This window comes from Bombina bombina, chromosome 5 (genome assembly GCF_027579735.1).
Source record: "Bombina bombina isolate aBomBom1 chromosome 5, aBomBom1.pri, whole genome shotgun sequence".
Lineage (NCBI taxonomy): Eukaryota > Metazoa > Chordata > Amphibia > Anura > Bombinatoridae > Bombina > Bombina bombina.
This window is the reverse complement of record NC_069503.1, coordinates 920,634,450-920,706,538: the sequence shown is the minus strand read 5'-3', so window position 1 is coordinate 920,706,538 and position 72,089 is coordinate 920,634,450.

Sequence of the window (72,089 nt, the reverse complement as noted above, 5' to 3'; positions counted from 1 at the left end):
GGCTTTGCTTTTTGGTAATTAGAAGGCTGCTAAATGCCACTGCGCACCACACGTGTATTATGCCCAGCAGTGAATGGGTTAATTAGGGAGCATGTAGGGAGCTTCTAGGGTTAATTTTAGCTCTAGTGTAGTGTAGTAGACAACCCCAAGTATTGATCTAGGCCCATTTTGGTATATTTCATGCCACCATTTCACCGCCAAAAGCAATCAAATAAAAAAAAATTGTTCACTTTTTCAAACTTTAGGTTTCTCACTAAAATTATTTACAAACAGCTTGTGCAATTATGGCACACATGGTTTTAAATGCTTCTCTGGGATCCCCTTTGTTCAGAAATAGCAGACATATGTGGCTTTGGCGTTGCTTTTTGGTAATTATAAGGCCGCTAAATGTTGCTGCGCATCACATGTGTATTATGGCCAGCAGTGAAGGGGTTAATTAGGTAGTTTGTAGGGAGCTTGCAGGGTTAATTTTAGCTTTAGTGTAGAGATCAGACTCCCACCTGACACATCCCACCCCCTGATCCCTCCCAAACAGCTCTCTTCCCTCCCCCACCCCACAATTGTCCCCGCCATCTTAAGTACTGGCAGAAAGTCTGCCAGTACTAAAATAAAAGGTATTAAAAAAAAAATATATATTTTTTTTTTAGCATATTTACATATGCTGCTATGTAGGGTCCCCCCCTTAGCCCCCAACCTCCCTGATCCCCCCAAAATAGCTCCCTAACCCTCCCCCTCTGCCTTATTGGGGCCATCTTGGGTACTGGCAGCTGTCTGCCAGTACCCAGTTTGCAAATAAAAATGTTTTTTTTATTATTTTTTTTTATTTGTTTCTGTAGTGTAGCTTCCCCCCCACAGTCCAATATCCCCCCAGCCAAACCGATCAACAAATAAATACATAAACCCCTTTGATCCCCACTTATAAGAAAAAACTTTCTGTAGCGTAGTGGTTCCCACCCGCTCCCTCCCCGTGCACGCGCCCGCCCGGCCTCCCCGTGCACGTGCGCGCGTCCGTGCGCGTCCCCCCGGTCGTCCCCGCCCCCGATCCCGCCCCCCTCCGCATCACAAAGGCCATCGATGGCCGCCACCCACCTCCCACACCGGCTCCCACCCACCAACGAACATAGCCGTTAATGTCCGGTGCAGAGAGGGCCACAGAGTGGCTCTCTCTGCACCGGATGGCTAAAAATGGTTATTGCAGGATGCCTCGATATCGAGGCATCACTGCAATAACCGGAAAGCAGCTGGAAGCGAGCAGGATCGCTTCCAGCTGCTTTCCACACCGAGGACGTGCAGGGTACGTCCTCAGGCGTTAACTGCCTTTTTTTTGAGGACGTACCCTGCACGTCCTCGGTCATTAAGGGGTTAATATGTTAATTAACATAGATGCATAGTCTAAAAATATCACTTTTAAAAGAAAATATGTATAATATTTAAAACATATTTGACTGCTGTATCATATTTAATAATAATTTAGTGCTCTAAACTATTTGCTTATAGTGATGGTAAATCCTAGCGTTTGGGAAACGCTAGGATTTAGAATCGTAACAAATAAAGGGGACTTTCATTAATGAAGTATAAAATACTTCATTCTGAAAGCCCCTTTATTTGTTAGCAGCGTTTGCAAAACCTGGCGCCAAGCTGTATTTCCTGCACGGCTATTGGCTAAGAGGTGGAAACGTCACCTCTCAGCCAAATTGCGTTCTGCCGCAGCAAACGCTGCTAATAAATAAAGGGGCTTTCAGAATGAAGTATTTTATACTTCATGAATGAAAGTCCCCTTTATTTGTTACGATTGTAAATCCTAGCGTTTCCCAAACGCTAGGATTTACCATCACTTTAACCAGACAGCAGCATGCTACAATATTGACTGGAGTAATAGATTGAGGTTACATACATCTTATTATCTCTGCAACATCTATCCATTTAGAAAATCCAACTAACATAAAGCTATCTATCTAGCTAGCAATTCTACCTAGTACCTCCACAGGACAGGAGAAATAGTGGATATATTTTTGAGAATGCAAGAGAAAATTAAAACAAATTTTGCTGTAATTTAAAACACATCCATATAGAAAAAAAACATTACTTTTTAATTTTATCACTGAGTGACATGAAGCAATTTTTTTAAACTGGAAGTAGCTAATAGTAATAGGTCATTGTCAATTGGATGATATAATTTACTATTACAGATCTGAAAATCCATTTTTTTCTTTTCTTTTTTTTTTTTATTCAACATCACACATGACTCAGCTGAGTCTGACAGACAGTATGTGTCAGAAAAAAATCATTCATTGAGTAATAATTGAGGTTGAGTGGTGACTCGAGCTGGCTGGTGGTACAGGTGAGGTCAGTACAGTACTGGCTGGACTTGTTCTTGTTCATGCTCACATCATTCATTCACAATAATAATAATTATTAAAAAAAATATACTAGTAGGGACTTGTTGTTCATGTTCACATCATTCATTCACAAATTTAATTATTAAAAAATATACTACTAGTAGTACATACCGTGATGATCGATTCCAGAGACTGTACTTGAAGACAGATGAACTGAACTGTCTGACTGGCTTGCCTCAGATGCCTCTGCTAGACTGTCACTGCTGCTTGCCGCTGGTTTTGTGTGTCCACTGGCACTGTCCTGCTGTCAATCTAGTCCCTGCTCCCACACTTGGCCTGCTGCAGGCTGCAGGCTGCAGCAACTTATACTCCTCAAGTCATTAGTCAAAGGTTCGGCTCGCTGACGCATGCGCATGTGCTCCCAGGGCCGGGCTGAGGCTCGCTCCCTCCACTATCATGTCACGTGTGAGAAGTTGAACAGAAGACAGATGCAGTCTACTCACTCAGTGACGTCACGTAAGCCGCCGGCCCGCCCCATCTGACCCGTCCCACCGCTGCGCCGCAACCGCATGACTAAGATTTGAATCCATCCTGAGTGATCTCCTCCCTCTCCCTGGCCCACCGCCTCATTGACACTGTGACAGACTGAGCCTGTGAGTGACAAACAGACACAGACTCAGTCAGTCACTGTCTCTGAGTGACTCACTGAATGAATGATTTTTTGCTTCATGCTCCTGCAGATGAGGAGCGCAGCTCCTATTATTTGGCAATGAATGGCTAGTAAGTTACTAGTTGCGGTAAAATTAGTTAATGGATAGCGGTTAGGTTAAATTACTAAGTGTAAGATCAGGATCATGAAATGTCAGACAGTGTAACCGGGAGTGGGACTATTAAATTACGGTCGGCAACGGCAACCAGCAAAAATAATAATCACGATGCAGATAAGATTCATGATATAGCAGCAGCAGCCAGCCAAGCTGAGCCGCCCAGCCCAGCTGAGCTGCAGGCCGGCGGCCCATCGGGATTTTTCCCGGTATCCCGGCTGCCCAATCCGGCCCTGCTTACTGTGAGTATGGATACTAGGTCTAAATTTACAGGGTTAATATTTTTTAACAGTTGTGATTGAATTTTAACATCTGTGATTTTCTTTGTCTTGACCCCTAAACATTAGAATAGTTTAGAGGTTAGTTATTAATACCGAGACCACACTTTAGTGACACACTTTTTACCTTTGATGCTGACTGAGGGTCCCTAGTTTTGAGGCAAAACAACACAACTGAAGATAATTCACTATTGAAAAAAGTTTACCCTTTGTAAATGATCCATCTTTATTTCGTACATTAAACACAACAAAATGTTTGTACATTGTGTGATAAGTGCACTCACAGTTACATCCCAGCCAGCACGCCATCTGACTCGCTTAACTTGCCGCTTTCTTAAATGCAAAAATATTAGTGCTATTGTGCATTTACACTGCTGAGCGCAATTAAAGAGACAGTAAAGTCAAAATTAAAATGTTATGATTCGTATAGAGCATAACTTTTAAACAACTTACCAATTTACTTCTGTTATCAAATTTGCTTTGTTCTCTTGGAATCTTTGATTGAAAAGTAAAACTAGATAGGCTCATAAGAGCTCAGGAGTCTGCACATGTCTTTAGTACTCTATGGCAGCAGTGCTCTACATCATTGCATAACAAAGCTAATGTTGCAAAACACTGCTGCCATAGAGTACTAAAGACATGTGCAGACTCCTGAGCTCTTATGAGCCTACCTAGTTTTACTCTTCAATAAAAGATACCAAGAGAATTAAGCAAATCTGATAACAGAAGTAATTTGGAAAGTTGTTTAAAATTTCATGCTCTATCCGAATCATGAAAGTTTAATTTTGACTTTAATAGCGCTTCTATTTCTGCTCGCATATTACAAGTCCAATGTTATTGTTATCACTCAAGTCAAGTGATAGCATAGGGCGCTTTAACATCTGCTTGTCGAATAGTGCAGGTTGCTAAATCCCTCACATAATTGACATTTATTGGGGCAGGCAGTGAAATTCATGGCGGATATCGCTTGATCATTAAGCTGAAAGTTTACTAAGCTGAGGCTGTGTAAGTAGTGGAGACCTTTATAAAGTTTTGTGCTTAATATTAATAAGGATGGTTTTATTCAGGTAGTAAAAACAGTGGCGGCTGGTGAATTTTTAGGATGGGGGTGCACAAGACCCTGCCCCTTTTAGAAAACCACGTCCCTTTGAAAACCACGCCCCTTTTTAAAAACCACGCCCCTTTTGACAAGCCACATCCATTTTTTTTTAAAAAAGCCACACCTCTTTGCAAAAGTCACGCCCATGAAATGGCCCCACCCGTTTGAACCAGCAGTGTTTTTGGTCATCGTCTTCTTGAAATATCCAGCCCCGGCCTGGGGGTAACTTCAACTGAAGTTTGTGACTGATTCCTCAACATTATTCTCAAGTATCTGCTGATATTGAGTGGAATCCATGAGACCCTCAACAATATTCCCAGTAGTACAGGTCTTTGGAGGTGGTCTGTGGGCTGTTTTTGACCGTTCTTATCATCCTTTGCCTATCCTATATTTTACTTGGCCTGCCACTTCTGGCCTTAACAAGAACTGTGCCTGTGGTCTTCCATATCCTCACCATGCTGACTATGTTCCTCACAGTGGACACTGACATCTTAAATCTATGCAATAGCTTTTTGTAGCCTTCCTCTAAACCATGATGTTGAACAATCTTTGTTTTTAGGTAATTTGAGAGTTGTTTTGTGGCCCCCATGTTGCCACTCTTCAGAGGAGAGTCATAGAGAACAACTTGCAATTGGCCACCTGAAAACCTTTTCTCATGATTGGATACACCTGTCTATTAAGTTTAAGGCTTAATGGGCTCACCAAACCAATTTTTTCTTCCAATTAATCAGTGCTAGGTAGTTACAGGTATTCAAAGCAACAAAATAACAAGGGTGCACAAATGTATGCACCTGTCTAATTTTGTTTTGATGCATATTGCACATTTTCTGTTAATCCAATAAACCTAATTTCACTACTGAATTTTTACTGTGTCCTTCATTTATTTGATAGATCGATCAAAATGAAATTACTGATCCAAACAGCCAATTATTTATAACTGAAAATCATGGAAATTGTCAGAGGTGCCTAAACTTTTGCATACAACTGTATATGATTTCATGCACTCAAACTGTATTAAAGTAATGTACTCAGATATGAAATATATTTTTATGAAATGTAACATCAATTATATATAAATACTATGCTCCAATACAGCTCACAGGCACGATATCTAAAAAATATACAAAGGGACCATTTGTTAAAGTTTAAGCTTCAAAAGATTCTTTACTTCATCGCTTTATGAGATTAGATTTCTACAAACAAGATAACCATGTTACCTCTCTGGGGTGACAGAGAAACAATTCTGTACTTTAGTTCAGATATGCTCAATCTTCAGGAAAGTAAGTAATTATCCCTTGTATGATATACAAATGATGAGACTAGCAATACTTTTGAAGGTGTGAATCCACATATACGTCTGGAAAGGTTTTCTAGGTCAGAATCGATGCAAGCATATAGAAGACAAAATTTCATATGAAATGACTTGTACCTAATTTTCATATAGTTTTATATACTCCTATACTTTATTAAGCAATGACTTCAAATATGGAATATATTTATATTAAAGTGGGATAATAAGGAAATATAAATATCGATACAATAAATTAATCACTACAGAATTCTAATTAAATGCAATGTAATATCAGAATATGAAATGATTAATCAACTGATTTCAAATAGTTAATAGTATAGCTGATTATTATTATCATACTAAGTATTAAATTACAATCCTTTTAAGTCTCCCAATATGTAATGAATCATCGCGTTCATCATGTCCTCGAAGTGAAAGCTCAAATGCGCCGGAAAATAGAATACAATTCATAATTTTGGAAAGAACATAACGATTTGTGGTTACTTGATCATTGTGTTTTTTAACATTCAAACAATATGCACTGACAAGTTGTTGGCGAATATCAATCCTTCATAGCAAATTAAACGCTAATGGGGAGTATAAATGTGATTGGTAGCAATTATTTATATTTTTGGAGTTAAATGTGATAAATCGGCGACACCATAACTCACCCAACTTGAATCACCACTTTGTTTTTCAAACAGGAGACAATAAAAACAAGATCCTGTTTGCAAAATGACTATTAAGTTAATCTCTTAAGATATTATCAGTAGTAAGTATATATATATATATATATATATATATATATATATATATATATATATATATATATTTATATATATATTTATAATATTTAATATTTTGACCATGTCTAATATTTACATTAATATACAAGAATCCATACTCTTCAGTATACTCATGTCTAGTCTTAAAATATACATGCTCAGTTAAATTATATAATAACATATATATTAACCAAATGATTAATCAAAGCTACGAAATAATAAGTATCTTGAATGTACATTTATGAAAATATATATATTCCTGGATTTAAAGAACCTTCCACTTTATAGAGAAATAAAACCACATCTCAATTATTGTTGCCCTAGCCCCCAGTGTTCGATATTAGGCAATGCAGCCAAAGGCCGTGGCAACATTTATATAAATACACCAACATTTTACTTTCTACAAAAGAAGATTATTTCTATTACACTAGTGCTTAATAATTAACTTCAACGGTAAAGATTAAAACAGAATGTTGATAACTCAAGTACAATTTTTGTAAATTAAGTCAATCCACCTGTCTTTTTTTGAGGCAAATAAATCAATAACATTTTCGGTGAATGTAGGCATGTCATTGATCAATTGTTTTTCAATTGTGAGCATGGCTAGAGCAGTCAGTCTTTGCTCAGTCATGGTGCTCCTTAGAAATGTCTTAACTTGTTTTAAAGTTGAGAAACATCTCTCAGCCTCAGCAGTTGTCACGGGAATAGTCGAAATAATTTGCAACAGTTTGTAGGTCTCCGAGAAAGTACTGTCCAAGTTATTTTCTATTACAAACTGTAGAAGACTGATGGCACCATTCATATTTCGGAAATCTGGTCTTCTGTAAATTACTCCTAGTTCAGTTTTCAGGTGATCTTTCTGTAATGTGTGATAAACCGCTGATGTTTGTTCAAGAAGCTGATTTGGAAAATTTTTCTCGTAATCCGCAAATTTTTCCGCTTGGAGGAGAGAAACAGCCGAGTAGTGAGTTATAAAAGAAAATCTATCTTTTACTTGATTTGTGATAACATCGCATATCTCTTTAGCTGCCACCGTCTGAGCAATGTGAATATTTTCTCTCTTCCTTTTCCTAGATGTTTCCTCTGTTTCTGATATCGTCATGGTCACTGTGTCCATTCTATTCCTTTCATTTTCCATTGTCTGCTGGAAAGTGTTAATATGTTTTCGAATAAGTGCCGCATCTGTTTGTGTTTTCTGAAGTTGGTTGTATAACACATCTACATGTGGCATAATATTGTGAAAAACTGTAAGCCAAAACATGAATACCGAGTCTTGTAACATACGCCGAATAGCCCCTGCTTGATTTATAGCTATTTCTTTTTTCGATGTTGACTCTATTTTTTCCATGCATTCAATTAACTGTTCCTTGTTTTAAAAAACTGTATTGACGGTTCGACTCTTGAAATTCCACCTGGTGGCTGAACCATGAGGTATCCTTCTTCTAACAGTTTCATCTAGAATAGCTATCCTTTGTGGTGAGTTACTAAAAAAGTTAGTAATGTCACTTAGATTTGAAAAAAATACTCAAACTTGTTGATTTTGACTGCTTGCTTGGCTGACAATTAAATTGAGCTGATGTGCATAGCAATGCACAAAATGTGCATTCTTGTAGGTACGTTTAATTATAGCCTGAACACCTGCATGCTGACCACTCATCACGCTTGCACCGTCGTAACTCTGCGATATCAGTTTCTCTGGGTTGTCTATAACGTTTTCCAAAGTAGCTTGAATACACGTAGCTAAAGATTCTGCATCATGTCCAGCTGGATTAGTGAATTCCCAGAATCTCTCAACCGGTTGTCCGTTACCTATAATGTATCTAAAAACAACAACCAATTGGAAGGCAGATGAAACATCAGTAGTTTCATCTGCTATCATTGCTACAAAACTTGCATTTGAGATTTCCTTCTTTATTTGGTTCTGGAAAACAGTAAGCATACAGTCTAATAAATCGTTTTGAATTTCTTTTGACGTTCCTTTAAAAACAGTGGCACTGTCAAGTTGTTGCCGAATATCAACCCTTCCTAGCAAATTAAACTCTAATGTGGAGTTTAAATGTGATTGGGAGCAATTATGTTTATTGGTTTATTTACTTAAATGTGATAAATCGGCGACACCATAACTCACCCAGCTTGAATCCCCACTTTGTTTTGCAAACAGGAGACAATAAAAACAAAAGAGCCTGTTAGATAATTCACAACCACAAATCCATGGATATTTATCATATACCTCGGGTTTGAATTCTCTTTTATAATCTCTAGTTTTACATTTTGTCACCTGGGTAAGGTTAAGCATAGGTGTTGGCCTGAGCATTTTAATTTCCATTTTTCTTTCAATGGGCAACGTTGAAAAATGTAATTGCTTTAGCTCAGACACACTAATTTTACTAAGTGCCATCTTAACTGTTAGTTTACACACAAAGAACAGTCCTTTGCTCTTATCTAATATATAACTTGTAGGTAGGTAGCTCTGCAGCTGTTAGAAAATATACAACTCTACTTAAAGTAATAGTTTAATAGTTTGGCGGTTGTTATGTAATATATAACTTGTAGGTAGGTAGCTCTGCAGCTGTTAGAAAATATACAACTCAATAGTAATAGTTTAATAGTTTGGCGGTTGTTATCTAATATATAACTTGTAGGTAGGTAGATCTGCAGCTGTTAGAAAATATACAACTCAACTTGAAGTAATAGTTTAATAGTTTGGCGGTTGGTATGTAATATATAACTTGTAGGTAGGTAGCTCTGCAGACTGCAGCTGTTAGAAAATATACAACTCAACTTCAAGTAATAGTTTAATAGTTTGGCAGTTGTTATCTAATATATAACTTGTAGGTAGGTAGCTCTGCTGCTCTGCAGCTTTTAGAAAATATACAACTCAATAGTAATAGTTTAATAGTTTGGCGGTTGTTATGTAATATATAACTTGTAGGTAGGTAGCTCTGCAGCTGTTAGAAAATATACAACTCGACTTAAAGTAATAGTTTAATAGTTTGGCGGTTGTTATGTAATATATAACTTGTAGGTAGGTAGCTCTGCAGCTGACCAGCTGTTAGAAAATATACAACTCAACTTGAAGTAATAGTTTAATAGTTTGGCGGTTGTTATGTAATATATAACTTGTAGGTAGGTAGCTCTGCAGCTGTTAGAAAATATACAACTCAATAGTAATAGTTTAATAGTTTGGCGGTTGTTATCTAATATATAACTTGTAGGTAGGTAGCTCTGCAGACTGCAGCTGTTAGAAAATATACAACTCAACTTGAAGTAATAGTTTAATAGTTTGGCGGTTGGTATGTAATATATAACTTGTAGGTAGGTAGCTCTGCAGACTGCAGCTGTTAGAAAATATACAACTCAACTTCAAGTAATAGTTTAATAGTTTGGCAGTTGTTATCTAATATATAACTTGTAGGTAGGTAGCTCTGCTGCTCTGCAGCTTTTAGAAAATATACAACTCAATAGTAATAGTTTAATAGTTTGGCGGTTGTTATGTAATATATAACTTGTAGGTAGGTAGCTCTGCAGCTGTTAGAAAATATACAACTCGACTTAAAGTAATAGTTTAATAGTTTGGCGGTTGTTATGTAATATATAACTTGTAGGTAGGTAGCTCTGCAGCTGACCAGCTGTTAGAAAATATACAACTCAACTTGAAGTAATAGTTTAATAGTTTGGCGGTTGTTATGTAATATATAACTTGTAGGTAGGTAGCTCTGCAGCTGTTAGAAAATATACAACTCAATAGTAATAGTTTAATAGTTTGGCGGTTGTTATCTAATATATAACTTGTAGGTAGGTAGCTCTGCAGCTCTTAGAAAATATACAACTCGACTTAAAGTAATAGTTTAATAGTTTGGCGGTTGTTATGTAATATATAACTTGTAGGTAGGTAGCTCTGCAGCTGCCCAGCTGTTAGAAAATATACAACTCAACTTGAAGTAATAGTTTAATAGTTTGGCGGTTGTTATGTAATATATAACTTGTAGATAGGTAGCTCTGCAGCTGACCAGCTGTTAGAAAATATACAACTCAACTTGAAGTAATAGTTTAATAGTTTGACGGTTGTTATGTCATATATAACTTGTAGGTAGGTAGCTCTGCAGCTGTTAGAAAATATACAACTCAACTTGAAGTAATAGTTTAATAGTTTGGCGGTTGTTATGTAATATATAACTTGTAGGTAGGTAGCTCTGCAGACTGCAGCTGTTAGAATATATACAACTCAACTTGAAGTAATAGTTTAATAGTTTGGCGGTTGTTATGTCATATATAACTTGTAGGTAGGTAGCTCTGCAGCTGTTAGAAAATATACAACTGAACTTGAACTAATAGTTTAATAGTTTTGCGGTTCTTATCTAATATATAACTTGTAGGTAAGTAAGCAACCGTGACAGCCGTCAACGGTCAACAACTAGTATCAGCAGGCAGCACAGCAGTTAACTGCTTTTTAAAAAAAAAAAAAAAAAACTTTTACCTTTTTTTGCAAAACTTCTAATTGCAATCTGCTAATTAATTCATCTGCTAAAATACTTAAATTTATTAATGGTAAGCAACCGTGACAGCCGTCAACGGTCAACAACTAGTATCAGCAGGCAGCACAGCAGTTAAAGGGACAGTCTAGGCCAAAATAAACTTTCATGATTCAGATAGAGCATGTAATTTTAAACAATTTTCCAATTTACTTTTATCACCAATTTTGCTTTGTTCTCTTGGTATTCTTAGTTGAAAGCTTAACCTAGGAGGTTCATATGCTAATTTCTTAGACCTTGAAGCCCACCTCTTTCAGATTGCATTTTAACAGTTTTTCACCACTAGAGGGTGTTAGTTCACATATTTCATATAGATAACACTGTGCTCGTGCACATGAAGTAATCTGGGAGCAGGCACTGATTGGCTAGACTGCAAGTCTGTCAAAAGAACTGAAAAAAGGGGCAGTTTACAGAGGCTTAGATACAAGATAATCACAGAGGTTAAAAGTATATTATTATAACTGTGTTGGCTATGCAAAACTGGGAAATGGGTAATAAAGGGATTATCTATCTTTTAAAACAATAAAAATTCTGGTGTAGACTGTCCCTTTAACTGCTTTTTTAAAAAAAAACTTTTAACTTTTTTTGCAAAACTTCTATTTGCAATCTGCTAATTAATTAATCTGCTAAAATACTTAAATTTATTAATGCTAAGCAACCGTGACAGCCGTCAACGGTCAACAACTAGTATCAGCAGGCAGCACAGCAGTTAACTGTTTTTTTTTAAACAAAAACTTTTACCTTTTTTTGCAAAACTTCTATTTGCAATCTGCTAATTATTTAATCTGCTAAAATACTTAAATTTATTAATGGTAAGCAACCATGACAGCCGTCAACGGTCAACAACTAGTATCAGCAGGCAGCACAGCAGTTAACTGCTTTTTTTAAAACAAAAACGTTTACCTTTTTTTTGCAAAACTTCTAATTGCAATCTGCTAATTAATTAATCTGCTAAAATACTTAAATGTATTAATGGTAAGCAACCGTGACAGCCGTCAACGGTCAACAACTAGTATCAGCAGGCAGCACAGCAGTTAACTGCTTTTTAAAAAAAATAAAAACTTTTTACTTATTTTGCAAAACTTCTAATTGCAATGAATCTGCATTAATTTATCTGCTAAAAAATCTTATTTTATTATTCCCAAATTACTCCACTAAAGAACTACCTAAGTACTCCTAATCTGTCTGTCTGTATCTGTTTTTAGTAAATATAAAAATTAACTTTTTTCTTTTCAGTGACACTAGACACTGTCTAACAGTCTAAGTCTACTCTCTCTGACTACTGTTCTAGTCTAAATAAACTTAAACTGTCTGACTCACTCTCTCCAACTCCAACTGTCTTCAACCAACTGGTCTGTAAAGTAAACTATTATTAACTTAACTATAACTAATAAGCTGCAGGCCTGCAGCAAAAAATATTAGGCTTTCAAATTCTCCGTACCCTCCCTGCCTACTATATCTCAGAGTGACTGAGTCTAATAATCTAATAAATTAATCTAGTATACTATTCTCACAGTCACAGACAGTCACTCAGGACAGCCTCAGCGCTCAGCCCTCAGGCAGCACTCAGATGCAGTATGCAGTAATAACAACAACACAACACACAGACGTCTATGTCTGAAGATTGCAGCCAAGTGCAGCAACAAATTGGTGCCAAGCTGCCAACAACAATTATATAAAGAAGATAGAGATCGATGTGGGATTTGGTTTGAAAATTTAAGCCAGCAACAGTAAACAAGACTGCTCTCCTCAACGGCTATCTCCTCAATGAGACTTTTGCGCCATTGAGGAGGAGGAGCCTTGTGGGGGCCGTCACGTGGACGCAACAGCGTATCACAGTGAGGCTAGTAAGGCAGTGGGAGGAGGCATAGGCAGAGCACAGGCTGACCGCACACTTCAGCCTGTGCGATCAAGGCTCTATGGCAGTGACGGGTCTGGGAGGAGCTACGCCTGCACAGTGAAGCATAGATCACTGTGCAGGATAGGGGCTCTCTCTATTCGCACGTGCGATAGTTAGGTGTGTCCTGAGTCTGACTCCTGTGGGAGTGTGCACACACAGCAGCCTGCAGTGCCTGGGCTGGGAGGAGGAGACGGAGTGAGAGACTAGATGAGAAGCGTGACATCAGCTGTTGTCAGGCAGAGCCAAAATACTGTCTGCTGCTATGCTGTTGTGTCCGCCCGGTCCTAGCTCCCTCCTGTACAGTAAAAAGTAAATAATGCAGTACACGACTCAGAGACAGACATAGTAGGCTGCGGGGGGCAGTACTGTTGCTGGGGGATAATAATAAAATATTAATTTTTCAGATAGGATCATAGGAGGCTATTTGAAAAATTATATTTTATTAAACAAATATTTTTTTTTTTTTGGCTACTTTTTTTTTGGCTGGTTCATTTTTTTTTTCCTCTTGCCCCCTGGCTGGGGGTTCACGTGCGAATGTGCACAAATGGAGGAGCCTCCACTGAGTAAAAAGCTCTACATTTTACAGCAGTATTTTAAATTGCGCTCAAAAACATCACTTAACTCACCACTTGTAATATGTGCAGTATGAGAGCGCTAATATTACTCCATGCAATATTTATTTAAAATATAGTGCATGCTAAATTGATGCCTTTGGTTAAAAAAATTTAACCATCCACTTTTAATACCACATTACCCTTTGCTATTGATTGCACTCCACTTGTAATCTAGCCCTAAGTCTTTTAGTAATTCTTTTTTGTTATTTTTTCAAAATTAAATTGGTGTTTAATCAGCAACCAAGGGTGAGAAACTACTCTCATACTTCTGGCTTTTTGTATCCATCTCCTTCTCAAGCAATTGAAAGTTTTGTATAATTAGTGATTAGATTCCCCATTGGGAACATTTTTTTTGCAGTTTGCTAAAAATGAATAGTTTGCATAATGTCTTGTAGAAATGTTGCCTGGAGACAGATCAGTTTAGAGTAAAAAAAAGCAATAGAGCATCTCATGCTATGGATTTGGCTATATATAAAACTTTGACAATGTACATTTAAAGTGCTTATTTCACATGCACTTTAATATTGTTTATTCTAGCTTGGGGTGACCTGCATAAACAACAATTTGCCAAAAGGAACTGTTCATAATACAGATATACTAAGAATTACACTTGTTACAATTTTTGGTCCTATATTACTATTTTTTTGTGTGCATTCTCTATTATTTGCCATAAGAGACCAGCTGAGTAATTGGCCCACTGCAATACTTGTTCAAATACTCATACAACACAGAATCTATTCTAGGCAAGTCAAACTAAGACCCAGATTGCAATAACTGGTTTAAACAGGAATTATAATAATTACCGTAAATGGCCATTCTGGCTCCTACTGTTTCATAACTAACTTATATTAGGACCAGACCATTAACCCTTTTGCTGCCTGTGAGCGCATGATGACCCATTCTCATCATTAAGGGAAAATTTCAAATCACAGCACCGGATCGGCGATTCCCCTGCACAGCAGTCATGATTGTTAGTGTCATAGTGGGCGGCACTCCCAGAGCTACATGGGAGTACTGGTGATGTCACCACAAATGTGCTTGGTGACATCACAGAGTTGGCACCTGCTCTTTCAAATGGTGGTGGTCTAGGAAAGGCTTTACAAAGAGACCCATAAAAAAAGTTTATTTTCTAGTTGAGCAGTTCCTTTCTTAAAAAAACAAAATGAATTTTATCTGTATAGCCAGGTGATCTATGTGGTAACAGTGACCAAAAAAAGTGCTTTTATTGCATTGCGTCTGCTCAGTGAACAGGAATTGCTTGTATAGTGTCAGTGATGATATATTGGAGCCATGATTAAATGATCTGTTTTAAGTTGATTCTCCTTAGCACTTTTTTCTTTTCTTCTGATCCATGGTTCATAAAAAACATTACATTTTGTCTTACCATAGCCATTTCAATAAGTTGAGTTTCTAAAATGATACACCATCTTAACAATATGAAAGACATCATGACCTTAAAGGGACACTAAACCCAAATTTTTTCTTTAATGATTCAGACAGAGCATGCAATTCTAAACAACTTTCTACATTACTGCTTTATAAATAAAAGATAGCAAGAGAATGAAGAAAAATTAATAGTAGGAGTACAATAGAAAGTTGCTTAAAATTGCATGCTCTATCTGAATCACGAAAGAAAAATGTTCGCTTTAGTATCCCTTTAATATGTATAGCTTAGTCGTCTTCTGTTTGTAATCCAGCTCTTCACACTAAATGTATTTATTAAAAACATGCTCAGAGAGGCTGTACAGATTAATTTATAATGATAATGTATGCCTTTCTGGTCTATTTGTATACAGCACTAGGTGCAACACAGTATTAAGTAAAGGAGGGGATCAATATAGCTCTCTATTCAATGGGGAAAAAATCCATTTCTGTCTCTTATTGATGTCTTAATAATACAATGTGTTAGCAACCTTTCTCTTTTAGTGTTTCTTGTTTTCTGTATTAAGTTACAATATAATATGTAAGCTCACTTGCTCACATAAAGGCAAATCCCATAGGTGAGTCATGCTCGAATACATTTATAGGGAAATGAAAGTTACAATTTACTTATAATATAGCAGATTGAGCAAGCTATTTTAAGGGACTTCAAAATGTACATTTTTTTTATTAAATTGGCTTTATTCTCTTATGATCCGACATAAGCTAAGAAGGAAGGCACTACTGGAAGCTCACTGGTGATTGGTGGCTAAACACATATACAAATACAGAGGATAAATGTATAACATTTAAAACTTTGTTAAATAAAAAAGCCAAGCCAATGTGGCTAAATAAAAATGTGTTAAGAGAAATTAGGAAAAAATGTAGGGCATTTAAATTCTTCAAAGAAAATAGTACAGACTCAACATACCATATTTATAAGGAATGCAATAAATCAAATTAGCCAAACTTGAAAATGAAAGATTAATTGCAAAGGGTTCTAAGTCTAACCCTAAAAGGTTCTTTAAGTACATAAATAGCAAAAAATCTTAGAAGGACAATATAGGTACATTAAAATGCTTGGAGGGTAGCATAATTAAAAGTGACAGGGAGAAGACTGAGGTACTAAACCAGTTTTTTTCTTCAGTATACACAAGAGAGGAAGCAATGGAGGATAGTTTGGAACAAACTAGAACATGCCAGCCCATACCATTAACTGGGTTATGTCTAGAAGATATCAGGAAAGAAAATGGATAATATTAAGGTAAATAAAACTCCAGGCCTAGACGGACAAACCTCTACTCTTAATTTTTTAAGAATCATTATCCTCAGGCATAGTACCCCAGGATTGGCGTAAAGCTGATGTGGTGCCACTCTTCAAAAAGTGAAGCAAGGATGATCCAGGAAGCTATAGACCAGTTAGTCTGACATCAATAGTGGGGAAGATATTTGAAGGGATTATAAGGGATTATATTTATGAACATATTCGTGTAAACAAGATTATGAGGTCAGATAAGATTGGTTTTATGAGAAATAGATCATGTCAAACTAATCTAATTAGATTCTACGAGGAAGTAAGTAAAAATATAGAGAAAGGGGAATCAGTTGATGTGATATACTTAGATTTTGCAAAGGTGTTTGATACAGTGCCACATGAGAGATTAATGCACAAAATTAAGGGACTGGGAATAGCTGAAAATGTTAGCTCATGGATAAATAACTAGATAAAAGATAGGGAGCAACGAGTAGAAGTGAATTAATCATACTCAGATTTGACAAAGGTAATCAGTGGAGTCCCCCAAGGATCAGTACTGGGCCCTGTTCTTTTTAATATTTTTATTAATGACTTGGAGCAAGGATTAAATAGCAACATGTCTAGTTTTGCAGATGATAAGTTAAGTAAGGTCATTAGGTCAGAGCAGGATGAACTTTCGTTACAAAGGGATCTGCAAAAATTAGAAGTATGGGCAGGTAAATGGAAAATGAGATTTAATACGGGAAATGCAAGGTTCTTCATTTTGGAAGTAAAAATAAGCAGGCAATGTATTATTTAAATGGGACAAGACTTAGCCAAACAGAGGAGGAAAGGGATTTGGGAGAAGTAATAGATAACAAGCTAAATATGGGTGCACAAGGCAGGGCAGCGGCTTCAAAGGCCAATATGATACTATCATGTATTAAAAGAGGCATTGATTCAAGGGAGGAAAGCATGATTATGTCACTATATAAAGCCCTGGTAAGACCTCACCTTGAGTAAGGAGTGCAAAAAAAGATATTGCAGAACTAGGAAAAGTTCAGAGAAGGTCCACAAAGCTAATAAGGGGAATGGAGAATTTAAGCTATGAGGAGAGGCTAGCCAAACTGGGTCTGTTTTCTCTAGAAAAAAGGAGCTTGAGAGGTGACATATATGTACAGAGATAGCAGAAGCTCTGTTTATTCCAAGAAAATTGTTTGTGACAAGAGGTCACAATTTAAGGTTGGAGGAAAGGAGATTGAATCTCCTGCAATGGAAAAGTTTTTTCACTGTAAGAGCAATAGAATTGAGGAACTCATTACCAAAGGAGGAAGTGAATGCCAATACCCTAGATACATTCTAAAATTGTTTGGATACATTTCTGGCTAGAAACAGAATTCATGGATATTATTGCTTGTATTAAATGGGTCACCTTTTAGTGGGATTAATTTAAGTTTAACTTGAGCTTTTTTGTAAGTATATTAGATTTGTATAGGTTGAACTTGATGGACTTCTGTCTTTTTTCAACCTCATCTACTATGTTACTATGTTACATATGCTTCTTGACATTAGCTCACCAGCTGTGTTCAATCCCGGTAGTGCTTTACTGCTCTGGGGTTGATTTTAACTATGCATTTAACCCTTTGCAGGTTGTTATAATCAAGCAACAGTGAAATAATAAAATGCTCTAACACGTTATTTTCTGTTTGCACTTTTAAACATGTGATACACTTAAAGGGACTTTCCAGCCAATATTGGAATGCACATGGGTGCATTTCAGTTTTCAAAAGAAGCATTGTTGCACCATACATGTATTATCAAATGGTTTATAATAAAAGCTTTAGCTGTTTCAAGAGTATACTTGAAGGGTTATGGAACCCAAATTTATTTTCATGATTCAGATAGAGTATACAATTTTAAACAACTTTTCAATTTACTTATAAATCTAATACGCTTAGTTCTCTTGGCATCCTTTGTTTAAAATCATATCTAGGTAGACTCATGAGCCGGGAGAATGCATTTGATTGGTGGCAGCATATATATGCCTCTTGCCAATGGCTTACTGATTGATGTGTTCAACTAGCTCCCAGTAGTGCCTTGCTCCTCCTTTAACCAAGGATACCAAGAGAATGAAGTAAAATTCATAATAACAGTAAATTGGAAAGTTGTTATATAAATGTATGCTCTCTCAGTGTTTCTCAACTCCAGTCCTCAAGTACCCCTAACAGGCCAGATTTTCAGGATATGTGAAGTAGAACACCGGTGATATAATCAGCTGATGGGTGAGAGCAGGTTAGTAACCATGGTTATTATTATTATTATTATCGGTTATTTGTAGAGCGCCAACAGATTCCGCAGCGCTATGGTTACTGATCAGATGATTATTTCAACTGTGCTCTTGTTCAGATATCATGAAAATCTGGCCTGTTAGGGGTACTTAAGAACTATGGTTGAGAAACACTGCTCTATCTGAATATTGAAATAAACATTTTGGGTTTCATGTCTCTTTAAAGGGACAGTTTACCCCCAAAAAAGTTCCTTTAAATTGTTCCCAATGATCAATTTTACCTGCTAGAAAGTATCAAAATTGTTTAGAAGTAGCTCCTTTACCCTTATTTCCACATTAGAAATAGCTGATTTAGACTATGGTATCACCCTATACTGAAGCTTGTATTCTGGAGTACAGGCTATGTACACACAGCCAGCAGAATAAATTACACTCTCAATGAGGTAGTTAAGTAATAAAATTATAACTTTCCATTGTTCTCTCTAAGTATTGAGCTTTGGTTTTCCAGACAAATATAAGATAAGGAAGCATGTGTGTGTACACATAGTGATAACATAATGAGATATAATATTACCTGAAACTCAAACCATTGTAATAGGCTGTGGTTTAAAATCACAAAACCAGCTACTTCATATACACAAAAAAACTGAAAATGCAATTTATCATACATTTTGCACTCTGCTGCTGGTATAACAAGTCATTGAAAATACATTAATATAAAATCAATGTTACAGTGTACTGTCCCAATGATCCACTTTACTTGCTGAAGTGTATTAAATGGTTTACAAGTATTTCAATTACCCTTATATTGGTATTTAAAATAGTTGATTTAGCCTGTGGTATCCCCACCTATCCTAAAGGTTTTTGGCCTTAATGCCAAGCTGTGTAAACATAGCCAGCAGGAGAAATTACTCATAGTGGGGTATAGAAGAGATAAGGTAATAAAATGATAATTGTCCATTGTTCTCTCCAAGTATTGGTGATTGGTTTATGGACAGATAGAATTTAAAGAAACATTTATATGTGATAAAGCAATGTGATAAAATATTGAGATCTGATTATATCTACAAGCTCAACCCATTTTATTAGGCTGTGGTTTCAAAACAAAATCAACTAATTCATATGCAGAAATAAACCTTAGAAAGCAAATTCTCATACATTTTATATTCTGCAGCTGGTAAAAAAAAGTAATTGGAAACACATTAAGGGAAAAACAATTTTAAAGTATACTGTCCCTTTAAGTATGCTCTGTGCACCAGCATTTTAGACAAAACACTTGCCTAAGGTGCTTGTATCATCTGAAAATTTCTCAATTTGCATCATTGCTCACAGGATAAAAGCCCCCTGGCAGCTGCAGTATTTAAAATGAGATTATCTAGCAATGCTTCATATGCAGAGAAACATGCTAACACTAAAAAGTAGTACCTTTTACTGGAAGCATTTTGCTAATATACTGTATACTGTAAATATTTTTCTATCCAAAGATATCATTTACTTAGGTGCATTTAATTTTGATCAGAGATATCTTTTTAATATCACTTACAGCATATACACTTTTTGGTTGTTTTGCAACCTATGTATAATATATCTTGCAAGAGAGGTGAGTTAATTTACAGGGTATACATCATTCAATCAACCCTTTCAGGGACACACAGGTTGTTGATTGCTGCTGGATAATAATAGCTACATGTTGCAAAATAGGGGGAACAAACTAAACTATTTCCAATGAAATGACTTCAAAATAAGATACTAAACCCCACTTAAAGAAACATTACAGTCAAAATTTAAATGCACATTATCTTTCAATAGAAACATGTTTGCAAAATACCTGTATTGGCAAAAATGCTTCTAGTAAAAGTTATCACCGTTTTAGTGTTAGCATTTTTTCCCTGCACGTGCATGTGAAGCACAGCTAGATTTTCTCAGTGCACCAGCATTTTAAATACAGCAGCTGCTCAGAGAGCCAGTGGGGCTTTATCATGTCATTAATTAACTAATTGAGTCATTAACAGATGATACAAACACCTTAGCCTTTCTGAGTAAGTTCTATATCTAAAATGCTGCTGCAATAGCTTTTATTTAAAGTCTTTATGCTAATACATCTATTTTACAAAAATGTTTCTATTTAAAACTGAAATGCATCCATGTGGGTTCCAATTTTGGCTGGAATGTCCCTTTAAGTTTTGTGATGGTGTTCAGGTATTTATTTTATTTTGTTTGTACAATGTGGCTAAATTTTGTTCTTGCAGCCACCATACAATTGGGGCTGCATGCAGACAATATTTTGTTTCTGGTTTAACAATATGTAGCAGACACCCAAATCTGGGCCAGATTACAAGTGGAGCGCTAAATTATTGCGCTCCCGAAAAGGGACCAATTTGCCCGTTTACAGGTGTGCAATAACTAACCAGCCATTATAAGTGACTGGCTATGGCTACCACAAGCAATTAGCGCTTATAAAATTAACCAGAGATCAGATCTCTGGTTAATTCTATAAATGTGCCCCAAATTCCCCAAAAATACAGCCTAGTGTAGTTTATTAAAAAATAAAGATAGCAGCATGTTTATTTTTTAATAAAATTGCTGCGCTAGGCAGTATTTTGGGAGTAAAGTTGGCGGGAGTGGGGTGTTAGAAAGAAAACGGCACTGAAAAGTGCCTTTACATTGCGGTCAATGAGAACTGTGTGTTCCCAGTAAATACATATGTATATGATTGTATATGATATGATTTTATTTATGCTTGCTGACAAATTTTTGGTTCAGCACCTTGGGTAGTGCTTGCTGATTGGTGGCTACATTTAGCCAAAAATCAGCAAGCACTACCCAGGGTTCTGAACCAAAAATTGGCAAGCTCCCAAGCTTACATTCCTGCTTTTAAAATAAAGATACCAAAAAAACAAAGAAAAAATGATAATAGGAGTAAATTTTAAAGTTGCTAAAAATAGCATGCTCTATCTGAATCATGAAAGAAAAAAAGTGGGTTTCATATCCTTTAGGATCTCCAAGAAGTGTTACAAGGACTAAAAGGGACACTAAAGTAAAAATTAAATTTTCATGGATCAGATAGATTATGCAGTTCTCAAGAGACTTTCCAATTTACTTCTATTAACAAATTTTACACATTATTTTTCTATACACACTTTCTGAGGCACCATCTCTTACTGAGCATGTGCACAAGTTCACAGGGTATATGTATACTAGTATGTGATTGGCTGATGGCTGTCACATTACACAGGGGACCGGCAAATGGGAAAAAAATAAATTTGTCAGAAAATAAAATCTGCTGCATATTTGAATTTCAGAGTAAGTTTTATTGCATTGTATTTTTATTTAGTATTTTTGTAATTCTACTGCATTTAGTGGTCCTTTAAAGGGATATAAGACACTTTGAAATATAAATTGTTTATACATTGAAAACTATGCAATATACTTAATTTTGTTCTCTTTCTCTGCAATTAAAATCTAAAATGTGTGAGCTTGCCAATTTCCATGATACTTCACAAGCCTAACCATGCTACATTCATTTGATCACTGTATACACTAATTTCTATTAATATGTAACTGGCCTCATCAGATGGGTTAAGAGGAGATACTGCAGAACGATACAAATACTAACACAATTAGAGTGGCAAAACTTATCTTTTCAAATTACAAGTTTAGACTGGCTCCTCCAAATAATGGGTGTTTTGTGTCCCTTTAAAAAGTAAAATACATATTTGATTAAACAAATTTAATAGATTTCACATATGAACATGAAAAAGTGAATTTCTCTCCTTAGAAAATTAAACTATTTTTCACCAAGCAGAAATAGGAATAGTAGCTCAATAAAATGGGGCAAGTTGTCTAAAAGTAGGGAATACAGAATACTGGAGTAGGTTACGATTTAACTGCAATTTGATTGTTTGACAGTCTTTCCTGAAAATATATGAACCTCCAATTTCTCATCTCATATCATCAATCTAACTTTTAATATTAAAGTTCTGTAGTGAAAGCTTTTCCACTGGAATGGTTACATTTTTCAAAGTCCTATTCATTGAAGTCCTATTCATTGAAGAAAATGCCTCAAGTTAGCTGTAATGCAAAAAAGGAGACGTATTTAGTGCATATTTTTCAAAGACAAATGATAGTATCATTTTTTTTATTAAATTGCTAATCTGGTATATCTATCAAGCATTCTTTGTGAATTCATTTATGAAACAACAGAAAATATTTATATTTTTTACTAATGCCATTTAAATTTGACCTTGAATATGAAATTCATGTTTTTGCTAAAACAATTAAATTATAACTCATATTTAAGTTATAAACACTTTTAAAGCCAAAAACAAATAAAGGTCTGTCTCCCAGACCAATCTGTCAATGAACCTATTAAAACTATTTTGAACAAATCAAGTAAAAAAAGTTGCTAGGCTTAATGTATTTTCCAATCACATACAAATTACTTTATAAGTCTAGCTCCTCATCTTCTGAACTGATAAATAATACTACAGAATTATATTGCTATGAATCATTATGGTGTATATTGAAACAACCATTTATCAGAAGAGACACACTATTCCATAGCTGCTTTAGACACTGAAAAATACATGTAATAAAGTCTTCTTAAAATATTTATTTTTGACTTAGCTGAAAGTCTTACAGCTAGATTATGAGTCTTGCGTTAGCCTTAAAAAGCAGCGTTGAGAGGTCCCAATGCTGCTTTTTTCCTAACGCTGGTATTATGAGTCTTGAAATGACAGGTGTACCGCTCACTTTATTTTACTTTTTTTTGATCCACTTACGTAAATTGCGTATCCTATATTTTCAATGGGACTTGCATAACGCAATTTTTACGAGTCTTCCAAAAAGTGAGCGGTACACCCTCTCCTGTCAAGCCTGGTACCACATTTAAAAGTCAGTAGTTAAGAGTTTTATGCTACGACGTTAGCACTAAAGTGCTAAAAAGTACACTAGCACCCATAAACTACCTATTAACCCCTAAACCGAGGCCCCCCCCCCACATCGCAAACAATAAAAAAAAACTTAACCCCTAATCTGCTGAACCGGACATTGCCGACACTATAAAAAATATATTAACCCCTAAACCGCTGCCCTCCCGCATTGCAAACACTACTTTAATTTTATTAACCCCTAATCTGCCATCCCTAACATCGCCGACACCTACCTACATTTATTAACCCCTAATCTGCCGCCCCAACGTCGCCGCAACTATACTAAATGTATTAACCCCTAAACCTAAGTCTAACCCTAACCCTAACACCCCCTAACTTAAATATAATTTAAATAAATCCAAATAAAATAACTAATATTAATTAAATGATTCCTATTTAAAACTAAATACTTACCTATAAAATAAACCCTAAGATAGCTACAATATAACTAATAGTTACATTGTAGCTAGCTTAGGATTTATTTTTATTTTACAGGCAAGTTTGTATTTATTTTAACTAGGTAGAATAGTTATTAAATAGTAATTAACTATTTAATAGCTACCTAGTTAAAATAAAGACAAATTTACCTGTAAAATAAATCCTAATCTAAGTTACAATTACACCTAACACTACACTATAATTAAATTAATTACCTAAACTAAATACAATTATATTTTTTTATCTAAAGTACGAAACCCCCCCCCACTAAATTACAGAAAATAATAAAATAATTACAAGTTTTTTAAACTAATTACACCTAATCTAATCCCCCTAATAAAATAAAAAGCCCCCCAAAATAGTAAAAAGCCCTACCCTATACTAAATTACAAATAGCCCTTAAAAGAGCCTTTTGTGGGACATTGCCCCAAAGTAATCAGCTATATTACCCGTTAATTAAAAAGTACAATTCCCCCCCAACATTAAAACCCACCACCCACACACCCAACCCTACTCTAAAACCCACCAATACCCCCTTAATAAAACCTAACACTAACCCCTTGAAGATCACCCTACCTTGAGAAGTCTTCACCCAGCCGGGCCGAAGTCCTCAACGAAGCCGGGCGAAGTGGTCCTCCAGAAGGGGAGAAGTGGTCCTCCAGATGGGCACAAGTCTTCATCGAAGCCGGCCAGAAGAGGTCCTCCAGACGGGCAGAAGCCTTCATCCAGGCGGCATCTTCTATCTTCATTTAACCGGCGCGGAGCGGCTCCGTCTTCAAGACATCCGATGCGGAGCATCCTCTTCCAACGAAGTCCAACTGAAGAATGAAGGCTCCTTTAAATGACATCATCCAAGATGGCGTCCCTTCAATTCCGATTGGCTGATAGATTTCTATCAGCCAATCGGAATTAAGGTAGAAAAAATCCTATTGACTGATGCAATAAGCCAATAGGATTAAAGCCGCCTGGATGAAGAATTGTGCCCGTCTGGAGGACCTCTTCTGGCCGGCTTTGATGAAGACTTCTGCCCATCTGGAGGACCACTTCTACCTGTCTGGTGGACCACTTCACCCGGCTTCGTTGAGGACTTCGGCCCGGCTGGGTGAAGACTTCTCAAGGTAGGGTGATATTCAAGGGGTTAGTGTTAGATTTTATTAAGGGGGATTGGGTGGGTTTTAGAGTAGGGTTGGGTGTGTGGGTGGTGGGTTTTAATGTTGGGGGGTATTGTACTTTTTTTTACAGGTAATAGAGCTGATTACTTTGGGGCAATGCCCCGCAAAAGGCCCTTTTAAGGGCTATTTGTAATTTAGTATAGGGTAGGGCTCTTTATTATTTTGGTGGGCTTTTTATTTTATTAGGGGGATTAGTTTAGGTGTAATTACTTTAAAAAACTAAATTATTTTATTATTTTCTGTAATTTAGTGTTTTTTATTTTTTGTACTTTAGATAATTTTTTTTAATTGTATGTTGTATTTAGTTTAGGTAATTAATTTAATTATAGTGTAGTGTTAAGTGTAATTGTAACTTAGGATAGGATTTATTTTACAGGTAAATTTGAAATTATTTTAACTAGGTAGCTATTAAATAGTTAATAACTATTTAATAACTATTCTACATAGTTAAAATAAATACAAAGTTGCCTGTAAAATAAAAATAAATCCTAAGCTCGCTAAAATGTAACTATTAGTTATATTGTAGCTATCTTAGGGTTCATTTTATAGGTAAGTATTTAGTTTTAAATAGGAATAATGTAGTTAATGATAGTAATTTTATTTAAATTTATTTAAATTATATTTAAGTTAGGGGGTGTTAGGGTTAGGGTTAGACTTAGGTTTAGGGGTTAATAACTTTAATATAGTGGCGGCGACTTTGTGGGCGGCAGATTAGGGGTTAATAAGTGTAGGTAGGTTGCGGCGCATTGGGGGTGGCAGATTAAGGGTTAATAAATATAATGTAGGGTTTGGCGATGTTGGGGGCAGCAGATTAGGGGTTCATAACTATAATGTAGGTGGTGTCGGTGTCCGGAGTGGCAGATTAGGGGTTAATAATGTTATACAGGTGTCGGCGATGTCGGGGGCGGCAGATTAGGGGTTAATAAGTGTAAGATTAGGGGTGTTTAGACTCGGGGTTCATGTTAGGATGTTAGGTGTAGACATAAAATGTTTCCCCATAGGAATTAATGGAGCTGCGTTAGGAGCTTTACGCTGCTTTTTTTAAGGTGTTGGGTTTTTTTTCAGCCGGCTCTCCCCCATTGATTCCTATGGGAAAATCGTGCACGAGCACGTTTTAGCAGCTCACTGCTAACGTAAGCAGTGCTGGTACTGAGATGAGATGTGGAGCTAAATTTTGCTCTACGCTCTTTTTTTTTGCGGCTAACGCCGGGTTTCTAAAAACCCATAATACCAGTGTTGTCTGTAGGTGAGCGGTGAGCATAAACTGCTCGTTAGCACCGCACAGCCTTACCGACAAAACTCATAATCTAGGCGTTAGTTTTTGCATTTACCAAAATTGCAAGATATGCCTAATATAGGGGTGTTAATTCTGTCCTTTTTTTGCATTTAAAAATCCCCATAAAAAATAAACTAAGAAAAACATCTAAGGTTTATGCATGTTTATCTTGTTATTTGGATACTAATTCAAATGGCAGAACTCCTATTGGATTGGCAGCCACTAATGCCTTTGTATGTGTGATATTATTATATACATGGCTATAAAACTAAATATATAAATCTACCCATACTATGGGGTTCATTTATGAAGCTGGATTTGCAGCTTCATAGCCCTTGAGGTAGAGGCTTGCTCATGCGAGTCTTCAGCTGCAAGGAAATGTGGGATTTATTGTGCAAGAGCAGGGCACTAGAATGCTTAAATAAAAAATATATACTATATGGCCAAAATTATTTTGAAAACTTTATTGTTTATATATATATATATATATATATATATATATGTGTGTGTGTGTGTGTGTGTATATGCTGTATATGTATTATTGAGTTCAGGTGTTTCAGCCACACCCATTGCTAACATAACATAAAACATAAAACACAGCTATGAAATCTCCATAGGCAAAATTGGCAAAATAATGGATCTTCTGAAAAGTTTGGTAACTTTAAATGTGGCACCACCTTTGCCAAAAGTCAGTTTTCTAAATTTCTGCCCTATTAGATCTGCTCCAATCAGCTGCAAATGTTATTATTGTTATTATAGACTGGTAGATTGTGTAAACTCACAAAGCAGTGTTGCCGAGTGCTGAAGCTGGTGGCACATAAAATTGCCTAGCATTTGTTGCATCAATCACTACAGAGCTCCATTAGGCCTCTGGTGGAGGAGAGATATTGGCTTGGGGCTATTTTTCAAGGCTTGGGCTATTCCCCTTTGTCCTAGTGAAGGGTCATCTTAATGCTACAAGATACATTTTAGACCATTGGGTGTTTTCAACTTTGAGACAACAGTTTGGGAAAGCTTTTTCCAGCATGACTGTGTCACTGTGTACAATGCAATGTCTATAAAGACATGGTTTGGCATGTTTGGTGTTAAGGATCTTGAGTTGGCTGCACAGAGCCCTGAACTAAACCCCACTGGACACCTTTGGGTTCAATTAGAACAATAATTGCAATCTAGACCTTCTTGTACAAAATCACTGTATGATTTAACAAATCTCTTTGTGAAGCATACTCTTACTTGTAAGTTCAACTTACCAGGGTGCCTGCTGGTTATAAAAATCAACTTCACAAAAATTATAAAAGTTGCTTAACAATCTCAGCATACCTATTTCCTTGCTGGGGAGTACATTAAATATAAAATAACAGTTATATAAAATGGCACTCATTAGTCTTATAGTTTTGATAGAGGATTTATTCCATAATTCCAACATGTTGATGCCATTGTGATGTATATACAAATAAATGGTCTAGATTCATTAAACCTGATTCATTACTATACTATAGTTTATCAGTAGTGGGTCAGATAGATATTTTACCTAAGTATAACTAATGTTTTATTATCTCGTACAGCTAACAAGATCTGCAGGAAACTGCTCCAGCTAATATTTGCTTTGTATATAAAAGCGATATTTGTAATGTGCACTGGTATTACAAGTTAGAAGCATTGCGCTCATGAGAACGTGCTTCCATAGTCTCACAGCATGAGAACCTAGTGTGGTGAAGGGGGTAAGTTGTGCAGCGATGGGCATATGTGTTAATAGTTAATATGTGTATATACACATATTAACACATACATGTATATGTATATAAGAATTTACATATATATTTATAGCAAACACAGAGTCCTGCAATGTAAAGGCACTTTTCAGTGCCATTTATTTTTCTAACACCCCACATCCGCTCCATTTAACCCCTAAAAACTGCTTAGTGCAGTTTTTTAAAAACAAAACAAAAATGCTAATATACTAAATACATAGTGATCCCTTAACTATGGGCTCTGTGGTAAAACTTGAAGGGACCCTGTGGCTGTATCCAAGTTTGGGTCTATCATCACGTTCATGTCCCCTCCCACCACAAGGAGTCCTTTCTTGTGTTCTGTTACTAGTGCTAAAAGGCGTTGATAGAATCTATGTTGTCTGCTATTGGGAGCGTAAACATTTACCAGAGTAATCGGTCTATTGTATAGCAGGCCTACAATAATTAGGATTCTTCCTTCTGAATCTGTAATTTTGTTTAATAGTTGAAAATTAAGGTGTTTGTGTAGTAATCTGCCCACTTCGTTCTTTTTGATGTTGTGGGATTTGAAGTACCCTAGTGGGAAATCTCTAGATCTGAACTTGGGTTCTTTCTCAGCAAAAAAGGGAGTCTCCTGAATGAAAACTACTAAGTCTTTATCTTTTGCTAGAGTCCTTAGAGCTATGGAGCGCTTAGTGGGTGAATTGAGCCCCTTTACTATTGTAATTGTGGGATTAACCATCTTTGTGTTGTCTGGCATGTGTATGTGATGTTGTCTTACCTGGATTGTCCAGAGGATCCCTTCCCAAGTAGGTTGGAAGGCGAGGTAGGAGGTAGGTAGAAGCTGATAAACAAAAAAGTAGTAAGGTAGAAGTGGATTTCTTCTAGTGGTACACTAGTAAAAGTGAGTACAAAATTAAAATGAACAATTAAACACTTACAATAACACATAAAACAAAACATTGCAATAACCAAAAGTACTGTTACATGGCTAAGTATTCCAGTAGGTAGTTAAGATTATTAACTGTAGCCATGGTCAAGTATGAGTAGAGGGGGGGTAATAGGCAGATCTCATTGCCAATTTCTCAAAGTGGGCAAGCTTAAAATAAAAGGTATAGTTTTAAGTTAAGTTATGTAGGGATAATATGCATGTTCTCACATCATGTAAGAACACTTATTAATACTTATTGTCTCCATGCTTGCAAAGTTCTATTATTTCAGGGTGGTTCTAACGAGGATCCAAGCGCTGCCGCAGGGGATGTAGAGGAGCTTTTCTTTTTTTTCTTTGCCACTGTTGTCCAATCTTGATAGATTCTGGAGATACGAAGGGATCTGAGCAGACAATATGTTTCCAGGCACACCGCAAACTCTCAAGTTTTGCCGGCGGCCCCTATTGTCCAGGTCCTCGACCTGTTCTTGTTATTGGATTATTGTTGAGTTTTATTGTTGTAGCACAAGAGTCATTGACATGGATGTTTGGGTGTTATCTTCAATCTGTTCTTCTAATTGTACTACTCTGTTTCCCAGGTCTGTGACATCTCTTTTAATTTCAGCTAGGCCATCTTTAATTATTTTATTATTATTATTGCTGACCTGTAACATAAAGGAGGATAAATCCTCTTTTGTGGGTAAGGCTTTTAAATCAGCTCTAGTGATAGGGATATTGTTGTCTCCCGCAGCAGGGTCTAGTCTTTCTATGTCTTCAGACATGTCCTGTGATGCTGTGTTAGGGTCTCCAGTGAATATGTTGTCACAAGGTCTGAAAAAACTACTCAGTTTCCCTCCATTATAATTCAGACCTTTAGTGTTTTTTTCTGTGCTGGTTTTTTTTCCGCCATTATAGAGTCTTATTAGCAAACCAGAAAAATTTCTTTTACTTTCTTTGCAATGTCAGTAATATATCAGTGTAAAATGGTGGTTCTGTAAAAATGCGGCAAATCTTACAAGATGATCCTTACATTTTTACGGCCTTTCTTATGTTTCCTCTAGTTAGTGGTAAACGTGTCACTCATTCGTGGGTGTATAATGTGCCAGTTTTTATCCGGAATTAATATGTTTGCTCGCTGTTATGTTTATTTGGGCTGTGAGCTGTAACCCCTTGTGTGTATGGGATAGTGATCGTTATGCTCCTCTTACCCTTACCGCCGCCACACAACCCTCTGCAAAGTGTTCGTTCTCCCGCTTACTCGCTCCACTGCCTGAGTGTTTGTCTAAAGACCGGAACCGCTGAATAGCAACCTGGTTTTCTTTAATCTTTTAATACCGGTCAAAGTGATTACCGGAGCCCGCGACCTAACGCAGTCTTTTTCAACAGCCTTTGGAGAATAAACAGGTCTGTTGTGGATTTGTCTGTTGCATCGGAGATTTCAGGTTTCTCTCCTAGCGTGTGTTCTCTCTGTGTAACTGGTGATTGTTGGGAGACCAGAAGGCACTTGTTTGAGGGATTTCGCTGCTAGTTATTGGCCCATCTGAGATTCTTACTGCGGAGCTCTAAGGTCTTGCGGCCATGTCCTTCTGCAGCCGGCTCCGCCCCCCCCAATGTTCCTTTATTCGTTCTTTGAACTCCATTTTTGTTTTGCCTACATAGAAAAGGGGGCATGAACAGTTAAGCAACCCCAATGATTTTACATTTGATCTATTACTTAATTTTGTATACTGTTCCCTCTTCAGTGCTGAAGGTTTTGTCTTCATCACATAACTGCAGTATGTGCAATTGTCTGACTTCCAGACAGATTTTTTCTGGCATACTCCTTTGAAATTCCCTGTGCACCAGTTTGTCCTTCAGGTTAGGTGCACTCCTTGCTGTTAGCAATGGATAATCAGACAAAATGCCTTGCAGTGATTAATCATTTAAAAGAATATGCCAGTTTTTCTCTAGAATGGCTTTTATTCCCCATTGGCTATTATATTTAGTTATGAGCCTAGTTTGACTAGGTCCCTCATCTTTTTTCCTGCCATAGAGAAGTTCTTGTCTGGGAGTTTTTCTAGCTCTGATCCAGGCTTTTCTTGTCTGCCTATTTGAATAACCTCTGTCCTGAAACGTTGAGACATCTCCTCTGCTTGGTGCTCAAAAGCAGCCTCTGTGGAGCAATTCCTCTTCAACCAGAGGAACTGTCCCACAGGGATGACATCACGGAGTGCTCTTGAAAGATGGCTATAGGCATGCCGCAAGCTATTTGTTGCTGCACTCTTCCGCTATATCTCAGTCAGCAGATTACCATTATGTTTCTTTATCTTAAGGTTTAAGAAAGAGGCCTCTGAATCATTGATTTCGTAGGTTAGGAATATATTATATTGGTTATTATTCAAAATGGATACAAACTCCTTTTCCTCATTCTAAGTACATTCCCATAGATATAATATATCGTCCACAAAGCGGATCCAGAGTACCACATGTGCGTCCATCCACTTTCCAAACACCTTGGTCTGTTTCCAAAAGCCCAAGTGCAGGCAAGCGTAGATGGGGGCACATGTGGCACCCATTGCATTGCCTCTTTTTTGCTAGTAACATTTTCTGTCAAACACAAATATGTTGTATTTCAATACAAATCCTAGCAATTCCAATACAAAGTCAGTATGTTTGGAGAAATGAATCCCTCTTGTTTCTAAATAATGTCTGATAGCTCTCAAACCTATAGTGTGAGGAATTGAAGAGCACAAGAACTCAACATCAATGGTGACTAGTAGGGTACTATCCTTAATATTTACATTGTTCAGTTTTCTCAACACATCATTTGTATCCTGGACATAGGAGAGCAATAATGATAGAAATGGTTGCAGAAAGAAATCAATCTATCTGCAAGAATTTTCCATTGGTCCTCCTAAGCCCAAGAATATAGGTCTCCTTGGAGGCTTCCTTTAGTTTTTATGTAATTTTAGTATGCAATTAAAGGTAGGACCTATTGTGGTTTTATTATAAATAAAATTGTGTTCTTTTTGGGATTTTAGGCCCTCACTCAGTGCCCGGTTAAGGATAAACAGGAGTTCATTACAAGAGATTTTACCTTTTTCACTAAATCATATTGCATGTGATCACTTAGTTGTCTCATCACCTCTTTTTGGTAGTCACACTTATCCATTATTTCCACATTACCTCCTTTATCTGAGAATTTGATCTCTAAATTTGTGTTATTCATTAGTTCAGACAATGCTAGTCTTTAAGCTGTTTTCAAATTATCATCAACTACACGTGTAAAACCAATGTTATCAATCTATCTATTGTCTATCTATTGGGTTCTTGTAAAGCTCGGCTATTCACCCGTAAGGGTCTCAAGGCACTGAGGGTTGCAGTTCAGTCCGTCAGTTCAGTCGAAGAGCCAGGTCTTGAGGTCCTTTCTGAACTTAGTTAGGGCAGTTTGTCTGAGGTGCAGCAGGAGGGTGTTCCAAGTAGTGGCTGCCAGATGAGAGAAGGATCTGTCTTCCGCTGTGGTTTTCCTGATGCGGGGGATGACTGCGAGGGCTTGCTCGGCCAATCGAAGCTGTCTGACGGTGGTGTAGAAGGTAACGCGGTGGTTCATGTATTCGGGACTGATGTTGTGGAGGGCCTTGAATGCATTGGTGAGAAGCTTGAAGGTTATTCTTTTGTTGATGGGGAGCCAGTGCAGGTCCCGCAGGTGTTTGGTAAAGTGGCATTGGCAAGGGATGTCGAGGATGAGTCTGGCTGAGGCGTTCTGGATAAGCTGGAGTCTCTTTTGGAGCTTGATGGTGGAGCCGGCGTAGAGTGCGTTGCCGTAGTCTAGTTGGCTGCTGACAAGGGCGTGGGTGACAGTCTTCCTGGTCTTGGTTGGGATCCATTTGAAGATCTTTCGCAGCAGGTGGAGTGTGTGGAAGCATGCAGAGGACACGGCGTTGATTTGTTGGTCCATGGAGAGCAAGGATGATGCCTAGATTTCATGCATGGTGGTGGGGGTTGGAGGGTGTCCGTGGGCTGTGGGCCACCAGGAGCTATTCCAGGCAGATGTGTTGGGACCGAGGAGGAGGAATTCGGTCTTGTCTGCGTTTAGCTTTAGGCAGTTGTAGCTCATCCAGGTGGCGACTACTGTCAGCCCTTTGTGGACTTTTCTCTTGGCAGTGGTGGGGTCACTGGTGAGTGAGATGATTAGCTGGGTGTCGTCGGCGTAGGAGACGATGTTGAGGTTGTGTCGTCAGCCGATGGCAGCGGGAGGGGCCATATAGATGTTGAATAGGGTGGGACTCAGCAAAGAGCCTTGGGGTACACCACAGCTGATCTCTGTGGGCTTGGAGGTGAAGGGTGGGAGTCTAACTTTCTGGGTTCTGCCAGAGAGGAAGGAGGTGATCAATTCCAGGGCTTTGTCGCATATGCCGGCATCGTGTAGGGGGGTGCGGAGAGTGAGGTGGGAGACAGTGATGAATGCTGCTGAGAGGTCTAGGAGGATGAGGACTGCGGTTTCTCCTCAGTCAAGTAGGGCAAGGATGTTTTCTGTGGCGGCGAGGAGGGCAGTCTCGGTGCTGTAGTTGCTCCTGAAACCAGATTGGGAGGGGTCCAGGGTGTGGTTGGCCTTGATGTGGTCAATGAGTTGCGCGTTGATGGACTTTGATGACATTGGCCGCAAAGGGTTGCAGAGAGATGGGGCGGTAGTTCAATGTCTACCGCCATAGATTTTACAAATGTTTGTATGCTTGAAACCATATTTAATGAGGGTATATATTCAGATTTATTTTTTAGGTTACATCTTACAGGGAAGCTCTCATCTTCTCCTTCATCTTGTTCTGACAACAGAGATACTGGTGTATTTATTGTTTCTTTATCAGCCTCAGAATTCAAATTGTCTTCAATCCCTCTTTTTTCCCAGACTTTTTTAAGAACTAATTTCCTTGCAAAAAGGTTAATGTCTTTAACTAGTTCAAAGTTGTCTAATTTTCTAAGGGATTAAAAGACAATCCTTTAGACAAAACACTCAAATGAATCTGATTGAGAGGAAAAGATGAGAGATTCACTACTGTAAGTTGATTACTTGCACCATGTGGTGCATCCCCTAAAAGTGATCCTGCCTTATCTGGTTCCTGGTTACCATTCTCTGATTCCTCCCGCTGAATCTCCTGTTTCTCCCCCCCCCCCCCCCTTCCTCAACCTTACCTGGAACCTTCCCTTGTTCCTTCCCTTACCACCTTGCCTTGTTTTTCTCCTAAAGGGACCTCCATAGTCAACGAAACCCTGATGTTCTGTGTACTGCAATCTAATTCATTATCATAATTATCGCAGGAGCCTCTTACTGCAGGTGGATTGCGATAGATATAAATTCTATCTTTTTTATAATCCTCTTGATCTCTCATTAATTTACACCTCTTGTGAAATTTAATTTCGCTCTGTAACTTATCTATGTTTTTCTACACATCTTTATTTAGTTTCTCAAAAGCTGGATCTTTAACAAACAGATTTACTCTCTCATAGGCTGCACATGTTTCTGTTTAACTTAATTCCAAACGCTTTTTCTCTTCCTCAATCATTAATTACATTAATTCCATTGTACATTTAGTTAATATAGCATTACTTTTTTTTTATAAATTCTTTGTTTTCTTCTAAGCCTCTTAAATTGATTCCTGGGTCTAGTCTGATTCTTAACCCTCTAGCGATTAGTTCTTCTTTTAAATAATTTTTTAAACATGACAGTTCCCATTTATTTTAATTTAATTTTATGGATTGCTTTCTTTTTATATGTTTTAAAAGCAGAAAATACACCTTCAGTTACTGCATCTATATTACTCTCATCCACTGTCACAACAGGTTTGAAAGCTTCACAGATATCACTTTCCCGCCTTTCATCACTTATTTTAAATTCCATGATCATAAATTCTTAGCATCCAGAGTTCACCGCACAGATGTAGCCAGAACCCCAATCACAAAGATCCTTAATTGGTGCTAACCAGAAACAGTGTTAAAAATACAAACTGTTTATATTCCAAAAATATAAAGAGAGAAGTGGTCGCACCCAATGTATAGGACTAAAAAAGCTAACCTTTGCAATGTGCCAACAGTCAAAAACAATCATATAAACGTGTTAAAAAAGAGAAGAGGCAAAGGTTAATTAATTAATCTTAAAGAATGACACAGGTTGCACCAAAGCTATAGACAAATGCTTTTTATTGTGTGTGTAGACATCACTTGTGCACTTAGAATGCTGCAGATTCCATATCGATACTTAAAGTGAAGGTAAATTTTATGGTTTGAGATTACACACTATCGGCTAGATTTAGAGTTCTGCGGCCAAAGGGGTGCATTAGCTACGCTGGCTTTTTTTCTCCCGCACCTTTTAAATACCGCTGGTATTTAGAGTTCACAGAAGGGCTGCGTTAGGCTCCAAAAAGGGAGCGTATAGCATATTTACCGCAACTGCAACTCTAAATTCCAGCGGTGCTTACGGACGCGGCCAGCTTCAAAAACGTGCTCGTGCACGATTCCCCCATAGGAAACAATGGGGCTGTTTGAGCTGAAAAAAAAACTAACACCTGCAAAAAAGCAGCGTTCAGCTCCTAACGCAGCTACATTGTTTCCTATGGGGAAACACTTCCTAAGTCTGCACCTAACACCCTAACATGTACCCCGAGTCTAAACACCCCTAACCTTACACTTATTAACCCCTAATCTGCCGCTCCCGCTATCGCTGACCCCTGCATATTATTATTAACCCCTAATCTGCCGCTCCGTACACCGCCGCCACCTACATTATACCTATGTACCCCTAATCTGCTGCCCCTAACACCGCCGACCCCTATATTATATTTATTAACCCCTAATCTGCCGCCCCCGCTATCGCTGACACCTGCAACTCTAAATTCCAGCGGTGCTTACGGACGCGGCCAGCTTCAAAAACGTGCTCGTGCACGATTCCCCCATAGGAAACAATGGGGCTGTTTGAGCTGAAAAAAAAACTAACACCTGCAAAAAAGCAGCGTTCAGCTCCTAACGCAGCTACATTGTTTCCTATGGGGAAACACTTCCTAAGTCTGCACCTAACACCCTAACATGTACCCAGAGTCTAAACACCCCTAACCTTACACTTATTAACCCCTAATCTGCCGCTCCCGCTATCGCTGACCCCTGCATATTATTATGAACCCCTAATCTGCCACTCCGTACACCGCCGCCACCTACATTATACCTATGTACCCCTAATCTGCTGCCCCTAACACCGCCGACCCCTATATTATATTTATTAACCCCTAATCTGCCGCCCCCGCTATCGCTGACACCTGCATATTTTTTTAACCCCTAATCTGCCGCTCCGTACACTGCCGCCACCTACATTATACCTATGTACCCCTAATCTGCTGCCCCTAACACCGCCGACCCCTATATTATATTTATTAACCCCTAATATGCCGCCCCCAACGTCGCCGCTACCTACCTACACTTATTAAACCCTAATCTGCCGACCGGATCTCACCGCTACTATAATAGATGTATTAACCCCTAATCCGCCTCACTCCCGCCTCAATAACCCTATAAAAAATAGTATTAACCCCTAATCTGCTCTCCCTAACATCGCCAACAACTAACTTCAAGTATTAACCCCTAATCTGCCGACCGGAGCTCGCCGCTACTCTAATAAATTTTTTAACCCCTAAAGCTAATTCTAACCCTAACCCTAACACCCCCCTAAGTTAAATATAATTTTATTCTAACGAAATAAATTAACTCTTATTAAATAAATTATTCCTATTTAAAGCTACAATTAAACCTAACACTACACTATCAATAAATTAATTAAATACAATACCTACAATTATCTACAATTAAACCTAACACTACACTATCAATAAATGAATTAAATACAATACCTACAAATAAATACAATTAAATAAACTAACTAAAGTACAAAAAATAAAAAAGAACTAAGTTACAAAAAATATTTTTTTTTTACAACATTAGAAAAATATTACAACAATTTTAAACTAATTACACCTACTCTAAGCCCCCTAATAAAATAACAAAGCCCCTCAAAATAATGATCGGAACAGCCAATAGAATGCAAGCTCAATCTGATTGGCTGATCGGATCAGCCAATCGGATTGAACTTGATTCTGATTGGCTGATTCCATCAGCCAATCAGAATTTTCCTACCTTAATTCCGATTGGCTGATAGAATCCTATTAGCCAATCGGAATTCGAGGGACGCCATCTTGGATGACGTCCCTTAAAGGAACCGTCATTCGTTGGGAAGTCGTCGGTGAAGATGGATGTTCCGCGTCGGCGGGATGAACATGGATCCGGAAGAAAGAAGATTGAAGATGCCGTTGATAGAAGACTTCAGCCGGATCATGGACCTCTTCAGCTCCCGCTTGGATGAAGACTTCAGCCGGATCATGGACATCTTCAGCCCCCCGCTTTGGCTTGGATCAAGACATCGGAGCCAGGACGGATCGGTGTGATACGGTAGGAAGATCTTCAGGGGCTTAGTGTTAGGTTTATTTAAGGGGGGTTTGGGTTAGATTAGGGGTATGTGGGTGGTGGGTTGTAATGTTGGGGGGGGGTATTGTATGTGTTTTTTTTACAGGCAAAAGAGCTGAATTCTTTGGGGCATGCCCCGCAAAAGGCCCTTTTCAGGGCTGGTAAGGTAAAAGAGCTTTGAACTTTTTAAATTTAGAATAGGGTAGGGCATTTTTTTATTTTGGGGGGCTTTGTTATTTTATTAGGGGGCTTAGAGTAGGTGTAATTAGTTTAAAATTGTTGTAATATTTTTCTAATGTTTGTAAATATTTTTTTATTTTTTGTAACTTAGTTCTTTTTTATTTTTTGTACTTTAGTTAGTTTATTTAATTGTATTTATTTGTAGGTATTGTATTTAATTAATTTATTTATAGTGTAGTGTTAGGTTTAATTGTAGATAATTGTAGGTATTGTATTTAATTAATTTATTGATAGTGTAGTGTTAGGTTTAATTGTAACTTAGGTTAGGATTTATTTTACAGGTAATTTTGTAATTATTTTAACTAGGTAACTATTAAATAGTTATTAACTATTTAATAGCTATTGTACCTGGTTAATATAATTACAAAGTTGCCTGTAAAATAAATATTAATCCTAAAATAGCTACAATATAATTATTATTTATATTGTAGCTATATTAGGGTTTATTTTACAGGTAAGTATTTAGCTTTAAATAGGAATAATTTATTTAATAAGAGTTAATTTTTTTCGTTAGAATAAAATTATATTTAACTCAGGGGGGTGTTAGGGTTAGGGTTAGAATTAGCTTTAGGGGTTAAAAAATTTATTAGAGTAGCGGTGAGCTCCGGTCAGCAGATTAGGGGTTAATACTTGAAGTTAGGTGTCGCCGATGTTAGGGAGAGCAGATTAGGGGTTAATACTATTTATTATAGGGTCATTGAGGCGGGAGTAAGGCGGATTAGGGGTTAATACATTTATTATAGTAGCGGTGAGATCCGGTCGGCAGATTAGGGGTTAATAAGTGTAGGTAGGTAGCGGCGACGTTGGGGGCGGCGTATTAGGGGTTAATAAATATAATATAGGGGTCGGCGATGTTAGGGGCAGCAGATTAGGGGTACATAGGTATAATGTAGGTGGCGGCGGTGTACGGAGCGGCAGATTAGGGGTAAAAAAAAATATGCAGGTGTCAGCGATAGCGGGGGCGGCAGATTAGGGGTTAAAAATTATAATATAGGGGTCGGCGATGTTAGGGGCAGCAGATTAGGGGTACATAGGGATAACGTAGCTGGCGGCGGTGTACAGAGCAGCAGATTAGGGGTTAAAAAATTTTAATAGAGTGGCGGCGATGTGGGGGGACCTCGGTTTAGGGGTACATAGGTAGTTTATGGGTGTTAGTGTACTTTAGAGCACAGTAGTTAAGAGCTTTATAAACCGGCGTTAGCCCAGAAAGCTCTTAACTACTGACTTTTTCTGCGGCTGGAGTTTTGTCGTTAGATTTCTAACGCTCACTTCAGCCACGACTCTAAATACCGGCGTTAGAAAGATCCCATTGAAAAGATAGGATACGCAAATGGCGTAGGGGGATCTGCGGTATGGAAAAGTCGTGGCTGGAAAGTGAGCGTTAGACCCTTTCCTGACTGACTCCAAATACCAGCGGGCGGTAAAAACCAACGTTAGGAGCCTCTAACGCTGGTTTTGACGGCTATCGCCCAACTCTAAATCTAGGCCTCTCATTCTTCATTATTATTAAAAAGCAGTTGCTAACTTTTTTTTGATTTGTTTCTATAATATTTATAGATAATTTATAACTATAAATGTACGTGCCGTTTCCTACCCGACTCCTCCTAGCAGCTACTTCCGTGTTGTACTCTGCATCGGCTAAATGCGCGTTCACATTCAATTTTCTTTTGCGCATGCGTGAATTTCGTTTATACTATTAGTAATGAAAATAAATTTGTATGGTTTAAAAGATTCAGTTAAGCAGGTTTTTGCCGTAGTTAGAAAGTATACTTACTTAGACAACGATCACTGAGATATGATAATTTCTTAGACGAATTGGAAAGTAAGTGAAAGAGAGCATGCACGTCTCATGAACGAGCACACTCAGGAAATTGCATTCCTCAGGTTAAACGCATGTGCATAGCAATGTAGTGACGTTGCAATGTTCGGGCTGACCACCCCGGGGGGGAAACCGATGATTGGATGCTGATATAGAGGTAGCATGTCAATCAAATTGCATAACATGTCGGGCGGAGGAAACAATAGGAACAGCAGATAAGTAAATGATCAAATTTATCGATATTTACTAAAAAATTTTTTTAAAAAAATAAGAATTAAAAGGTATGCTAAATTTCTATATATTTTAAGATGACGTAAAGTACATTGCTTGACTTTACCTTACCTTTAACCTACAATGTATCAATCTAGCAAACTCTAACAAAATATCAACATCCTGATTGATACAAGGTATGCTAGTGTGACAAGGTAAAAGCTAATTTACTCCTTTTAGCAATTTTTCTTTGTTCTCTTGCTATCTTTATTTGAAAAAGAAGGCATCTAAGTTTTTTGTTTGTTTCAGTAGTCTGGATAGCACTTTTTCATTGGTGGATGAATTTATCCACCAATCAGCAAGGACAACCCAGGTTATTCACCAAAAATGGGCCGGCATCTAAACTTACATTCTTGTAGTTCAAATAAAGATACCAAGAGAATGAAGAAAATTTGATAATAGGAGTAAATTAGAAAGTTGCTTAAAATGTCATGCTCTATCTGAATCACAAAAGAAAAAATTTGGGTACAGTGTGCCTTTAAGGAATCCTTCACTCGCTTCAGAGAGCACTTAGTGCCAAAGCACGCTCCCAAATAGCAAAATATGAAAGTTCACATAGAGGGGGGTAGTTATCAAGCCGTGAACCTCAAAAACGCTGGAATTCCGAGGCTGATTCTCCTTAGTTATCAAGCCCTAGATACCGGCAAAAGTAGAATTTAGTGATGTAAGCTTCGATCCGCCGGACTCAGTCCGACACAGATCGATTCTTACGTCACTCCAGATGTTCCACACACAAGTGCGGCACAATCTGACTACTTTTGCTAGTTATCAAAAAACTAGCAGGTACGCTCGGCACTTTTCCGGCCCAGCGTACCTGGTTTTCAAACCGCCGCCGTGGAGGTGGCGGATCCCATAGGAATCAATGGGAGTCTGACCATAGCGAAAGTTCATGTTCGCTGCTGCCCGACATCCCATTGATTCCTATGGGAAATGTGTACACCTAACACCGTAACATGTACCCCGAGTCTAAACACCCCTAATCTGTCCCCCCTACACCGCCGCAACTAAATAAATGTATTACCCCCTAAACCGCCACTCTCAGAGCCCACCGCAAGCTATACTAAATATGTTACCCCCTAAACCGCCGCTCCCGGAGCCCATCGCCACTCTAATAAACTGATTAATCCCTAAACCGCTGCTCCCGGAGCCCACCGCAAGCTATAATAAATATGTTGACCCCTAAACCGCCGCTCCCGGTCCCCGCCGCAACTATAATATATGTATTAACCCCAAAACCACCACTCCCAGACCCCGCCACCACCTACATGATACCTATTAACCCCTATCCTGCCCCCCCTATACCGTCGCCCTCTATAATAAAGTTATTAACCCCTATCCTGCCGATCCCGGACCTCGCCGCAACTAAATAAATAGTTTAACCCCTAAACCGCCGCTCCTGGACCCCGCCGCAACCTATATTAAACTTATTAACCCCTAATCTGCCCCCCCCTACACCGTCGCCACCTATAATAAGTTTATTAACCCCTATACTGCCCCCCTACACCGCCGCCACTGTAATAAAATTATTAACCCCTAAACCTAAGTCTAACCTATCTAATCTAAATAATATTTCTCTTATTAAATAAATTAATCCTATTTAAAACTAAATACCTTTAAAATAAACCCTAATATAGCTACAATATAAATAATAATTATATTGTAGCTATTTTAGGATTTATTTTTATTTTACAGGCAACTTTCAATTTATTTTAACTAGGTACAATAGTTATTAAATAGTTATTAACTATTTAATAGCTACCTAGCTAAAATAATTACAAAATTACCTGTAAAATAAAAACTAGCCTAAGTTACAATTACACCTAACACTACACTATACTTAAATAAATTATTCCTATTTAAAACTAAATACTTACCTTTAAAATAAACCCTAAGATAGCTGCAATGTAATTAATAATTACATTGTAGCTATTTTAGGATTTATATTTATTTTACAGGTAACTTAGTATTTATTTTAGCTATTTAGAATAGTTATTAAATAGTTATTAACTATTTAATAACTACCTAGCTAAAAGAAATACAAAATTACCTGTAAAATAAATCCTAACCTAAGTTACAATTAAACCTAACACTACACTATCATTACATTAATTAAATAAATTAGCTACAAATAACTACAATTAAATTAAATTAAATAAACTAACTAAAGTACAAAAAATAAAAAAAGCTAAGTTACAAAAAATAAAAAAAATAAGTTACAAACATTTAAAACATATTACACCAATTTTAAGCTACTTACACCTAATCTAAGCCCCCTAATAAAATAACAAAGCCCCCCAAAATAAAAAAATGCCCTACCATATTCTAAATTAAAAAAGTTCAAAGCTCTTTTACCTTACCAGCCCTTAAAAGGGCCTTTTGCGGGGCATGCCCCAAAGAATTCAGCTCTTTTGCCTGTAAAATAAAAATACAACCCCCCAACATTAAAACCCACCACCGACATACCCCTAATATAACCCAAACCCCCCTTAAATAAACCTAAGACTACCCCCCTGAAGATCAACCTACCTTTAGTCGTCTTCAGCCAGCCGACCCACTGATGGAACCGAAGAGGAGATCCGGAGCGGAAGAAGTCATCTTCCAGGCGGTGCTGAAGAAGTCTTCCATCCGATAGAAGTCTTCATCCATGTAGCGTCTTCAATCTTCATCCATCCGGAGCGGAGCCAATAGAATGCAAGCTCAATCTGATTGGCTGATTGGATCAGCCAATCGGATTGAACTTCAATCTGATTGGCTGATTTAATCAGCCAATCAGATTTTCCTACCTTAATTCCGATTGGCTGATAGAATCCTATCAGCCAATCGAAATTGAAGGGACGCGATCTTGGATGACGTCCCTTAAAGGAATATCCATTCGTCGGTAGTCATCGGGAAGAAGAGGATGCTCCGCGTCGGCTCGTCTGAAGATGGGGTTAATAAACTTATTATAGGTGGCGATGGTGTAGGGGGGACAGATTAGGGGTTAATAAGTTTAATATAGGTTGCGGCGGGGTCCGGGAGTGGCGGTTTAGGGGTTAAACTATTTATTTAGTTGCGGCGAGGTCCGGGATCAGCAGGATAGGGGTTAATAACTTTATTATAGAGGGCGGCGGTATAGGGGGGGCAGGATACGGGTTACTAGGTATAATGTAGGTGGCGGCGGTGTCCGGGAACGGTGGTTTAGGGGTTAATACATTTATAAGAGTTGCGGCGGGGTCTAGGAGCAGCGGTTTAGGGGTTAATAACTTTATTGAGTTGCGGGGGGCTCCGGGGGCGCCGGTACAGGGGGTAGAGTGTAGTTAGTGTGGGTGCTTAGTGACAGGCTAGCAATAAAGCTGGGAAAAAGCCGAAGAGCAGCGAGATCAGATGAGTGATAACTCTCACAGTCCCCTGCTCATCGCCCCGTACTTGGTGCATGGCTTTTTGACAGCTTTATTGATAACTTAGGCGAAATTTTGCAGGTCCGCGGTGGCGATGGTAGGCTAGCTTAGGCGGGCGTATTGGGCCGGCGAAGGCAGGTAAAGTAGACGCGTTGATAACTACCCCCCAGAATCTCTGAGCACTTAGTGTAAAGAACACGCTGCAGAGTCCTCAGTTTCCTTAATGATAATGCAAACGGGCAATTGCTTATCCGGTTACACAGGGCAAGACAACTTGTGCTACACAGTCAGTACAAATGGTACTCCCTCTTTGCAAGACAAATGCAGACAATGCTGCTTCCACTTGTGTGCATACAGCTCCTTATTGCTGCTTAGAAGAAAAGGGTACCTTCGTTCTTAGCTGACCTTGGGGTTAAGATTGATGTCGTCCCTGCCAGTTATGCCACTTGATTATGGCTGTACATACAGCTCCTTGCAAGCTTAGACATAGCGTTTCAGCTCCTTGTGATTCAAACCTTCATGCCAGAGTGATGACATGTTTCGCCACTCCCACAACAGGGCTGGCTTAGGGCTTCATAAGATACTCCTCCTCTTTAGTGGTTTAACTTTATGTGCACTCCATCGCTAATTTTTAGGAAATCTTAGTGTAACACCCTTTCCTGACCTTCCCTGAGGTGGGTGATAGTGTAATGCTGTCTACCTGTTTCGTGTATGAGAACTAAGCCTCCGCAGAGTGGGAGTAGGAGGGGGGTTGAAATCAGGTATATAAGGGATGCCTGTATGACGCAGTGCCTCCACCTATAGGGGACACCCTAGAATAATAGGGTGTGGGGTCCTATAAGATTTTAGTACAAAAAGAAAACAAGTAATAACCACACAAGAAATCTTCAAATAAAATGTTACTTTGATTATTATAAAGTGTTTAACCAATAACATACAGTGCAACAAATACAAATAATAATATTAATCACAATATCTTCTTATGACATCAGTATACCTTTTTTTTTTTAACTCAGAAGTCCTTCATGAGCTCATGACAAATAACATAACTGTTGTTGTAAAATACTTTGAGGTGGTGCTGTACAATGCAATTTCATATACTAAATAGAATTTAGTTGAGGTAATTATCCCTTGCTGCTTGTGAACGAAGCTAGAGAGCGCTGCTTGTGATCGATGCAGTGCTCAAGGAAACTTCTCCTCAGAAATACTGAATAACATAAGTCTCTACCTTATTACTGAATTTCAGCAATCCACTTGCCTTATACTGCAAAGTCAGTCACTCTTTTACTACAAACAGCTGCAGAAATCTCACAGTTATGCCCTTATGTATTGTAGCTTTATAAATCCAGTCAGTGTATTTGTGCAAACTGTTCAGGCAGAATAACTTATAGGATATTCTCTGGGTTATCTCTTTAATATACATCACACTCAGTTACTTCCTTATGTAATGCAGCTGTGCAATCCATTTAGTGTATTTATGCAAACTGTTTAGGCAGAATAACTTCTAGAATATTCTCGGGGTTATCTCTTTAATATAAAACTCTGCAGCACATCACACTCAGTTACTTCCTTATGTAATGCAGCTGTGCAATCCATTTAGTGTATTTATGCAACTGTTTAGGCAGAATAACTTCTAGAATATTCTCTGGGTTATCTCTTTAATATACAACTCTGCAGCACATCACACTCAGTTACTTCCTTATGTAAGGCAGCTGTACAATCCATTTAGTGTATTTATGCAACTGTTTAGGCAGAATAACTTCTAGAATATTCTCTGGGTTATCTCTTTAATATACAACAACTCTGCAGCACATCAGATATGACTAGTATATCTTTTCTCTTGCATTTAGTTAACATGAAGTTATGGAGATCTTAAAACAGCAGATAATGGCTGACACTCACAGTACAAATAAAAGGTTCAAACATCTGTCTTCAGCAGCCACATGTAGCAATGTCTGAACTGTCTCTGGAATCCATGCATTAGTCTGAATAACTTCTTTCAGCTTGGAAACAGCAACTTTCCTCCCCCATCTCAAAGTCTGTGCAAGCTCCACACTTCTCTTAACACCTAAGAAAATCTCCTCAGCACTAACAACTCCTCCCCCTTCCCAGATGGCATTTCTCTTCCTCAATACAACTATTACAGCAGCCATCTTGGGTAAGGGCAAGGTCCTTACATTAGCCTACTCCTAGTGCCATGAGTTAAATCACAGGTGTAATGGCTCACTGACTCTCACCACCATGAAATAAATTAATTTATCAGGTAAGCAAAAATTTTGTTTTCTAGTTAGCTTTTTACAATTATACTGCATCACTTTAAAGTGCTACAACATTTAAGCATTATGTCCTTTTAACCCCTTAGTGACCAGAGCACTTTTCCATTTTCTGTCCGTTTGGGACCAAGGCTATTTTTACATTTTTGCGGTGTTTGTGTTTAGCTGTAATTTTCTTCTTACTCATTTACTGTACCCACACATATTATATACCGTTTTTCTCGCCATTAAATGGACTTTCCAAAGATACCATTATTTTCATCATATATTATAATTTACTATAAAAAAAATGATAAAATATGAGGAAAAATGGAAAAAAACACACTTTTTCTAACTTTGACCCCCAAAATCTGTTACATATCTAAAACCACCAAAAAACACCCATGCTAAATAGTTTCTAAATTTTGTCCTGAGTTTAGAAATACCCAATGTTTACATGTTCTTTGCTTTTTTTGCAAGTTATAGGGCCATAAATACAAGTAGCACAAGTGTATCATGCCCAGCAGTTAAGGGGTTAATTAGGGAGCTTTTAGGGAGCTTGTAGGGTTAATTTTAGCTTTAGTGTAGTGTAGTAGACAACCCCAAGTATTGATCTAGGCACATTTTGGTATATTTCATGCCACCATTTCACCGCCAAATGCGATCAAATTAAAAAAAACGTAAAATTTTTCACAATTTTAGGTTTCTCACTGAAATCATTTACAAACAGCTTGTGCAATTATGGCACAAATGGTTGTAAATGCTTGTCTGGGATCCCCTTTGTTCAGAAATAGCAGACATATATGACTTTGGCGTTGCTTTCTGGTAATTAGAAGGCCACTAAATCCTGTTGCGCCTCACACGTGTATTATGGCTAGCAGTGAAAGGGTTATTTAGGGAGTTTGTAGTGAGCTTGCAGGGTTAATTTTAGCTTTAGTGTAGAGATCAGCCTCCCATCTGACACATCCCACCCCCTGATCCCTCCCAAACAGCTCCCTTCCCTCCCCCACCCCACAATTGTCCCCGCCATCTTAAGTACTGGCAGAAAGTCTGCCAGTACTAAAATAAAAGGGTTTTTAAAAAGAAATGAATTTTTTTTAGCATATTTACATATGCTACTGTGTAGGATCCCCCCCTTAGCCCCCAACCTCCCTGATCCCCCCCAAAACCGCTCTCTAACCCTCCCCTCTGCCTTATTGGGGGCCATCTTGGGTACTGGCAGCTGTCTGCCAGTACCCAGTTTACAATAAAAAATGCTTTTTTTTTTGTTTTTTTGTTTTTTTCTGTAGTGTAGCTTCCCACCCCCCACAGACAAACCCCCACCACCTTGCTGATTGTTTAAAATTTTATTTTTTTATATATTTTTTATTTCCCATTTTCTGCAGTGTAGCGGTTCCCACCCGCTCCCTCCCCGTGCACGCGCCCGCCCCCACCCTCCCGTGCACGCGCGCGCGCCCGTGCGCGCCCCCAGCCACCCCCGCCCACGATCCCGCCCCCCTTCACATCCACATGGCCATCGATGGCCGCCACCCGCCTCCCGGTCTGGCTCCCACCCGCCAACGCAGGTAGCCACCGATCTCCGGTGCAGAGAGGGCCACAGAGTGGCTCTCTCTGCACCGGATGACTTAAAAAGGTTATTGCAGGATGCCTCCATATCGAGGCATCACTGCAATAACCGGAAAGCAACTGGAAGCGAGCAGGATCGCTTCCAGCTGCTTTCCACACTGAGGACGTGCAGGGTACGTTCTCAGGCATTAACTGCCTTTTTTCTGAGGACGTACCCTGCACGTCCTCAGTCGTTAAGGGGTTAACTAACTGAGATTATTAAGGTTATTCACTGGCCTAAAACATGTAAACAGTGAAGAGTGACAAATGCTAGATGATTCATAAGTACATGGGAATGATGCATAAGCATTATGTGCGCACACGGTATGGTAACAAACAATCTACACACTGATGGAGTTAAAAAAGTTTGGTGTAAACAAAAAGTGCATTGTGATCAAGGTTGTTTAGTGCTTAATTTCCCTTTAAATACATATACACACATATAATAAACAATAGAATTGTGCAATATCAATTAAATGTCAAATGATTCATAATTGTATCACCTTACAGTAATTGCATTACTTCTAGGTTGTACAGTGGGGTATTTGTTCTTATGTAAAATTAAAAACTAACAGTTTAGATTTACTATATTAAAAATACTGAAACTTAATGCAACAAAAGTCAGTACAAATCATTACTGAGACTCAAATATTTTATTTTTCCACACTTTGTATGTTCACCTTTATTTTTGATGACAGACTTAACAGTGTTGCACAAATTTCTGGAGAGATGTTCTGCCATTCTTTAGAGGCATTTTTTTTTCCAGCTGTTCTTTGCTTTAAAAAACCCCAAAGGTGTTCTGTTAGATTCAAGTCACAGGACATACTTGGCTAGGTCATAGTTTTCACTTTTTTCTTCTTTAGAAACACTTTCATCATTTTAGCAGTGTACTTTGCATCGTTATAATGCTGGAATATTCCTCTTCTGCCAAGCTTCTGGCGACTGGGAGTCATCTTCTTATCACCAGTATTTTGGTATATCCACAGACATTCATGGTCATCTCTCCATCACCTTTTGTAACCCCATATCATCACACTTCCACCTTAATGCTTTCACTGTTGGGACTATGCATTTACTGGAATAAACCTTGGCCAGCTTCACGCCAAATATGTTGGACTCCATTTGAGCTGAACTAATTTATCTTGGTCTCATCTAACCAAAGAATGTGCTCCCAATATTCGTCAGGCTTCTTTTCATTTTGTTCAGCAAAATGTAACCTTGCCGTTTTGTGCTGAAGAGCAAGCAAGTATTTTTTTTCTTGGATGCCGCCTATAAAGGTTGACATTATGTGTCCTTAGCACTGTCTGAGCTTTAACAGAAACTCCAATTTCCATTGATAACCCTTGAGCCAAGTGTGAAGCACTTGCCCATCTGTTTTTTATGGCTAGATTGTGCAAGTAGCCCACTGTTCCTTGGCGTCATTTTAGGAGGACAGCCACTGCAGCTCTGATTAGTGGTATTATGGCTCGTTCTGTACCATCTGATAACTGCTGTAGCTGTGTTTTAACTGATTTTTAGTTGGCCACTGAACTTTCTGTATCCTTTCCATCTTTGGCAAGTCTCACAATCAGATTTTCAGTTCTTCTGGAAATTTCCATGTAGAGCCATGATGCAGGCATGTAGATCGACACAGCCAAAATGTCTACAATTGAGAAGGTCCAGAGTTCACAAAACATTTTATAACCATGTTCATGCAATTAGACTAATTTTAAAATTACATTTGTACTCAATTTTGTTTCAATGATCTAGCTAGTGTGTTAGTGATCATTGATAGATGGATTTTGTGTATGGGTAGTGTTAAATTAAAAGAGCCATTATAGTAGAAAAATTATATGCTCAATTTTGTTACAGCATATAATTTTAAGACTATTGACCCTGCACCTCTATTAAGCCCTGCAAATGGGTTAAACACAAGTACTGGTTGGGATCTGCAAAGCAATGCTGGTCCAGAGCAGAAATTGTCATTAAAGTGAAGGTCAATTTCGATGAATCGCTGACCGGTTTTTAATAAAACTATTAAAAACAAGGGCACTTTAATTAATCAAAATTAACATTTCACTTGTTTTCTTCAAATACTTACCTTTTAATCCTGACAGCCACAGCAGCGCTTCCTCCGCCCATCGCAAGCCCTCTTCGCGGGTCCAAAATGATGTATCCAGCTTCCTCCAGGGGGGAAGCTGTGATTGGAGGAAGCCAGATTTGTCATTTCTGACATATGAAGAGGCTTCCGATGGCCAGGGGAATCACTGGAGCAGCTGTGAAGATTAAAAGGTAAGTGAAGAAAACAAGTTAAATGTCAATTTTGATTAAATAAAGTTCCCTTGTTTTTAATAGGACTATTAAAAACTGGGCACCGATTCATCTAAATTGACCTTCACTTTAAGCCAATCAGCAGCGCTAGTCACTAGTCTTAAAATTACATACTCTAAGAAATTAGATGTCATTTTTCACTATACTGGCCCTTTAACCCCTTAATGACCAGTGACGTACCCTGTACATCGCTGGTCTTTCTATGGGGCTTGTATTTTCAATAGCGCGGTTTTACCGCTATTTCAGAATGCCTACAGGAGGTAGGGAGCAATTACAGGCAGGAAAACCCTTAACGACCAGTGACATACAGGGTGCGTTGTGTTTATTAAGTGGTTAAGATATTAACATTTATGGTATCAAGTTGAATTGGCTCACTGTTGCTCCTAGCTTTTCATTCTGTACCTCAAATAAATACCAGAAACTTTAATAAATCCAGATTCCTTAAGGTCGTTTTGGATGCAACAGTTGAAACATATTTTATTGGTGCACAAAATGTTTCATTATTGCACTAGATAGATTATGAATGCAACTTCAATTTCCTCATTTTTTTAATTTCCAAAACAATATAAATTGAGAAAAGGGGCCCTACAGTGCAGGTTCAATTAATTATTTTCTGTGGGAATAAATGCACTTTAATAAGAGAGATTCAAGATATTTGTTGCCAATTATTTCAACTGTAGGAAATAGCATGTTACAATCAAATTTGTTTAATTGAAATACACAGCACTTCTGCTGTTAGTGTTTTTATGTAATGCTCTGATACAGGTGAATTGATTTAAGTGCAGTTTAAAGTTTATAAAATCATGCCCTTTAATCATTGTGTGAAACTGGTCACAAAATAAATTGAGTTAGTGACCTTTACAGGTAATTTTTTTTCAACATGCCATAATGCCCTGTAATCTATTTTCCTGTCTTGAGATTCTGTCAGGATCAGTAGCATTCTTAGAACACTGAAATTAATGGAGCTGAGTATTTCTGATCACAAAACAACCCCACGAGACATCCCTGAATCATTTAATACGCACCAATGAAATAGATGGCCATATTTCAAGTGTCACAGCAATGCCATTTCTTGGCATTCCACTATATGAAGTAATCATTTAAATCCAAACAAGTAGTGTTGCATTAATCATTTCTAAAAGGCTGAAAATTTGTGGAAAATTGCCTTTTTGTATCCTCAGTCAGTAAAAATGGCAAAGGAACAAAATGTTTGCATTCAGCATAAAGGGACATTCTAGCACAAACTATTCTGAGACTCAATAGTCCCAGATTAGTTTGTAAAACAATTTGCAATATGTAGTCTGTTAAAAGGGCAGCTTAACTATTTGTTTTTAATATAACTCTGACATTGGTATGTGAGTTGCCTATATGGAGTATGTCAAGGTTTCCACTGGCTCTAAAAACATCATAAAAGAGAAAGAAGGAGCCAACTGTGAGTATCAAACAGGTATAAAAGAACCACAGTCAGCTGATGTAACAGGGTACTCACATCCCTGTAAAGCACCTCAGTGTGCTAAATGAGGTGTGCTGGATATAAACATTGTACCAGCTTACTGTCTCCGGAATGCTGGAACAACAGGAACTGTTCCTCTGAAGTATTAGGGTGACTCCTGAAGACAAGGCTGCTATTGAATATAGTGTTGCACTTGTAAAATAAATTGTATTTTTTATTAAATCCAAAGAAAAAACAAGCATATACAAATGCAAACACCATGGGCCAGATTACAAGTGGAGCGCTAAACCAACAAGGGCAAGAAGATGCAGTTAGAATATTGCGTGTGCGTTCACTTATTCCCCCACTCTCGCGCAAACCCAATCACATATTCTCATGTGTACTAACCCAACATAAAAATATGAGAATTTCACATTCCAATGCTATTCACGTAACAGAATATGTTCTATTTATTCATAAATAAATATTTCTAAATAACCAAAAGAGGAAGTGTGATCCCACACGTAAAGAGAAAAGTTATATATTTTTTCTCCCAACCGACCTTGTTCTTTAAATCATTGGAGGAGGTAACTAGTGAGGAGTGTGCTTTGAGCATATAGCAACATTTACATTCAAGAAAAAAAACCCTATTAAGGAAATAGGTAAAGAAATGCTCTTTCTGCACATCTGATAAATTGAACACAACTTTAAAATTTCACTTTTATTAGTTTTAGTTTAAAAAGGCAGCTTAAGTTATAATGTTAATAAATTATTTTTATGTTAGTGTGCCAGATAACAATTAAAAACAAAACTCTGTTGAATAGACTAATATTGTCCGCTACAATGTTGCTGGAATTGTATTTCTATCAAGTTAGGAGATATAAGGGAAACGGAAACCACCAATGCTTGATAAAAGAGAGGATCTATGTCCTGTATGGCCCACTCTACCCTAATATAGGGCAATACAGGACATAGATCCTAAATAGAGGCTCTCTTTTATCAAGCACTGGTGGCTTCCGTTTCCCTTATATCTCCTAACTAGTGATGTCGCGAATAGTTCGCCAGCGAATAGTTCCCGCATATGTGATGTTCGATCCGCCCCCTATTCTTCATCATTGAGTAAACTTTGACCCTTTACCTCACAGTCAGCAGACACATTACAGCCAATCAGCGGCAGACACTCCCTCCCAGACCCTCCCAACTCCTGCACAGCATCCATTTTAGATTCATTTGGATGCTGCATTCTTAGTGAGAGGAGGGACAGTGTAGCTGCTGCTGATTTAAATGGGGAAATTGATAGCTAGGCTAGTGTATTCAGTGTCCACTACAGTCCTGAAGGACTCATTTGATCTCTGCTGCACCTTTTTAGGGCTAGAACATTAGTCTGCTTTTTTTTTTTCCCTGTGTAATCTAATTGCAGTTGCCTGCCTGCCAGCGTGTGTGTCAGGCTCACAGCGTATACTGTGCCCACTTGCCCAGTGCCACCACTCATATCTGGTGTAACAGTAGTGTACATTTAAAAAAAACAACACTTTTTTGACTGTGAAATAATAGCAGACAGCTGCCAGTACCCAAGATGGTCGCCAATAAGGCAGAAGGGGAGGGTTAGAGAGCTGTTTTGGGGGGGATCAGGGAGGTTGGGGGCTAAGGGGGGGATGCTACACCACAGCATATGTAAATATGCTAAAAAATTAAAAATCTTTAAAAACATTTTATTTTAGTACTGGCAGACTTTCTGCCAGTACTTAAGATGGCGGGGACAATTGTGGGGTGGGGGAGGGAAGGGAGCTGTTTGGGAGGGATCAGGGGGTCTGATGTTTCAGGTGGGAGGCTGATCTCTACACTAAAGCTAAAATTAACCCTGCAAGCTCCCTACAAACTACCTAATTAACCCCTTCACTGCTAGCCATATGTGTGATGCGCAGCAGCATTTAGCGGCCTTCTAATTACCAGGAACAACAAAGTCATATATGTCTGCTATTTCTGAACAAACGGGATCCTAGAGAAGCATTTACAACCATTTGTGCCATAATTGCACAAGCTGTTTGTAAATGATTTCTGTAAGAAACCTAAAGTTTGTGAAAAAGTGAACAATTTTTTTTTATTTGATCGCATTTGGCGGTGAAATGGTGGCATGAAATATACCAAAATGGGCCTAGATCAATACTTTGGGATGTCTTCTAAAAAAAATATATACATGTCAAGGGATATTCAGGTATTCCTGACAGATATCAGGGTTCCAATGTAACTAGCGCTCATTTTGAAAAAAAGTTATTTTGAAATAGCAAAGTGCTTCTTGTATTTATTTCCCTATAACTTGCAAAAAAAGCAAAGAACATGTTAACATTGGGTATTTCTAAACTCAGGACAAAATTTTGAAACTATTTAGAATGGTTGTTTTTTGGTGGTTGTAGATGTGTAACAAATTTTTCAGGGCCTGCCAGGGCACAGTGTCACAACAGTGCAACTCATATCTGGTGTAACAGTAGTGTACATTAAAAAAAAAATACAATTTTGACTGTAATAGATTGAATAGCAGTTAGTTGTCTGCAAACGTGTGTGTCAGGCCTACAGCGTCTACTCTGCCAACTTTTGCCAGTGCACAGTGCCACTCATATCTGTTGTCACAGTAGCTTGCACGCATAGTACCACTAATCGGAAAAAAAAATGACAGGCAGAGGCAGGCCACCCCACAGGGGCCGTCGTGGTCATGGTGCTGTGATTCCCTTTGGCCCTAGAATAATGCCCAGTGTTCAGAGGCCACGTACCCTGAACTCGAAAAGTTCTGAGGACATAGTTGACTGGCTAACACAGGACACCCAATCTTCTACAGCTTCCGCTCGGAACCTTGACGCACCATCCTCCTCCAGCTTAGCTTCGGGCACCTCTCAAGTTACCACTCACCCGCCTGCGGCCACCACCAACACTAGCACCACAGCCGCTTCACTTGATCTGTCAGAGGAGTTATTTACACATCAGGTGGATGAAATGAGTGATGCCCAACCATTATTGCCAGAGGATGTAGATAACAGGGATATGTTTCAGTCAGGCAGCATTACACACATGGACGTACGGTGTGATGATGATGATGTTGTACCCGCTGCGGGAGTTTGGTCTGTCACTGTGAAGCGGGCGTAACCCTTACACTATCTGATCGATACAACATCATACCTGATGTTTTAAAGTACGTTATTCCAAACAATTTAGGAATGTTAGGTGATTTATGCCCTTTATGGATTAAAACCAGACTCTGCATCAACTATGTAATTTTCCATGGGAGTTTTGCCATGGATCCCCCTCCGGCACGCCACAGTCTAGGTGTTAGTCCCCTTGAAACAACTTTCCCATCACTATTGTGGCCAGAAAGAGTCCCTGTGGGTTTTAAAATTCACCTGCCCATTGAAGTCAATGGCGGTTCGCCCGGTTCGCGAACTTTTGCGGAAGTTCGCATTCGCCGTTCGCGAACCCAAATTTTTATGTTCGCGACATCACTATTCCTAACTTGATAGAAATACGATTCCAGCAACATTGTAGCGGACAATATTAGTCTATTCAACAGAGTTGTGTTTTTAATTGGTATCTGGCACGTTAACATAAAAACTATTTATTAACATTATAACTTAAGCTGCCTTTTTAAACTAAAACTAATAAAAGTGAAATTTTAAAGTTGTGTTCAATTCATTAGATGTGCAGAAAGAGCATTTCTTTACCTATTTCCTTAATAGTGTTTTTTTTTTCTTGAATGTAAATATTTCTAAATATCTGATGTTTTTGGTACAATATATATATATTAGAATGTGAAATATTTACAGTAAATACACAAATAAAACCTTCTTCAAAACAGTTGACTGCAACAGCTTTCTCCACTATGATAGCAACCACTACCATAGTTGGAAAAATAATGTGACTTATGGCCAATTTAGAAGAATTAGATGAAACTGCTCCACTCTAGCAAACTATGACGAGCAGGCTAGGGTGCTTGGGGATAGATTCCTTGAGAAGGGATACCCTCAAGATCTTATCAATAGAGAGATAGTCAGCGTTAGAGAGGAGGATAGAGCTCAATATTTTTGTAGGAATATTAAGATAAAAAACAACTTCAAGTATACTAACCCTCCCCTTTTCATTACTAGGTACAATTCTAACTACCGTGAGATGAATAGAATTTTACAAAAACCCTGACCAATATTGACTAATGATCTCACACTCAAAGGGACAGTCAAGTCCAAAAAAAACTTTCATGTTTTAAATAGGGCATGTGTTACAAACTGCTATGTGTAACTGGCCCTTTAAATGGAAAATTGCCCTGCTTCCCTGGATTTTGGAGAAGCCTATTTGCCAGCCTCCTTCCTCATGACTATGGCCCCTGGAAGATTGTGCCCCTGAGAACATATTAACTTTTATTGGGTGTGTATGGCCCTTTAAGAACCATCTGGGGACATATTGTGACTTTGATGAACAATGCCCCTTTAAGACTATGTCCCCAGACCTGTGAAATGACTTGTCCCTGGCTTTCTCCCACTTGGTTCAGTTTCATTGTGTGCCATTAAGAGTTAAATTTTGTTCAGCTTCAAGAAACCTATTCTAAATACAAGTCTGCTGGGATTAGCTCTAATTAGGTTTAGTGATCAACTTTCCCATTGTCTAATCAGACTAGTATTGATAAGGTGGACTGCATTGTTTTATTGTGTGTAATGTTATCTGCTGAAGTAAATGTTGTGGCCTGTCAAAGGGAGTGTCTCTCTATCTAATATCAAATGTGTGATGGGGGATTTTATGCCTCCCCCTGAGAGTGTCCTGTTTGCATGTAACCTGAATAAAAGCAGGCTGTGTGCCCCAGCACATCAGACCTATTTTTGACCCTCTAACTTTGACTCATGTTTGTAGGGGACAGCTTATAATCACTACAGGGATTGCTATGTTTTTCATACTCCCTTAGCTACAGGGATTGCTACAGAAGGAAGAGGTTCGCCTACTGGAGCCTGGTCGTAGGTCCAGGGCGCAGAGCAGACGGCGAGATACCAGCCCAGCAGCGGTGGTTCATATAGTCTGCATTACTGATGGTGGCTACGCAGTAGTTATAGTGTCCACGGTGCTGCTGCTCCTTTGGTGAGCGCTAGGAGCATCCTTTTCTACGGTCCAACTTCCAGCCAGCCTGGAGGCAACCGTAACATTTGGCGGCAGCGGTGGGATTGGCGTCCTAGCGCAAGGAGCAGCACCACAACAGCACTGGTATCGTAGGAAAGTTATTGAGGGCAACGCTAGCCACTGCGCAGCGTCCCTACCTACAGCAGCATGGAGCTGACAAGATACTGGTCAGAACCCTGTGAAGAGCACCTCAACCTGATCCGTCGCTATGAGGGCGCTGATTTCGTTCCAGAGGTAAAGAGGCGGCTAGTCCGATATGGTCCAGACCCTGCACAGGAGGTAGTCAGTCGCCTCATCCGGGAATTGGCTACTGAGAACGAAGCGGCAATAGCCTTTGAGCGCCAACTGTGGAGTTTGAGGGTATGGACACCTGGTCTCTCTCCCCAGCCGCAGCATGTTCCACAGGGAGAGGAGAGCAGCGACCTCCCTCCCCAGCGGCAGTATACTGTGCAGAGGGAAGAGACAACCAGTCTCCTTCCCCAACCAGAGATACCAGAGGCAGCAGGCCTCATAGACTGGTCCTGGGAGGACCCCCAGCAGGCAGGTGGAGATGGGACCGCAGTCTCTCTACCGGCCCTACAGGGATGCTGGGCAGGCGGCCCAGATCCCCAGCGACAGACCCAGCTACAGGGAGGGGAGAGCATCGACCTCCCTCACCAGCCAGAGTGTGCCTTCCAGGGAGAGGAGACAACCGGTCTCTCTCCCCAGCCGCAGCATGTTCCACAGGAAGCGGAGAGCATCGACCTCCCTTCCCAACGGCCACCGGAGTATCAGGAGGAGGAGGTAAGCCAATCTCCCCCTCCCCAGCTAACTCCTAACTTGGGCCCAGGGTTAACAGTGGAGATGTTAACCCCCACTGACCCCCACGTTCCCTTTGCCACCGGGCAGGACTATGTCCCAATTCCCCCAGCAGAAGAGCTGGCATCAGGACAGAGCGCTGCTGGCCTCTGCCCTACAGACCCCCTTGTTACAGGACTGGCCTGCAAACCCCTCACCCCAGCAGAAGCACTGGCACCAGGGCAGAGTGCCGCTGGCCTCTGCCCCCCAAGTACCATCAGCTATTTGCCCAGCTGCGCCAGGAAGGCAGAGGATGCTACCCTTTCATCCTATAACCTGGAACCTACAGGCCAGTACTACTTATTGTGGGGGGGCTACTGTGCTGCTAATGTTTATTTGTGGGTGGGTTGCGAGACTAACTTAGGCACTGACCGACAGAAGGTCAGGTGCCTGGTTAGTCTCCCTCCAAAAGGGGAGATATGTTACAAACTGCTATGTGTAACTGGCCCTTTAAATGGAAAATTGCCCTGCTTCCCTGGATTTTGGAGAAGCCTATTTGCCAGCCTCCTTCCTCATGACTATGGCCCCTGGAAGATTGTGCCCCTGAGAACATATTAACTTTTATTGGGTGTGTATGGCCCTTTAAGAACCATCTGGGGACATATTGTGACTTTGATGAACAATGCCCCTTTAAGACTATGTCCCCAGACCTGTGAAATGACTTGTCCCTGGCTTTCTCCCACTTGGTTCAGTTTCATTGTGTGCCATTAAGAGTTAAATTTTGTTCAGCTTCAAGAAACCTATTCTAAATACAAGTCTGCTGGGATTAGCTCTAATTAGGTTTAGTGATCAACTTTCCCATTGTCTAATCAGACTAGTATTGATAAGGTGGACTGCATTGTTTTATTGTGTGTAATGTTATCTGCTGAAGTAAATGTTGTGGCCTGTCAAAGGGAGTGTCTCTCTATCTAATATCAAATGTGTGATGGGGGATTTTATGCCTCCCCCTGAGAGTGTCCTGTTTGCATGTAACCTGAATAAAAGCAGGCTGTGTGCCCCAGCACATCAGACCTATTTTTGACCCTCTAACTTGCAGCTTTGACTCATGTTTGTAGGGGACAGCTTATAATCACTACAGGGATTGCTATGTTTTTCATACTCCCTTAGCTACAGGGATTGCTACAGAAGGAAGAGGTTCGCCTACTGGAGCCTGGTCGTAGGTCCAGGGCGCAGAGCAGACGGCGAGATACCAGCCCAGCAGCGGTGGTTCATATAGTCTGCATTACTGATGGTGGCTACGCAGTAGTTATAGTGTCCACGGTGCTGCTGCTCCTTTGGTGAGCGCTAGGAGCATCCTTTTCTACGGTCCAACTTCCAGCCAGCCTGGAGGCAACCGTAACAGCATGCAATTTTAAACAACTTCCCAATTTACTTTTATCACCAATTTTGCTTTGTTCTCTTGGTATTCTTAGTTGAAAGCTAAAACTAGGAGGTTCATATGCTAATTTCTTAGACCTTGAAGACTGCCTCTAATCTGAATACATTTTGACCACTAGAGGGCATTAGTTCACATGTTTCATATAGATAACATTGAGCTCATGCACGTAAAGTGACCTAGGAGTGAGCACTGATTGGCTAAAATGCATGTCTGTCAAAAGAACTGAAATAAGGGGGCAGTCAGCAGAAGCTTAGATACAAGATAATTACAGAGGTAAAACGTGTATTATTATAATTGTGTTAGTTATGCAAAACTGGGGAATGGTTAATAAAGGGATTATCTTTCTTTTTAAACAACAACAATTCTGGTGTTGACTGTCCCTTTAAGAAAATCATTGGACATAAACCAAAGGTAGTTTACAGAAGAGCCCCTACTCTCAAGACTACTCTGACTCCTAGCAAAGTGGTGAGAGGCAAACATAAAGAAAGTGTGACACAGTCTAACCTACTATTTAGGGCTTTACTGAGACACAGAATTTCTAAGTGTTGTAGGAAACACTGTGTCATGTGTACTCACATTTCATACAAAGTGTCTACTTTCACATCCCATAGTACTGGGAAAACATTCAGTATTAAAAACATTATGACCTGCGAATCATCATTTGGGATTTACCTGTTGAATTGTCAATGTGGGGTTCAATATGTAGGCCGCACTTGCCGCAAAGTGAAAAAAAGATGGGGCGAACATGCTTCCAACATCAAGAACAAGTCCAAAACCCACAGTGTCTCCAGACACTGTTAATTCGCACATGGGGCAGTTAAGAACCCTATGAGCATTTTGCCCATAGAATCTGTTTACATATCCCAGGCAATACCTTTACGACCTTGAGGAGAAGAGAATCCTATTGGATTACTAAACTACAGACCCTTCAACCATTTGGCCTCAATGAAAATCTAGATTTGGCAGCATTTATTTAAATTCTCAAGGGGGTTCTCTTTCAATATATACATCTTTCTATATGTTTTTGTGGTTAGATTGAAGCTCTAGTTCTAGCTATATCACTTAGCTGTTATGAATATTCACTACTTTGTTGAGTGTAGACTGGGACTTATATGAGCCCCATAAGAAGTATTAGAACTTTTTGCTAAGATTGCATTTTATATCAACATACATTGTCTCCAATCATATTGTCTCACACACAGTTAGCACTCACACTTGTGCACACATGTTGAGTAACATACAATAGTCACTCCTGTTTATTGGATTATATATCACATTACCTACATACTGTTCACACATATCTCACTCACCTCATCCACACCAATTTATATTATATCACTTACATATTATAGTCGTTACACATAAGCACACATATTGAGATATTATACACATTACCCCCGATTATTTTTAGGGAGGCATTTTTATCATATGTATCCTTAGTGTTTGACAATATTTAGTCAGTTTATACATATTTTTATGACTACAAGTTTATATAGTGTTAGTTTTTATAACTTTTTGTTGACAGCCGTTCGTAGGAGTTTATTTTATTTTGTTTACTCCTTCCTACCTCTCAAACATTCACTTGTCAATCACAAATATTATATCCCTCAAGGGAAAGTTCTTAATCCTCACCGCACACTTGATACCAGGTGGATTTATATCACTGGTCACTTTTTTAAACACATCTTTTTACATAAGCCCTTGTCTCTAGTCAGGGCTCCAGCATTTATCATAGATCACTATTCAGTCTTTAGGGGTAAATCTATGTAGACATGTCTAGAATACTCAGCACATTTAGCTACTTATATTCATATAGCACACTTATGTTTTGTTGACATATGATCAACATACAATCACAGTTTTTTATTAGACATCATTTTTTAGGATGGTAAATGAGTTAATTTAGGATTATTTCATTAACAGATTTTGGTCCTTGAAGGGCATTGCCTCACTCAAAATGCCTTTGGGGCTGAGGTTTGTGCACCTTTTGGGGCGGGTCTCCCAATCTCACTTTTTATACAATCGGATTTCACTTTTCCTACATCTATCACGTAGAGATAAGTGGATAGCCTTATTGACATATCTGGATATACTGTCAGTTTTCTAGCATACATTTTTTAGCCTCCTATATACAACATGTACTGCATTGAGCGGCAATGACTGAGCCGAGAAGAGCTGTAGCACAGAGAGGTGTAACCTAACTGTTATTCCCCTGTTGAGATTTACTGGCTAGTCTTGATTGGGTATGAAAATACACACCCCTATGATGAGGGTGTCACTTATTGGCTTGATACTATGGAGGTGTGATGCCTCTAAATATACACAAGCATTCTGATAGTTTATGTCAGAACCACTACAAAACTTAGTGATCCTAAAGATATAGCAGCAGTCAAGCAGAGGATAAGCCAGAAAATATGATGTTAATGTGACAGTGGGGTTAACAACTATAGTATATAGCCAGAGTTAACCCCCTTGTCTTTTTATAGCCAAAAGGTATCAAAGTACACACTGGTGCATGATGCATCTGAAACATAGTAATACATTGGCAGTAAGTGGTTGTTATAAGTTAGATTGAAGGTTTAGCGATCACATACAGTACATATACAGCAAATTGTATAATCTCGGTACAGTCTAGCAATAATTTAGAAGGTGAGAGCTAACTGATTAGGTGTTTAGTTCAGTTAGAGTAGCTAAGTCTCATATTCAATTGGTTTCTGTGTACACTGAGCAGAAGCGTGTTACTGGGAGCAGAAAGGCTTATACTGTGAAGTAAAATTATATCTTGACGCAGGGAATTATATCTTGACCCAGGGCTGTGGGACATACGACCTGTTAGAAGCGTCTGCTGCAAATTACTGGGACCGGCTGCAGCTCTTCGTGGGCATCCAGATGCAACGCCTGACAAGCGTGGAGTGAGTCAGAGGGAGAGAGAGTCCTTGGCTGTAGCTGATGACGTCAGGATCGCTCCGCTCTGCGGGCAGCAATATGGGCAGCAGTTCCTGCTACTGTGGGGTCTATAAGGTAAGAGAAAGACTCGGCTAGGATAGCAAGATCTCCAAGGCTGGTGTATACTTAGGTTCAGAAGAACGGTTGAACTTTAATAATCCAGCAATGAGAGCTGGAGGGAGGAGCCTTTTGTAGTGATGTGAGTCGGTAAAACTTAAAGGTAGAGGCCTGATGGAATTTCGTGAGAAGAATACAAGAGACACCTGACAGGTTAGTTGGCTCACAATCCTTTAGTAGGAATTCGTAAGAACAACGAATTATGGCCATTATATCAGATTTATATCACAGATAGACTGATTTGTCCATTGATCCATTGTAGGATATTACAGCATGTATGAATACACAGAGGGAGTTCTCTGGTTTAGAAAGAAGACCATAATCTGCTCCCAACCATATTAATCTGCACACATAAGTGCCTGTTTAAACAAGGCATGACTGATATCTTGATTGTCATGAGATGGAGGACACATGCAGGACACACCAAAGATGGTACAACTTTATTTTATTGTAGAGCATGGAAACATACATCTGGTAGCATTGATCTCACTAACTAACTGCGACACAGACAACCGGACCTAAGCCCCACACCCCCAATCTGGTGACGTCACTTCCTACTCTCATCATATCTTCTCCCTTTTCAAAGGACAAAGCATACATTTTTTCTTTCCATTTGAACACAACAAATAACAAAGTATACAACAACAATTTTGTATAGAATATAACAAATAACAGGTTACAGAAAATATAAACAACTTGAATTACATCCTGACTTGAACATCGGGGTAGACTACCCTAGTCCACAGTGACCATGGGATTATTCTGCCCATACTTCCGGTCACTGTTCTAACTAAAGTTAATCCAGATTGAGGGGAAGGCACCCCTTTTAAAACAGGGGATTCCACCGGCGGTGGTACTGAGGCATCCAGTTCCATACCCTCAGGTACAGGCTGAAGATGTTTTCGGTTACGGCGTGTAACCGTCCCTCCATCCGTAAGGACTACATAAGACCTTGGTTCTGGAGAGCGTCCAATTACCGTACCAGGTGTCTTCCATTTCTTCTCATCGTCCAGTTTAATTCTGAGACTTTGCCCCACATTCAGCTCCTGCAAGGGCCTCACAGAATGTCTCCTGTCATAGAAGAAATGATAGTCCCTTTTTGCCTCTTCATCCCTCCTAAGGACTTTGTCCAGAGGAATAGATCTAATAGGTCGGAAGACACCCACAGAGGGTAATGGGGTGTGAATCTGCCATCCTAGCATCAGCTGTGCTGGGCTAAACCCCGTGGCTTGAATGGGAGTTGCCCTATAGGACAAGAGGGCCAGGAATGGCTCAGATTGCTTTAAAATGAATTTTGTTGTTTGAACTGCCCTTTCAGCCATTCCACTGGCCTGCGGGTAATGTGGACTTGACGTGGAATGTATAAAATCATATTCCCTGCTGAAAGAACTGAACTCTGTGGAAGCGAACTGCATTCCGTTATCACTTACCAGCTCCATTGGTATGCCCCACTGGGCGAACAAGCTCTTGAGACGAGTGATAACGGCTTGACTTGTAATTTCATTCAAAGGTGCAATTTTCAAATACCTGGAATAGTAGTCGATCACGACTAAGAACTTTTTCCCATGCAGTTCGCACAAATCAGCAGCTATTTTCTGCCACGGGCCTGCAGGCAGCGGAGTAGAAATCAAGGGCTCCCTTCTCTGAGTAGGCCGGCGTTCCCGGCAAAAGGCACATTTAGACACATGACTTGCAATGTCGGAGCTGATCCCAGGCCACCGAACAGCTGTAGCTGCCCTTTCTCTGCACTTTGTAATGCCTAAGTATCCATCGTGAATTCTGTTTAACATCTCCTGCCTCATGCTGACAGGAATAACGATGCAATCCTGGAACAGCACCAACCCATCCAGCTCCCTGAGCTGCGACCTCTCTGACTGGTAAGAACTTATAGACATCCAGGCAGCCCGACTCTCGGGCCAACCTTCTTTTATCTACTTTATAACTTCTTGAAGGTCTGCATCTAAATATGTCTCTTTCTTTATTTCTTCTAGTTTCCTTGAAGAAATGGACTTTGAGGCCTGAACTGAATCCACATACACTGTGTGCAGAATTATTAGGCAAATGAGTATTTTGACCACATCATCCTCTTTATGCATGTTGTCTTACTCCAAGCTGTATAGGCTCGAAAGCCTACTACCAATTAAGCATATTAGGTGATGTGCATCTCTTTAATGAGAAGGGGTGTGGTCTAATGGCATCAACACCCTATATCAGGTGTGCATAATTATTAGGCAACTTCCTTTCTTTTGGCAAAATGGGTCAAAAGAAGGACTTGACAGGCTCAGAAAAGTCAAAAATAGTGAGATATCTTGCAGAGGGATGCAGCACTCTTAAAATTGCAAAGCGTCTGAAGCATGATCATCGAACAATCAAGCGTTTCATTCAAAATAGTCAACAGGGTAGCAAGAAGCGTGTGGAAAAACCAAGGCGCAAAATAACTGCCCATGAACTGAGAAAACTCAAGCGTGCAGCTGCCAAGATGCCACTTGCCACCAGTTTGGCCATATTTCAGAGCTGCAACATCACTGGAGTGCCCAAAAGCACAAGGTGTGCAATACTCAGAGACATGGCCAAGGTAAGAAAGGCTGAAAGACGACCACCACTGAACAAGACACACAAGCTGAAACGTCAAGACTGGGCCAAGAAATATCTCAAGACTGATTTTTCTAAGGTTTTATGGACTGATGAAATGAGAGTGAGTCTTGATGGGCCAGATGGATGGGCCCGTGGCTGGATTGGTAAAGGGCAGAGAGCTCCAGTCCGACTCAGATGCCAGCAAGGTGGAGGTGGAGTACTGGTTTGGGCTGGTATCATCAAAGATGAGCTTGTGGGGCCTTTTCAGGTTGAGGATGGAGTCAAGCTAAACTCCCAGTCCTACTGCCAGTTTCTGGAAGACACCTTCTTCAAGCAGTGGTACAGGAAGAAGTCTGCATCCTTCAAGAAAAACATGATTTTCATGCAGGACAATGCTCCATCACACGCGTCCAAGTACTCCACAGCGTGGCTGGCAAGAAAGGGTATAAAAGAAGAAAATCTAATGACATGGCCTCCTTGTTCACCTGATATGAACCCCATTGAGAACCTGTGGTCCATCATCAAATGTGAGATTTACAAGGAGGGAAAACAGTACACCTCTCTGAACAGTGTCTGGGAGGCTGTGGTTGCTGCTGCACGCAATGTTGATGGTGAACAGATCAAAACACTGACAGAATCCATGGATGGCAGGCTTTTGAGTGTCCTTGCAAAGAAAGGTGGCTATATTGGTCACTGATTTGTTTTTGTTTTGTTTTTGAATGTCAGAAATGTATATTTGTGAATGTTGAGATGTTATATTGGTTTCACTGGTAAAAATAAATAATTGAAATGGGTATATATTTGTTTTTTGTTAAGTTGCCTAATAATTATGCACAGTAATAGTCACCTGCACACACAGATATCCCCCTAAAATAGCTATAACTAAAAACAAACTAAAAACTACTTCCAAAACTATTCAGCTTTGATATTAATGAGTTTTTTGGGTTCATTGAGAACATGGTTGTTGTTCAATAATAAAATTAATCCTCAAAAATACAACTTGCATAATAATTCTGCACTCCCTGTACACTTTCACATCCGATTCGGTTGAAGACTCTTCGGCAGCAGCCATCGGGAGCCTGGATAGTGTATCTACCACAACCAGTTGTTTCCCCGGCACATGCACTGCCTGAACGTTGAACCTGAGCAGCCTCATTAGAAGTCTCTGGCATCTTAGGGGTGTTTTGTCAATATCATAGGAATTGATTAGAGGGACTAGTGGTTTATGATCAGTCTCCAGACTAAATTTCTCTAAACCCACTAGGTAACGATGAAAGCGCTCACAGGCCCAAACTGCAGCCAGACACTCTTTCTCAATTTGGGTGTATTTTGACTCAGCAGCTGTCAGTGTACAGGAACAGTAGGCAATGGGCTGTAGTTTGTTCTCATTCAGCTGCAGGAGGGCGGCCCCTAACCCATAACTGCTCGCATCAGCAATAAACACAGTCTTTTTGGAAGGGTCGTAGAACTCCAACACTGGGGCAGACCCCAGCAGGAACTTGACCTGCATAAAAGATTCTTCCTGTGAAGGTCCCCAGACCCAGGCAACATCTTTCTTTAGCAACTCTGTGATAGGGTGTAGTATTGTGGATAAATCTGGAAGGAACCTGCTCATATGATTTACAAGGCCCAATATTTGTCCCATATCATGTACATCAGAAGGATTTTTCATCTGTTCAATAGCACAAATTTTCTCAGGGTCTTGCTTGATGCCATCCCCATTGATGATATGCCCAAAGTAACATAACTCTGCTTTCCCAAAATGGTATTTCTCTTTGTTTAGCTTCAGCCCAGACTCTCTGATAGTCTGCAGCACACAGCTCAATTGCTGATCATGTTCCTCCAACGTAGACCCATACACTAAGATGTCGTCCATGACGACTGCCGTGCCCACGTGGTCTCTTAGGAGAGAACTCATTTTTCTTTGGAAGATTTCAGGAGCAGAGCATATCCTGAAGGGAAGTCTTCAAAAACAAAACCGACCTACTGGTGTAATGAAGGTAGTCAGTTTGCGGCATTTTGGATCTAGAGGTATCTACCAGAAGCCGCTAGAAGCATCAAATGTACAGAAGAACTTCGCCCCCGCCAATTTCGGAGCTATGTCTTCCAGTGTAGGAAGCACATATCTCTCTTCACCGCCTCATTCAGCCTTTTCAAGTCTACACAAATGCGTACCTTCCCATTCTTCTTCGCAACGGGCACAATGAGGGCACACCAGTCAGTTGCTTCAACAACCTCGTCAATAACCCCCATATTCTTCATATGCAGAAGCTCCTTCTCCACTTTAGGCATGAGCGGGAACGGGATTCTACAGGGAGTGGCAATGCTGTATGGGACTGGGTCACCTTTAAGTGATATATGGACTGATTTGCAATTCAGTAAGCCCAAATCGCCAAACATATCTTCTGAGATCTCATTCACTCTGGCCACTAGGCCCAAACCACAGGCTGCTTTTCTGCTCAATAAGTTGTTAACACACTGACCTCTAATCATATGCACCCACATGGTAAATTTCCTTTGCTTGTATTCGCAGCTGGCAAGAAATTTCCCTGCACAATCAATGTGGCCACCAGGACTATGGACTTTTGGTGTAACTTTTGCCAGCTGGGGCTGTCGAGGCAGTTTTATGAATGCTGCAAGAGACATTTCAGTGATTTCTGCTCTTGTGTCAATCTTAAAGGCGACTTTGGCTCCCATTACAGTAAGAGTAACCCTCCAATCATCTTCTGAACCCGGCCATTCAACAACAGACCCCACAAAGGACACTTCTTGACCCTCCTGGTCACTATCCACCTGCATCTCCTTAATATATTCGGTCTTACACACCACTTCTAAATGGTCCATCCTGTTACATTTTCTACATCTTTTGTCTTTAGCAGGGCATATGACACTCTGATCATTGGCATGGTTGCACCGTGTGCATCGGGCATGCTGGGCACATCCACTTCTGGGCCTATCTGTTGCCCTAGGTCTACCACTCACACTGTGCCTTTCACTGGCAGCTCTCCTGAACTGCTGCACTTCATCCACAATACTCTCAGACCTCAGATCAGCACTTTGATTTTTCACCAGTTCACTCTGGTGGGCCATCCTAATAGCCCCATCTAATGTTAAATCAGACTCTAACTGTAGCTTCAGTGAGACTTCAGCATCTGCAATTCCTATGACTATTCTGTCTCTGATTTGCTCTTCTTTAGCAACACCAAACTCACAGAATTCAGCTAGTTCATACAGGCTGCGCACAAATGACTACACAGATTCTCCCACACTCTGAGCACGTTTGTGAAAACAAGCCCTCTCATGAATCACATTTCTTTTGGGCACAAAGTGGGCACTGAGTTTATTCATAACTATTTCAAAGTCAAATTCTTCCCCTTCTTGGAAAGTAAAAGCATTGAACACTGGCTCCACATCTTTCCCCATAGAGTATAAAAGAGAATTAACTTGTACTTCACCACTCTCCTTGTCCAGCTTGGAAGCAATCCTGAAGCGCTGAAACCGCTGACGCCATGTGGGCCAAGCTGCAGGCTGAGAGAAGTCAAAAGGCTCAGGTGGGATAAACTTTGACATTGTCATCGATCAGGAACAGAAGCGCAGGCAAGAACTTCTGACACCATGTCATGAGATACAGGACACATGCAGGACACAGCAAAGATGGTACAACTCTATTTTATTGTAGAGCATGGAAACATACATCTGGTAGCATTGATCTCACTAATTAACTGCGACAAAGACAACCGGACCTAAGCCCCACCCCCAATCTGGTGACATCACTTCTTGCTCTCATCACATTGATCATATACAGGGAGTGCAGAATTATTAGGCAAATGAGTATTTTGACCACATCATCCTCTTTATGCATGTTGTCTTACTCCAAGCTGTATAGGCTCGAAAGCCTACTACCAATTAAGCATATTAGGTGATGTGCATCTCTGTAATGAGAAGGGGTGTGGTCTAATGACATCAACACCCTATATCAGGTGTGCATAATTATTAGGCAACTTCCTTTCCTTTGGCAAAATGGGTCAAAAGAAGGACTTGACAGGCTCAGAAAAGTCAAAAATAGTGAGATATCTTGCAGAGGGATGCAGCACTCTTAAAATTGCAAAGCTTCTGAAGCGTGATCATCGAACAATCAAGCGTTTCATTCAAAATAGTCAACAGGGTCGCAAGAAGCATGTGGAAAAACCAAGGCGCAAAATAACTGCCCATGAACTGAGAAAAGTCAAGCGTGCAGCTGCCAAGATGCCACTTGCCACCAGTTTGGCCATATTTCAGAGCTGCAACATCACTGGAGTGCCCAAAAGCACAAGGTGTGCAATACTCAGAGACATGGCCAAGGTAAGAAAGGCTGAAAGACGACCACCACTGAACAAGACACACAAGCTGAAACGTCAAGACTGGGCCAAGAAATATCTCAAGACTGATTTTTCTAAGGTTTTATGGACTGATGAAATGAGAGTGAGTCTTGATGGGCCAGATGGATGGGCCTGTGGCTGGATTGGTAAAGGGCAGAGAGCTCCAGTCCGACTCAGACGCCAGCAAGGTGGAGGTGGAGTACTGGTTTGGGCTGGTATCATCAAAGATGAGCTTGTGGGGCCTTTTCGGGTTGAGGATGGAGTCAAGCTCAACTCCCAGTCCTACTGCCAGTTTTTGGAAGACACCTTCTTCAAGCAGTGGTACAGGAAGAAGTCTGCATCCTTCAAGAAAAACATGATTTTCATGCAGGACAATGCTCCATCACACGCGTCCAAGTACTCCACAGCGTGGCTGGCAAGAAAGGGTATAAAAGAAGAAAATCTAATGACATGGCCTCCTTGTTCACCTGATATGAACCCCATTGAGAACCTGTGGTCCATCATCAAATGTGAGATTTACAAGGAGGGAAAACAGTACACCTCTCTGAACAGTGTCTGGGAGGCTGTGGTTGCTGCTGCGCGCAATGTTGATGGTGAACAGATCAAAACACTGACAGAATCCATGGATGGCAGGCTTTTGAGTGTCCTTGCAAAGAAAGGTGGCTATATTGGTCACTGATTTGTTTTTGTTTTGTTTTTGAATGTCAGAAATGTATATTTGTGAATGTTGAGATGTTATATTGGTTTCACTGGTAAAAATAAATAATTGAAATGGGTATATATTTGTTTTTTGTTAAGTTGCCTAATAATTATGCACAGTAATAGTCACCTGCACACACAGATATCCCCCTAAAATAGCTAAAACTAAAAACAAACTAAAAACTACTTCCAAAAATATTCAGCTTTGATATTAATGAGTTTTTTGGGTTCATTGAGAACATGGTTGTTGTTCAATAATAAAATTAATCCTCAAAAATACAACTTGCCTAATAATTCTGCACTCCCTGTATAGAAAGTAGTATTAGGAATTCTCTATATATGTGCCTACAGAAACATCTTGTTGTTTAGGCCTTGTCACCATAGTAACAAATCAACTCAGCTGTGACCAGTTTCTGGGTTAGCTCTGGGATTTTTTTTATTAATTAGTATTCTCATACAAAGAATATGCTGGAAGGGGTGTATTAATTAACCTATCACAGGAATAGAAAGGGTATATATAGCAAGTGTATATTGTTTTATTTCATTTTATAGCCTGAGGAAACAGCCCCTGAGAGGCTGAGAAACGCGTTGCTTTGTTTTAATAAAAACAAAATTTTTGCTTACCTGATAAATTTCTTTCTTTTGCGATGTACCGAGTCCACGGTGTCATCCTTACTTGTGGGATATTATCCTTCCTAACAGGAAGTGGCAAAGAGAGCACCACAGCAGAGCTGTCTATATAGCTCCCCCCTTAACTCCACCCCCCAGTCATTCGACCAAAGGCCAAGGAAGAAAAAGGAGAAACTATAAGGTGCAGAGGTGACTGAAGTTTTCAATAAAAAATGCTATCTGTCTTGAATAGACAGGGCGGGCCGTGGACTCGGTACATCGCAAAAGAAAGAAATTTATCAGGTAAGCATAAATTTTCTTTTCTTTTGCAAGATGTACCGAGTCCACGGTTTCATCCTTACTTGTGGGATACCAATACCAAAGCTTTAGGACACGGATGAAGGGAGGGACAAGACAGGAGCCTAAACGGAAGGCACCACTGCTTGCAAAACCTTTCTCCCAAAAATAGCCTCCGAAGAAGCAAAAGTATCAAATTTGTAAAATTTGGAAAAGGTATGAAGCGAAGACCAAGTCGCAGCCTTACAAATCTGTTCAACAGAAGCCTCATTTTTATAAGCCCATGTGGAAGCCACCGCTCTAGTAGAGTGAGCTGTAATCCTTTCAGAAGGCTGCTGTACAGCAGTCTCGTAAGCCAAACAGATGATGCTTTTCAGCCAAAAGGAAAGAGAGGTAGCCGTATCCTTTTGACTCCTACGTTTTCCAGAATAGACAACAAACAAAGAAGATGTTTGACAAAAATCTTTGGTTGCCTGCAAATAGAACTTCAAAGCATGAACCACGTCCAAGTTGTGCAATAAACGTTCCTTCTTAGAAGAAGGATTAGGACACAGAGAAGGAACAACAATCTCCTGATTGATGTTCCTGTTAGTAACAACCTTAGGGAGGAACCCAGGTTTGGTACGCAAGACCACCTTATCAGCATGGAAAACAAGATAAGGCAAGTCACATTGTAATGCAGATAGTTCAGAAACTCTTCAAGCTGAAGAGACAGCAACTAGAAACAGAACTTTCCAAGATAGAAGCTTAATATCTATGGAATGCATGGGTTCAAACGGAAACCCCTGAAGAACTTTAAGAACTAAATTTAGACTCCATGGCGGAGCAACCGGTTTAAACACAGGCTTGATTCTAACTGAAGCCTGACAAAAAGCCTGAACATCTGGGACATCTGCCAGACGCTTGTGCAATAGAATAGACAAAGCAGATATCTGTCCTTTTAAGGAACTAGCTGACAATCCTTTCTCCAATCCTTCTTGAAGAAAGGACAAAATCCTAGGAATCCTGATCTTACTCCATGAGTAGCCTTTGGATTCGCACCAAAAAAGATATTTATGCCATATCTTATGATAGATTTTCCTGGTGACAGGCTTTCGAGCCTGAATCAAGGTATCTATGACCAACTCAGAGAAACCCCGCTTTGATAAAATCAAGCGTTCAATCTCCAAGCAGTCAGTTGCAGAAAAATTAGATTTGGATGCTTGAATGGACCTTGAATCAGAAGGTCCTGTCTTAGTGGCAGAGTCAATGGTGGCAGAGATGACATGTCCACCAGGTCTGCATACCAAGTCCTGCGTGGCCACGCAGGAGCTATCAAAATCACAGAAGTTCTCTCCTGTTTGACTCTGGAATTCAGACGTGGAAGGAGAGGGAAAGATGGAAATACATAAGCCAGGATGAACGACCAGGGTACTGCTAGAGCATCTTTCAGTACTGCCTGAGGATCCCTTGACCTGGATCCGTAATGAGGAAGTTTGGCGTTCTGACGAGATGCCATCAGATCCAATTCTGGTGTGCCCCATAGCTGAACCAGTTGAGCAAACACCTCCGGATGGAGCTCCCACTCCCCCGGATGAAAAGTCTGACGACTTAGAAAATCTGCCTCCCAGTTCTCTACTCCTGGGATATAGATCGCTGATAGATGGCAAGAGTGAGTCTCTGCCCATCGGATTATCCTGGAAACTTCTATCATAGCTAAGGAACTCCTTGTTCCCCCCTGATGATTGATATAAGCTACAGTCGTGATGTTGTCCGACTGAAATCTGATGAATCCGGCCGAAGCCAGCTGAGGCCTCGCCTGAAGAGCATTGAATATCGCTCTTAATTCCAGAATATTTATCGGTAGGAGGGCCTCCTCCTGAGTCCACAAACCCTGTGCTTTCAGGGAATTCCAGACTGCACCCCAGCCCAGTAGTAGTCACTATGACCCACGCTGGCCTGCAGAAACACATTCCCTTGGACAGATGATCCTGTGACAACCACCAAAGAAGATAGTCTCTGGTCTCTTGATCCATATTTATCTGAGGAGATAAATTTGCATAATCCCCATTCCACTTATTGAGCATGCATAGTTGCAGTGGTCTGAGATGTAAGCGAGCATATGGAACTACGTCCATCACCGCTACCATTAAACTTATTACCTCCATACACTGAGCCACTGACGGAATGGAATGAAGAGCTCGGCAGGTGGTCAAAATCTTTGATTTCCTGACCTCCGTCAGAAATATTTTCATGTCCACCGAGTCTATCAGAGTCCCTAGAA